Source organism: Camelus ferus, chromosome 9 (genome assembly GCF_009834535.1).
Source record: "Camelus ferus isolate YT-003-E chromosome 9, BCGSAC_Cfer_1.0, whole genome shotgun sequence".
NCBI classification, from domain to species: Eukaryota; Metazoa; Chordata; class Mammalia; order Artiodactyla; family Camelidae; genus Camelus; species Camelus ferus.
In genome coordinates, this window is record NC_045704.1 from 68074542 (window position 1) to 68146630 (window position 72089).

Sequence of the window (72089 nt, forward strand, 5' to 3'; positions counted from 1 at the left end):
TTCATGAGAAGAGATAGTTCATGAGAAGAGTTCATGAGAAGAGATACTAGCAGCTTTGACAGCATAAATCATCAAAACAATCTGTAGAATATTGATGTATGCTTTTGTTTGTAAAGACTTATTTATCTTATAGAATTGAAAGTACACCCTCTAAACATCATTTTTGAGGTTAAAAAATTAAATCTGTGAAGCAAAGATATTGGCTGTTCCCCATCTGTCTGCTTTCTGTCTCATTGTACTCACGTCTGCTATGTACTCATGGAAAAGAAATCCTTTGCGCCACATTTTACTTTATATGCCAGGTATAGGAAAAAAAAATTATTGGCATCTGACTTGACAAGGAAGAGCCATATTGTTTTACTGTGGTAAAGCTCACTTGTATCCTAATGGTTTGGGTACCAATGGTGGTTCCATTAGAAAGTTCTGTATTTTTTTGGTAAGTGTTGAACTCAGCAGAGATATTTTGCTTCATCCTTATTCAGAATTTAAAATCTAGCCATCACAAAAGTGACATCCTCAAATCTCGAAAAAAAATTTCTTTTAAGTCATTTTGCAGTGATATGAGAACTAAAATATAAATCTATCCATTTATGGTACTATATTAAGGAGTAAAAGCACAGTATAATTCTGTATTGTTGGCAATATCTTCAGCCACTTGTACGTTTATTTATTGAATGTGTACAGTGAACCACTCTCCAGGGTGCCAGAGATACAGCAGTGAGCAAAACAGGAAAAAAGAAAAATTCCTGAAATAATGGCACTTACATTTTAGGGGGTGGAAGTAAATAATAAATGAAATAAGTAAGTTGAAAAATATATTAGAAGGTGATAAGTGCTTGGAAAGAACTAAAATGAGAATGAAAGAGTAGTACTTAGAATGAGAGGGCCTGGGGCCTGGCTCCAGTTTCAGACAGAGACCTCAGGAAAGGCCTGACTGAGATGTGATTAAAGAAGGAGATAAGGGAGATGGGGGAGCAAAGCATGCAGGTGTCTGGAAGAGGAACCCGTCTCCTGAAATGAGTGTTTCTAACGTGTTTGAAGCACAGCTAGTTGGTCAATGTGGCTGGAATGGAATTTTGGAAAAGTAGGAGGAGACCAGGTCAGAGCAGTAAGACAGATCATGGGTGTTTTCACCCTGAATGCCTTCATAATAGACAGACTGGAAGGGCAGTGGGGAAAGCGGGGAAGATACTTAGGGGGGCTGTTGTAACAACATGGGTGACAGATGATGATGCTACCAAGAGGGGAGGTTGAGAAGTCGGATAAAGAACGCATTTGAGAATAAAGATGTGAGAGATACATGCATACACACACACGTAAATACTTACAGAGGAATACTACTCAACCAAAAAAAAAAAAAGAAATTCTGCCATTTGCGACAATATGGATGCACCTTGACGGCCTTATAAGTGAAACAAGTCAGCTGGAGAAAGATAAATACCTTATGACTTCTTATATGTGGATTCCACCCATATGTGGGATCTAAAAAAATGAACAAACAAAATAAAAACAAACTCATAGACCCAGAGAACAGATTAGGGGTTACCAGAAGTGGAGGGGCTTGTGGATGAGCAAAATGAGTGGAAGGGGCCAAGTGTACAGTGAAGGGTGGATCGCTCTGCAATGTACAGATGTTGAACTATAATGCTGAACATGTGAAACTTACATAATAAAACATTTTTAAATAAAAAAAAAGAATATATTTGACAGTAAGAGCCAACAGGCTATTCTGACAGGTCAGATATGGGATAAAGCAAGATACTTGCTATAGACAAGTGAAAGAATGAAATTTCCACTAAGTGAAGGAAACTGTGAGTGGAATAGTTTGGAAAGGTAAGAGACACCAGGGATTTTATTTTGTGGCATGTTAAGTTTGAAATCTCTGCTGAACATACGAGTGGAGATACGGAGTGTTCATTTGGAATATAGCTCTGAAATTCAACGTTTGAATGGTATTTCAAGCAATAATACTGATGAGACAACCAAAGATGTGTATTTAGATACAGAGAAGACATCCAAGAACCAAGGCAGTCCGCAGTTCAGCTACTGGGATGACAAAACCAGGAGAGTTCAAGAGAAGTAACCAGTGCGGTAGAGGTAAATATGGAAACCAAGTGAAGATAGCTTTTCCAGGAAGAGGGCTGAGCTGTTGTCAAGTGCCACAGAGAACTCATGTAAAGTGAGAATGGGGAACCGACTACTGAATTTGGCAACTTGCAGTAGAAATTTCCACTTGACAATGATTGCTCTAGATCTTGAAAACCAGATGTTATGCTTCAGTTACCCTACTCAACTTCCCTAGGTTGCCATGACGTTAGAACGGTGGTGGTGAAATATTTTAGGAACAGAGGATTTCCAGCTGCACATGAAAGAACATACATTTCCTCAAAGTTAACTATTTCATTGTCTCTTTTTACTTTGTTATAGCTTTATGAGGTACAATTGATGTACAATAAACTGCATGTGTATAGAGAAAGTGTACAATGTGCTGAGTTTTATATATATATATAACCATAATTTCAATCAAATAATAAATATATCTACTGCCCCAAACGTTTTCTCATACTCATTTGTAGTCCATTCTCCGTCCATGCCCAGCAACAAAGAGATCTGATTTCTGACACTTTTATGTTTACCCAAATATTTTGTCCAGCTTTATTGAGGTGTAATTGACAAGGGAAAATTGTATACATTTAGGTTGTGCAATGCGATTTTTAAAATATTTACAACATGATGATTGTAAACACATAAAATTTGTAAAATCATTATTAAAATCAAGTTAATGAACACATCCATCGCCTCACATAGTTACCTTTTTTTTTTTCCCTTTTGTGGTCAGGACAATTGATACCCACTTTCTTAGAAAATTTTAAGTAAACACGATATTATTAACTATAATCACCATGCTCTACATTAGATCCCCAAGCAGTTCTCATATATTCTCTCCTATTTGATTCTTTTTCAAAGATTAGTTCACTTTATTTCTGTAGGTCTATTTTCAAGTTATCTGTCATTGATCTATTTTTCTATTCTTTTGCTCATACCACACTGTCTTTACTACTTTAACTTTACTTTAGCTAGAGAGAGAGAGAAAAAGAGAGAGAGAGAGAGACTGGATAGTTCCAGGCCTCTAAATTTGCTCTTCTTATTTAATATTGTGCTGGCTATTCTAGGCTATTTTGCCTTTTCATATAAACCTTGGAATCAGCTAACTCACAAAATAACTTGCTGAGATTTTGACTGACCCTCTAGATCAAAATGGGAAGAACTGGTACCTTAACAGGGATGAATTTTCCTATCCAGGAACATGAAATATCTATTTATTTAGATCTTCTTTGATTTATTTATCAGAGTTTTGTAGTTTTCCTTTTATAGATCTTGTACATATTTTTAAAATTTACAGCTAAGTATTTAACTCTTTTGTACAAAAGATGTTGTATTTTTAGTTTTAAGTTCCAGTCGTCCTTTGCAGGCATGCAGGATAGCAATTCCCTTCTGTACCTTTTATCTTGCAATTTTGCTCTAATCGTTTATTAGTTCAGGAGTTTTATTGTTGATTCTTTGGGATTTTCTACATAGTCAAGTATAGCATCTGTGATTAGATAGCTCGATTTCTTCCTTTCCATTCTATATACCTTTTTCTTTTTCTTTTCTTATTGCATTAACTAGATGTCAAATAGGTGAGATGAGAGAGACATCCTTGCCTATCTCCTGCCAGCAGGAGAAAAATATAAACTTTCTTACCATTAACTATGAAGCTAGATGTAGATTTTTTGTAGGTGTTCCTACCAGTTTGAGGGAACTTCTGTACATTTCTAGTTTGCTAACAATTTTCATCATGAATGAGTATTGATTTTGTCAAATACTTTTTCTGCACCTGTTGATTGATTATATGATTTTCTTTAGGCTGTGGACGTGATAGATGACACTAATTGATTTAATTTATCCCAGTTTATACACACTAAGCCTTGATTTCTTCACCTATTTTGGAAATTAATCCTTACTTTGAAGATCTAAATAAATAGATATTTAATGTTCATGTATCTTGAACACTTAAATTTTAAATTGCTTTGCATGCCAATGAGCATATTTTAGATCATCTTTGTGGTTTCATTGATGGCATGTGTCATATTTTAAACAGCCCCTTATTATTGGACTTTGAGTTTTTTCCTAATTTTTATTTGTTATTAACAATGCTGAACTGAACATTTGCCAGAGTCTGCTAATTTTCCTGGAATACATTTATAATTTTTACATGAAGGATAGAAACAATTTAAAATTTTGAGTATTGTTGTTGGAAATTTTCTTCCAGAAATGAGGCATGAATTTGGATCTTATGAGCTAATGGCTTTTGTATGGAATTAATTGAACATTCCAGTTATTATTCCTAACCAGCCTTTACTGTCTGTCTCCTAACCACATGTCCAGTAACAGATACTTTGAGTACCTACTGTGTGGAGAATATTGTGGCAAATTCAACTTTGAATATGATTTAATCCTTGTCTTCCAATGGCTTCCATTTTTGGGGGGATATATATATATATCAATTATGCCATCAAAGATACCCAGAACTCTCCTTGAAATAGAACTACTGTAATAATCAAAATATGACCATTCACTGAAGATGAAGGGGCCTCTGACCAGTGGAATTCAGGAGGGCTGGTCATGGTGCCCCGTGTGAGATTGGTCCAGGGCGCTGAGGCGCACTGTCAATAAATACGCAGTGGGGCTTTTACATGTCAATAATGCAAGAAGAGACAAAGACATGACTGTTTTACAAAATCAAACTTGTTGACACGAGTTCTGAGTGTGAGGAAAGGGTCATATCTATAATCAGAGTCATTTCAGGTAATGTAAGAAACTTCAGTCAAAAAATATGTTTATCAAATTATGAATTAATCTGAAGATCACCAAAAGAGAAGCATTTCTTTCCGAAATGATTCTGCTTGTGTAGTTTGTTAGCTGCTTCTAATGATAGCTAGCTTTACCTGTAAACCGAAAATTGCATTGCAGAAACCTACAACCCAGGGAGTTAAATGTATTTCATTTATAACTGCTCAGTGAGCAAGGAAAGACCCAGGGGCATTTAGGAGTCAGAAAATCTGCCTTTCTCCTGAATGTCGTAATTGTAACTACAATACAAAGAATAAATGATAAATGAGACAATGATAGATGAGTATGGTATGAATTATATTTAGAAACTCAAATATAAACACATCATATTATTTTGTGCCGGGATTTTTTCCCCCAAACCAGAGAAAGGAGCCTATTCTTATAAAGCAAATTGAAGAAGAAAAATTGAAGACACTCACAAATGAATAAAAATGCATGTGGAATTCAAATATGCAAATGATAACTATTCCTTTTGTATACACTGTAGATGGAAGAACAGAGTACATGATCACAGCTGGAATTCACGCTGGGATTTTATACTATGTAATATTAGCAGCCACCTTCAGATCAGGCTCACCCCAGCTGTTCACTTTACAGAGCCTGCCTCCTTTCCCTTTCCCTTCCCCTCCAGTAACCCTTCATACTAGCTTTCTTCATTTTTATAAAAAGGCAGAAATGAAGCCAAAACCTTTTGTGTAGGGGGAAAAAAACCTATACAGCAGAAGGCAAATCCTAAGCATTTATTTAAAAAAAAAAAGATCTTGCTTTAATAATTAGAAATTCTTTCCATCCAAACCAGTACCACTTCAAAACACTTAATTCTGCATTTCAAAGGCTGTCATTGTCTTCTGTGTGTGCGGGAGCACTTGCTATGACCCTAATGTTTAAGCAGATGAATAACAGAGTAAAAACTTTTGCATTGTTTCATCTCTACTCTCTTGTGCTTGATTTTTGCATTTTGTTTGAATAAATGTATATCTAATTATGCTGTCACATGAGTACCATGTTCTGCATAATTTACAAGAAGTATCTGGTATAGAAAATTACTTCCACTTCCTAAAATATAATTGACTTGTGACTATGAGCAAAATTCTTTTCATGGTAGTAGTGGGTGAAATATGCTCTCAGAAAAGAAACGTCTGGGTCCTAATGGTTAGATTTGTGAATGGTACCTTATACGGCAAAGTATGTGATTAAACGAAGAATCTTGAGAGGAGGAGCTAATCCTGGATTATGCAGGTGGGCTCTAAATGTGACCACATGTATCTTTACAAGAGAGAGGCAGAGATTTTTGAAGAGAAGGGGGCAACGTGACCATGGAGGCAGACATCAGAGTGATGTGGCTACATGCCAAGGAACTCCTGGAAGCCACCAGAAGCTGGAGGAGGTAAGGACGAGATTCCCTCCTGGAGTATTCTGGGGAGTGCAGACATGCTGATGCATGATTTTGGATTTCTGGCCTCTAGAGCTGTGAGAGAATGCATTTCTGTTGTCTTAAGACATCTAGTTGGTGATCACTTGTTAAGGCAGCCACAGGAAACTAATACATTTGGATTCCTAAAAAGCAACATGTTATTAGTTAGCTAGTAGTTCTGTGTCTTGAGTCTCTAGGAAACAGGTAAGGCTGAACAGATGGATGCCCATGCAGGACCTACAAGCAGGGCAAGGAAAAGCAAGCGTGCAGCCTGGGAGAATGTGGAGCAAAGTCTCGTCTCCTACCGACCTGGCTGCTGGCTATGAGTCACTGCTGAGAGATACCATCTGCTGCTCAGCAAGTGTATCAGCTCAGCATGTGGACTTCTCTGCAAAGCTGCTGGGAGGAACCTAACTAGCTGTTCATGAAAAGGTGAAAGGAAGGGATCCATCCCATCTTCTATTTCCTGTGGTCAAAGTTCCCTGACAGCATCTCAGTTCTGAGTTGCGTGGTCCAGCCCAGCAGCGATGGCTCAGGAAAGCAGATCCCACACTATGTGGTGTGGGGTTTCACACATGTCCACAAGTATAGGGACAAACTGGGCTGTATAGGCTTGGCATGGGGACGCAAAAGCCACTGAGGCTAGAGGTTTCAGTTTGGAGAGGTGATGGCCATGGGTGGTTGGTGGTTGTGGTGGCCTGGGTCTCAGAGACAAAGGAAGAAGTCTGAGGAGCACATAGGTTGTGCCTGACACTCTCTCTGATACCTGAGACAAACTGCTGGGGTTCATGGAAGTGACAAACAGCTGGGATATATTTGAGGTTTAGGTGGAGGTCGGACAGAAGTATATACTTTAAGATGCTTTCCAGCATGATTGTGCAGGCGATAAAAATGAGTCATTAATTGACAGAGGAGGTCGCTCTATGCGTTGTTTTCCTGTTTATTTTTTTCTACCTGCGTGTTCTATGTTATCATTATATGATGCTAGTGTGCCAATAAACATTTAACACCGAGCTTTTTTCCAAAATATTTAAGTATCTATACATACATGACTTTATATAATACATTTTACTGTTATATAGGATGCACTTCACATAATTTACAAGTAATAATTACATATACCCTTTGGTATAAATGCCACATAGCCTATTGATTCTCACCGAACGACGGCTTTGATTTTTGCCCATTCTTGTTAGAGTAGCCAACTTCCGGTGCAGCTGATGAATGGGTGTGGTTCCGACCTGAAATGCTAGCTGATGTTTTCATTTCAGTCAATGAGCAGAACGGAAATGAAAAAATGAAAGCACATGCTGGAACTTTACTCATTTATTAATGACATGAGTGTCTTCTTCACTGAATGACATAGTAACTTTTAAATACCGGAAGAGTATTTCCTCAATTTTTTTGTGCAATTCATATCATAATGACTATAGGCATGGCATACATTTAAATTTAATCTTCATTAGTAACATTTTCTCTGTCATTTTCTTAAGTCTAGGCAATCAACATGATAATAAATCAAGCCATGATTGGTGTGTTTGCCAATTTTAGTGGAATAAATACTCCCATTACAGTTGATTTCAAGCAACCAATCGGATGCCACTGAGTGTAAATTTGGTAGCACACTATTGTAGTGGTATTTCTCTTACAGAGACTCAGTACGACACAAAGAAACTCAAGAGCACAAATAAGAGTCAAATGTAATAAATAATTAGAAAGTGGTGAATTTTAAGTATTTGTAATCATTTAAATATAATTTAGTTATATTTAGGTTATACATACAATTCATATAATTTAGCTTTTAATATTGTCTGTGCTTAACAACCAGCTTGCAAAATTCCAAAAAATCTTACCGCCAGCTCTGGCTAGCTGGGACGCATGGGTCTAGTAGACCACTGGGGATACCACTGAACTAAAGACGAACTGCTAATGGCTCCTCCCTGGGTGGTTCTGAGAATCAGTTAGGATATTTTAAGCGAAAATATTTTGACACATATAAAGGTGTTAAATAAATGCAGTATATTCTTACTGAGATTAATGATCAAAAGGTCTAATTCAAGGATGTTAAGAAGCAATTATTTGGTTTTGATTTTGGCTCTTCAGGGAAAGAAGTATGGATCAAATTGAAACAAAAGTTTGAATTCTACTTGTTCCATATACATAGAAAAAATGTGGTACCTTGAAGGGTCCTTATCTACTGAAAAACACAGTGTTAGACATGTTCAGCTTTCCAGAAATTAATTATAAGTTTTTGCTCACTAAGTTTACTAAGAGTGGTCATTTACTATAGAATGGACAGAAAAGAGTGAGAAGATCAAATCAGAGCTTTTGCTTTTAGTAAGCTATGTATGAATTACCTAATTGTATCATATTTTTGCTATGTCTTCATTGGAGAATTGCTTGTCGTCAATAACATTTTAATGTTTTCTTTTATACACACAACACATACACGTATATACAAATATATTATATAATTGGCATTATGGTACAAATTTTTCGTTTATATACTGCTTTTGGTATATTCAATATAAAATGTAGGTACTTTCTAATGTTACCAAGTATGCTTCAAAACCACTGTTTATGTACTTGCACACTATTTCATTCTGTAGCTGTAACACAAATTAATTTAGCTGGACATTAGGCTATTTCTAAAGTTTCATTGTTATAAGTAATATCATAATGAAAATATGGACAAATCTTGGTCAAGATATTTGATTATTTTCCCACACTATTGATGTGAAAGATATTTTAAGTCGACGGAGTATGAAATTTCTAAAGGCTCTTGGTACCTATTCCAATTTTTTTTCCTGAGAGCTGGAACCAAATTTCCCTCCCAACAGTACTGTGTAAGAGTGTGTATTTCCTTGTATTCTTGCCGACAATGAATATTTATTTTTAAATCTTGTTATTTGATAGATTGGTAACTTTGGATTTGATCTGATTTTCTTTGATTACTAATAAGCTTGATTCTATGATTTTTTTTTGGTCTTCTGTATATGTGTTTCAGTTTTTGTTCCATTGCCTTTGTTCATTTTATTTCTTTTGAGGGTCTGTTGAGATATTTCATTTTTCTTCCCTATTTTGAGACCTGTTGGAAAATCCGGAGCAGGGAGGTGACGTATAATCAGATCTGTTTTCTTTTCCTACTGAACAGTGCAAAACATTTTGAACAAAACATATGGGTATAGATTTAAGCAGATTTACATAGTACTAATCTCATATGTACTACATTTCTCCCTTTTTAAATTAAATTAAATTAAAAATTTTCAAGCTGCCAAGTGGCACAGACTGGCAATATACATACTCCTTAAGTTACACAACAGTCAAGCAGCTAAAGTCACGATTTATGTATGTGTGCCCAATTAGAAAAGAGGCTGGTGCCAAGATAATCACAAATTTGCCATAAACTAAAGTTTATTACTGTTACATGAGAAGAGAGCTTGGAAGAACTTCTTTTATTTGTTCCAGTTGTCCTTAAAAAAAAAAAAAAAGAGTAGGAGAAACACATTGTAGATAAGTGACAGGTGACATTTATTGAATGATGACCAGGGATGTAAGCATTTCTAAATCTTGTACATGCATTTTATAATTTAATCTTTACAACAACCTATGGGTTAGGTCTTATCTTCAGTGCTACTTTATAGATTAGGAAACTGAGGCACAAATCCAAGTGACTTCCCCAAGATGGTTAAGTAAGTAGCAGTGCTGAGATTTGATGCCACGCACTCTTGTCCCTGGAGTTTATGTATGTAGCCTCCCCTGTTAGAAGTGGAAAAAACATTTCAATTCCATGTAACTACATTTACTTAACACCTGCAGTATACTAAAGATTTCATACTCAATTTAGGAAGGTAAATTGTGATACTCAACTTGGAGATAAAAAATAAATAAGGTATGGTTTCTGCTTTTTAAAAGTACACAGATATATGATGGTGACATGCTCACAAAAGGTGATAAAGCTTGTAAAAAAGGCAGAGAATTCTATGGAAGTACGAGGGAAGTGTACTTAGCTCCATCTCCTGGAGATGCTATTTGAACTGGGACTTACAGAATGAGTAGAGGCTAGCCAGGTGAAGAGAGAGAAGAACCATCCGAGCTGGTGGAACAGCTCACGCAAAGACACAGAGGTCTAAAGTAGCTCTGGCTGCTCCTAGAGCATTTGGAGGAAACACGGGAGGTTTGGCAGCACTGGTATAAAGACCACAAGGTGTGCAGTGCCAGTAAACGAGCCCGTAGGGGTAGGTAAGTAACAAACATTTAGTCCTGCACCTCTCCTACGTTAGCTTTGTGCTGAAAGCTGGGAATGCATCACTGAACAAATCAGGAAAGTTTTCTATATGAAAGAGGAATATATCAGTCATATACTGGATAAGGAATGAACAAAATAGAGACTGTAAAATATACTGTGGAGGAAGCATAGAGGCAAATAAAGTGCGGGAGAAAGAACAACCAATGTGTTGTTGGAGGAAGGGGGAGTGAAGGGCTCTTTAGGAACCAGTCATGTGAAGATTAGCAGAAGAACCGTCCAGGTGGAAGAAACAGGAAGCATAGAAGCCCTTGGAAGGAACTTGACATGAGCTAGAGAGTGAGTGAACGCCGAAGAGGCTGCAGCACAGTGAGCAGGAAGGAGGGTGCTGGATGGTAAGTTTAAGACGTAGGCAGAGTCAAATCTTGCAGCCTCTTGTAGCTCATGGTATGCAGATTATATCTTATCCTATGTGCAAGAGAAAGTCAATAATAGGCTTTAAAATCAGGGTGAGGCATTTTCTCATTTCTCACTCAGGGTGTGCTGGATTTGGGGGACATGGTGGGCCGGTGTCATGGGTGGTAAAAAGAATTTACCAGAGATAAAGGAAAGTGTAATAGGTTGCTAGAGAAAACAGCAGGCTACACGTTGAAGAGGTGCCTTTCACCAAGGGTGAAAGCTTAGGGTCTTTTTTGGGAACGGGCTATGACACAGAGGGACAGGGGAATAGATTTTTGATTGATTATAAGTGAAGTAAGGGGCTTTGATAAATGGGAGGATAGTGGGATTTATGACTCTGATAAGATGGAGACATGGGCTGAGACAAGCAGGGGAGTGGGATTCATGACTCTGATAAGGAGGAGACGTGGGCTGAGACAAGTCAGCCTGCGCTAGCGTGAGGTTGGCCATTTCCCAGGGCTGTCAGCTCTGCTAAGGCAGACACACGTCGGGAGAGGATGAGCAGATGGATGCCTGAAGGCTGGAAGTCTGGGGGCTGCAGGTCTCGGCAGGCACCAGTTGACATCACACTGGAGAGAATGGGTTACGCAGGGCACAAGAGGATGGGAGACCCTCAAGGAGGCTCTGGCGAGTGGTCTAGCTGAGAGATGAGAAGGGGTTCGACACCACGGTAAGCGCCTGGGGCTTTCTAGTGCAAGGGCTAGGCTCTCGGGAGAGTGTTTTAGCTGGGGAGTTGCGTAGTGATGTTTGGGGTTTAGCTGTATTACTTTATTAAAGTTACAGAAAGTAGAGGAGCAAAATCACTTGTCAGGAATTTTTTTCAATATGTTGTGTGTAAACGTAAATCTATACGTGTGATTCTAAATATGTATATTCTTTTCCCAAGTGTAAATTTCTTCCTGGAAATACAGGGGACTCTCAAAAGACACTGTAAGTCGTTACATCCTTTGACTTCTTTCTCTTTTCATGAAGGCTCAGGGCTCCAGAGTCAATATCTGGATGTCTTCTTCAGAGAGGAGCTGATGTGACCTCAGGAGGTGGAAACAGCAAAGGAGGCTGTTTTATATCCGTGCTCTCCCCTGACTAGCAGACAGCTTTCAATGACCCTCCCTAGCATGGCTTGTGGGGCCCGTGGCAATCTGGTCACCATTATCTTTCATTTGGCAATTTGATTCATAGAACTGCCCTGTTATGAACCTGTTTAGAGGGCCCCACATGTTAAATGTTTCAGGTCAGTCCATGCAGATCACACAAGTGCAGTATATTCTTCTGTAATAAAGCACTCTGACCCAGGAGTTCTGAGCAGCTATTATTCTGCCTCTCTTTGTGTTCCAATCTGAAATTCCATAAGCAATCGCAAAAAATAGTGGTGTACTCAGTACACTGTACGTGGCAGTCAAGGAACATGGAAACTAAAATTGTGGATAGTTTCATTTTTGTGAAAATATTTAACATGATTTATTATTAAAATTAAAAGTATTTTAAAGTTAAAGTTATTAATTTTAATTAAAATCAATTTAATTTGTATTAAATATATTTAATTAAAATATTCTTTAAATCAAATAAAATTTTATTTTGATTAAAAATTTGATATTGGCTAACTCTAATTTGATTTTTGTTTTTAATTTTAATGGAGTAGCTACTATTTTTATTAAATATTTATTTTTAATGGTTTAAAAAGAAATAATTTGGAAACATTTGTTAAATAATTTTTATTTTTTACATTGATTTTGTGTTTTCGATGAAAGTATATTTAATTTTTTACACTGAATACAATTGCATTTTATTGTTTAATTCTGTAAGTTTTATTAATGGAATACAAGTATATAAAAATCTTATTTTATAACAACATGGTGATTTTGCTGAATTAAAAGCAAAAAAAGTCATGAAATAAATATAAAATAATTTAGGAACTAATCTTTTTTTTGCGCATCTAAACATTGCTAGTTTATACCAGAAATATTCAATAATATTTAAATTAGTTACCTTTGCTAGTTTGCCAATGTTGAATTACCTAAAACCATAACTTTTCATGTTATCTTTTATCTTTATTGTCATAAAGTTATATTTTCAAAGAAGGAGATAAACATTTTTTTCACAATCTTTTAAGCTTGATTTATAAGTTTTAAATATTAAGCATATGAGATCGGGCCCCCCATCAGTCCTCTTCCCCAGGCCTCAAAATGCCAGAGCAAGGCCCGTCCATCCCCACGCACACCCCTGCCACATGGAGGCGCTGCAGCTGCCCGCACGCCCCATTCTCTGCCTGGCTCACTCCTCCTTCAAGGTTTGGCTCCAACGTCAATGTTCTCTGATCCCTCTAAGCAGGCTTCGTCACTCTCCACAGGGTTCCCGCTACGTCTTCCATGTTTTCTTTAAAATAATAATTCACTTATGTGGGTCCACCTCCTCCTCTACTGTAAGCTCTTTGAGGCCAGGGATTTTTCATTCCTCTCAGTGTTGGTGATGTTCGTCACAGAGCCTGGTCTGTAGCCTGTGCCCTGTAGAACTATTCCATGAGAAAGCGAGCACTCACCCCGACTCTCCATCTGTAGACAGTGCTTGTGTTTACACACCGCATTTTCTCACGGGTGATGGGCCATATAGGCACACACCCAAATTCACACATTCTCTCCCATATATATATATATATATATATACACACACACACATTTGGAATCTGCTTTCCAAGTCAAACATAGGTTTGTGTGATAGAGATTTTTAAAATTATGATCTTAAATTCTTTGTAAGTCAAATGCAAACCTTCCTCTTCCTACTCTTTGAATGGCAAATATAAATTTGGCCTTATCAATGTGTTCTTAAAGTTGAGAGCACTTGTCTTCTTTTTTGCTACTTTTGTTACTATTATTATTATTATCATCATTATTTTAATAGCACAAACCTTTTCTGTTGTCAATTCAGTTTGTTAATCCTATAAAATAAAAATATAAAAAGAGGCAGTTTGCCATTTTGGTTAAATCTCATTCAAACAAATTTATCAAGAAAGAATCCTAAAATATGACTATTCCAGAATTTTTCTCTGTAATGATGAGTATTGAGACCAAACCTATCTTGCTTCCCTGTGTGAAACGAGTCTTTGACCAAGCTTACTTTCCTATTTTCACGCCAAACAATACTGGGGCCAGGCAAAAATAATTTAGTTACTTGCTCCAGGAAATACCTGGTCCTGGAAGATAAGACTTGAACCAACTGAAAGAGATTACTTATCAAAACTAACAGTTTGCTCATCAGGGTCTGTTTTAAAACTCTTACCTCCCTGTGCCCTCCGATCCAAGTCCATTATGTCATAAAATCTTCAAAATCCTAACTAATATGCCTCCTTGCAAAACTTCCCTTTAAGTCATCCTATAAAGCCTATAAATGTCTTTCCCTGACATCAGCCTTCTCAGCTCAGACATTACTAAGACTCTATTGAGTGATTGTTTCTTCACTGAGTTACATCTAACAGATTTAGTTCTGTTTTATCAATGGGTTTTTCCAGTGGCCTTCTGGGGATCTGACAGTAGAAAATCCTCAAAAATGTACTGAAATATGGTGTCCCAAGACTCTGGAATTGGAATAGCATACTCCGAGGAGACACCTGGAGCTTTTCTGTCTGGAGTCTCTCTGACTGAGATAGATAATGGGTTCCTCAAGTGGGTTGGAGCTGTGATTTCTTTATATTCAGCTCCCAAATGTCTCTGAGGAAGAAGACATCCTTGTTTTGGAATCCTTTGATTATCTGAACAGATTTGAAACTTTTTTCCCTTAGAGAAAAGCCATCTTGTGATTAAAAATGCTATTTTTTATCTCTGTCTGTCCTTAACACTTTCTGCTGAAAATATATAAAAAGATGATCAAAGGAGAATGGGTGTAGATCTGAAGTAGCCATCCCTTGAGGAATTCGGAGGTCTCCTCATACTGGGCTCCTCATGGGACAAGCTTTATCCTGGGTCACCTGTTAAAGTCTTATGAGCACTTTTCTTAGCCTTGTCTTGTTTTATCCATGAGAGTCTGGCTCAAGGCAAGTGCTCTAGTCCTAATCTTTCATCTGCATTTGAAATGGCTGACGATTGGGTTGGGGGCTGCCATGGACTGAATGTCTGTCACTCCAAAATTCATATGTTGAAGTTCTAACCCCCAATGTGACTATATTTGGAGAAATGGACTTTTTGGAGGTAATTAAGGTTAAATAAGGTCATAAGGATGAAGCCCTGATCCAATAGGGTTAGTGTCCTTATAAGAAGAGACAGGAAAGAGTTTTTGCTCTTGGTCTCTCTTGCTTTCTCTCTCTGCCTCTGCCTCTGTCTCTCTCTCTCTGCCATACGAGGACGAAGTGCGAAGGCAGCCGTCTGTCTGCAGGTCAGGAGGAGAGCCCTCTGCTGGGAACCAAATTGGCTGGCACCCTGATCCTGGCTCTCCGGGCCTCCAGAACTGCGAGAAAGTACCTTTGTGCTGCCGTGGTTTATTAGGGCAACCTGAGTTGATTAGCACAGGCGCCTAAGACACAAAGTGCAGAAGCAGCTTCCTCAGAAGACTGCTGCTCTCCTGATGTGGTCTCAGTCTAAGTTCACACCCCGTTGTAGTCAGAGACCTCAGAGTGACAAGACCAAGGGACCTCAGGGGAGAATACTGTTCCAAGTCAAGGTCTTTGCTTTTCTGGATATCAGCATAACTTTGGGAAGTTTGCTTTTAACATGTAATTTTGCTATAATATATGTATTTTCCCACTTAAGGGGCATAAAAGTGGTTATTTTGGGGGACTTTCAATTTGAAAAAAATTATTCATTTAAGAGGCACTTTAGAAAGGAAATGGTCTGCATTTTTCATTAGCAAAAGAAAACTTTCAAAAGAATTCCAGTTTCTAAAATTAATGCTTTCAAAAGATGCCTTAGCCAAGGCAAATGAGAAATGTAAGGAAAAAATGAAAACCATCTTTCTTAGATCTTCTTGAGCAGCAGTCCGATTATAACTGTCTCAACTCCTTTACTCCTCTCCTACATTACCCTCACTCCTCCTCTTCTTCCTGACTCGCCTCCTCTCTCTTCTAGCCAACAAGAAACTGCTGAATCTCAAATGTTTCTTAAAATTAAATCTCCTTCAGAATAGATCAAGTTCTGCTGTGGCTGATTTTAAACTCTGGTCTTTGAATTGAGAGCCATTGTCAATCACTTTCTAAAGCCTACACATACAATGCAGGCAGACATTTACGAAGAAATTCAGAGTTGTTCTAAAAACAGATAATTTGGGAATCCCAGATTTTTATCAATTGGCTAGTATGTTGATAGGAATCTCAGATGCAAAAAACTGGATGGAAAAATCAGAGTGACGCGATTCCGAGGATAACCTAATAGACCCTGAGCTGCAGAGATCAGAGGGGTTGGAAAAGCTGTCGGTGTTGAGAGGGAGCTGTAAGGTGCCATCCTCAGAGTCTGTTCTGTGAAGACAGATTGCACTGTAATCTTGTCCTGCAAGTAAAGAAAGGATGAGTCGATCAGTGACTCTGGCTTTTTAACACCTTTAGGCAGCATTCAGGAAGAGATCCTGGAGCAGATGTGACTCCAACTCTTCACTTTTCTGTGAACAGCCGTAAGCCAGAACCAGGGGATTTAATGTGGAAGCAAAAACAGGAATGAGAAATATCTCCGTCACCAGGTCTCCAACTATTCACTAACAATCCTGAAATGGCCATAAAACAAAATCAGAATAAAGTCTAGAATAAATTAGGGGTTTTCCAGATAAAGCAATTGGATTTTCCCGCCCCCATCACAAGAACTTGGGAAAGGAGTTCACCGATAAAGACTCCTATAGACAATGTAAGCAGAAAGAATAATGAAAAGTTAATCGAACGGCGCTAGTTAAGAAACTAAAGGAAAAAAATTTAAGTGTGTGGATGATGACAATGTTCCTAACGGGAAAGCCAAGTGTTCATTTTCCCATTTTCACCCTCAAGTTCACATGGAAAAAGTTCCGCAGATATTAAAGGCTAGTCTGTTAAATTGTTTACTGATACCCCGAATCCTACCACCATTGCACAATGTTTCCCTCAGAATCAGGAAACGTTTAAGCCAGAGCATCAAAGACCCTTTCCACTGGACAGTGAGTCTTCTAAGGATCATAAGCCTGTGACTTGCACACCGTCTCCATTAAACACGACTGCTGAGCATCTCAAGGGCATTGCTCTCCAGCAGCTTCAAGGAGGACCCAGGGAGAGAACGGGCTTTACTGAAAAAGATTTGGGGTGTGCTTTTAGCTAATGGTGTGGATTACAAATTGATATGGAGGAAACCTACAATGCTTTTTAAAATAATACAGTGCTGGGTGGGCCTCAGGGTGCCGACGGAGGCTTCCTCAGCCCAGCCTGACCCACCCGTCCATCTAGGGTCTCTGTCATCCACGCTGTCCCCACACCCTGTTGCTGAGGGTCAGGGGCTCTGCCTAGCACTCCTCAACAAGGTGCAGGAGCCTTGCTTTTATTATTTTTTAAAAAACCGACTAAAACACAACAAACACTTACTCAGCTCTCTCTCTACTAATATGCGGTAACTGACTCTCCTTTAGCTTGATTTACCCAATGTATTCATATCAATTAATTGGCTGATGAGTCCCCAGCAGTCTTTAGTTTTTGCAGAACCATTATCCTCATTTCCTAATTTATTTCAAGGGAAATGATGTATGTAAACCTTTTTCTCAAATATTAGGAGAATATATCCCTATTTCAGTACACATAAATTATTACTCTTTTCACTTCAACACCCATCTCAAAGTATGCAAAAATATTTTGGGACATTCTTTTAGGACCTTTGTCCATTTACAGTTCCCCATCTTCCCATATTTAACACTGTTCTGATATGCTCTTTCTGAGAAGCAAATCTGATTCCCCTGGTCCCATTTCTAGGCTTAAAAGTCTTCACAGCTTCCAGTTACCTTCAAGATGGGATCCTAAACATGCTCTTTGCTCTGTGGCCTGCCCCCCAGGTTTGTCCATCACTCAGCACCCAATCCCAAACTTCTGGGATTTTTATGACCTGCCTTTCCCCCCCTGTCTTGGCTGTAACACAGACTCCTCCCATTGTCTGGGTGGCTTTTTACCACCTGTTGCCCCGGCACAGTCTTCTCCAGCAGTTCCTGATGACCTCTTCTTTCGCCTTTCTTGGTATTCTAGGTGTCCCTCCTCTGAGGTCCTCTCTCAGAATTGCCACACTGTGTGGCCATCATTGGTCTAATTTTCCCATCTCTCCCACTTAACAGGAAGCTCTTTGAACACCAGGACTGCCCTTCATTTGTGAATGCCCAGAGCTCCGACCAGTGCCCCCGACCAGTGCCAGGCATAGAGGGGACTTTCAGCTTCTTCATTAAATGAACAGAGTGAACGGATGAATGGTTCTAAAGAAGTGTGTAGACTTTCGCAAGTGATGTTCTGTTGTAGACAGTGGGGAGCTGCCTGTCTCCCTACTTTTGGGGAAACCTCCATGTCCTTGAGGTTTAGATATTTCAAAGTCAGTGCTTTTAGGAGGAAAGATCCCATCGGAGCCCTGGAAGCTGCAGAAGGTGACAGGGCTGCGAGGGAAAGGCTGCCTTTTCAGGAGGTCACATGGCTCACCACGGGCTCCTGGTAAAGGGACACAAAGTGACTGGCTCTTCGATTCTTTGTCAGTGAATATTTATTAATTTGGCAAATATTTTTGGACACTGACTGTGTGCCTGGCACTGGGGATTCAATAATGAACAAAATATATGTGATCTATTCTCATCAAATTGACATGGATCATGGTAGACAAATGTTCAACAAAATCACAAACAAATGACTATTGAATTCCAGTCACGTGAGATAAAGGCTTTGAAGGAGATGCAGGGGGCCGTGAAAGGACGCAGATCTTAAATTCTGTAGAAACATTAGTGGTAGTTCTTCATTCTAACAGAATGTTTCATGCAACTTCACTTGATCTGTAGAGGCAGTAAAAGCTTCCCCAGGAAAAGTGTGGGCGTTAGGGATGGTGGGTGGGCAAAATAAATTCAGGAGCCACTGCACGGAAACCCTGCAAGAGGGAAGAATGGACAGAAGGCCATTATCACTGGAGTGTGGGGAGGAAGGAGCAGGGCAACCCATGACAAGGCTGGTGGGGAGGGGGTTCAGGCCAGGTGACACCCCTTGTGATCACTCGCTGAACAAATCCCGGCCTTTTGCGTTTTTGGTGCCTTTACAACAGTCTTGCCAATTTAATCCACAGAGGAAATAGAAAGCCTCTGAAGATGTTAGGAAGGTGATTTCCAAGTTCACGCTCAAGCTCATTTGAAAGTATCATTCTGGCTATTGTGCAGAGAATAGTTCGGAGCGGAGCAGCAATGGATCCGGGCAAGTCACATGGAGAAAATGTGTCCGGGTGGAAACTGTAAGGTAGCTGGGATTGTTTGTCCATGGCGCGACTTCCTGTCCTGGCTTCCTCAGGGATTTTCCACCTGGTCCTTGTGCTGGAGGCAATGCAGTAGCTGAGCGCCCAGCACCCGGACCCTGGGTGGGGGAGGGGGATACATCGTACAGTTGAGCCTCCTGTTACCCGTGGCTGCGGCCTTCACCTCCAGCCCCGGCGTTGTTCGCCAGAGAGGATCCCAGGAAGAAGGGCCATGTCACTGAGCCAGCCCACTCACACATGAACGGCCATTTGGAGATTCTAGAATTCACGGTTCCTGGCAAATGAGGGTTCGAGTCCTGGATCCACTACTTCTCAACAGTTTCTTGGACAAGTTAATTAACCTTTCCAAGTCTCAAATATTTATCAGCAAAATAATTAAATGTAAAATTCTTAGCTCATTGCCTAGCAAATATAGAATATCTAATATATATTAGCTATTTTATTAATATTTATTGAATGAATGAATGAATTCATGATAAGCTATTTATGAAACTGGTGATGAAAGAGAACAATATGTGCTAAATTTGTGGGCTCATCGTGTTTAACAGGCTTCTCAGTGTCTGCAGTCGTTCTGTTTCTGGGACACGATTTGATGTATTTTATGTATTAATTCACATAATAATAGGTTTCTTTGTGGTAATTAGGATATAGCCTGATGAAAACCCAAGCATGTGATTATGGGCTTCCAAAGTCTAGCTGAGGAGCCAGACTTCTGCTGCTTAGATCCAGCTACGGGATCCCGGTGCAGCCGTGGCTTTGGGAGAGTGGTGTGATCTGATTTAGCCCCATCATAGTGGTCCAGTCAGGCAGGAAAGGCATTCGACCAGCATAGGGTCAGGGTTGGGGAAGGAACTTACTATGACTCTAAACTAATTGTGGGTCTGCCTGTAATGGCTTTAGGAAGTATTTCAAGAGCAAATGCAGATAATTTTATATAACTCATTGTTATTTTCTACATCGGTATAGATACACTGGATGATGCAGTGAAACAATTTAACTTGGGGCCCCTAAAGAGAAAACAAGTCATTAATAATTGAGATTATTGAAGAATTCTTAAATCTCAATAATTTCTAAATATGGATCTTGGTTAGAGCATCTTTGTACATTGTGATATCAATGTTTTGTGTGTTTTTCCATAGGTGTCTAACTAACTGAAGTAGATAAAATAAAATCACCTATAACCCCATAATCTTAACCTTTTAACTAATATTGGCCAACCAACCTGGCCAATATTAGCATTTAGCATACCTATTTTTTAAGTCTTTTCTTCTATCTATTCTTTTTATTTACTTGTCGTCATGTAACATAAACATGTATATCTTCTTTTTACTTAACATTTATTATAAACATCTCAACACTATTTCATAGTTATCATAAGCATCATTTTCTTTTTCGTTATTCTTATCAAGGCTTACTCCCGCCAAAAATGCACACGGTACAAAATAGTTTTAAATTGGAGTCATATCTTGTACAAGTTTAAGTCCTAAGGCCAGCGTACAGGTCAGTAATTACTTTAGATGAATGATTCTTGGGACTTGATATTTGTCCGTAAAGTGCACATACGAACCACTAACTCTTCCTCATTTAATGTTTTTCTATAACACTCAATTAATTCTGTCATTTAAATGTCATTAATGCCTGTCATTTAAAGCTCTAACGTTCATTTCATAGATATTCAAAATATTTCATATATAGTCAAGATAGTCAAGTAATCGAATAACTTAGTCTACTTTTCATATAGTGTGTTTGCACATGCAACATGTGGCTTTTGTGCAGAATAACAATACTGACCGTAACAATAACCCACAGTTCCTGAGGACTCATCCTGTGTCAGGTTCAGGATTAATCACTTGACGTACACTGATTTTCATCATCTTCATCATGATGCAGAGGTGGATACTATTGTGAGAGGCTGGTAACTTGCTCAGCATCACAGAACGAACAGCTGGTGGAGATGAGTCTCCAATCCCAGGTCTGTATGACTTTGAAGAGCAGTATGCTAACCACTGTCATTAATGTCACCGTACACTTAGATAATGTGCTGATATCTCTGTTTCTTTTAAAATGATTATTTATTTATTTTGGTTTAATTGAGATAAAATTGACATATAACATTGTATTAGTTTTAGGTGCACAACATAATGATTTGATATATATCAATATGGAGAAATGATTACACAATAACCTTCGTTAACATCCGTCATCAAACATGCTTACAAATTTTTTTTCTTGTGATGAGAACTTTTAAGATGGATCTACTCTCGGCAGCTTTTAAACGTGCAAAGCAGTATTGTTTACTATAGTCACCATGCTGTACGTTACATCCCCAGGACTTACTTATCTTACAACTGGAAGTTCATAACCTTTGCCCACCGCCCACCTCCCACCACCACCGCTGACAACCCCCAAGCTATTCTCTGTATCTCTGAGTTCGATTTTTTTTAAATTCCACATATAAGTGAGATCATACGGTATTTGCCTTTCTCTGATGTATTTCACTTAGCATAATGCCCTCAAGGTCCATCCAAAAGATACCTGTATTTCTTGAAGTTCTTCTGGATTGGTTCAGACTGTTTATTTATTTTACTTTTGTCCCTACATTTTCATCCTTTCTTTTCATTTTGCTCAAGTCTGTCTTCAGGAAATATTTTAGAACATGTACTTGGAGGGGAGAACCTCTTATTCCTCAGCTAGCTTATTATTTTCACCGCCCCCCTTAGTTGGAAATTTGAATAAGAATGGAATCTAAATGTAACAACATTTTCCTCTAGAACTGTGAAGGCATTAATTCATCACTGCTGATAAAGATCAGAAGTATCATCATTCCTTCTTAAATAGCTTTGTTTCTGCCGCCTCCTTGCCCCTCCACCCTCATACAATTTTCATCTAATGTAATTTTCCTGTTTGATTTTCAAAGATGTTTATGTTTTCATGTATTTTTAAACCTCCTTTTGCCTAAAGAGCTTGAAGAGATATATACACAAACACACACATACACACAGGCTCACACACGCATGATATTTTCCCCCAACAGCCAGCATTAAATGTTCAGTCAAGTTTTCTTTTCGTGAGATCTGGTTCCAGAAGACTATTCCCATTCTTGGCTTCAGATACGATTCTAAATCAAATCCACGCCTTCATCTTCTGTGCTTTTACCTACGCACCCTTGTGGGTTTATCACACACTCATATTTCAGTATCTATTTCATGACCGTAACGCTACAGCCAGCAAGGTGCTCTATTTTCCTTCCTTTTATGTGCCGTACTTTTCAAAGCTTTTGCAAGAATGCTAATCATTCAGCTTCTCAGGACATTTTTGATGAGTGATATAAAGTAAGTAGAAAGAGATGTCTTTCAAATGGAGAGGTAGAGGATTGTGTGTGTGTGTGTGTGTGTGTGCAAATGTTTTAATAAGATTTCCCGCACACCCTTGCCCACATCCTCACAATTCTTCCTTGAGTAATGACATGGATATAAAGGCTCTCTCTCTCCTAGATGTGGCAATTTTAAGAGAATAGTTACATTGTGAGATTGGAATGGCCTGAAGCAATGCCTTTATTTCGTTGTCAAATCTCATAAACTGGAAAATATTAAAGAAATGGTGTTGGGGACTTCGAGAGAAGAGAGTCTTCTTTTTTGATTCTCTTTCTTCCTATTCCCTCAACACTGCCCTGGTGGGCTCGAGACTGCCACAGGGGTTGGTCTTTGAAGAGCCAGGCAAGTGATATTCCCCTGCCAAAGACGTGTTTGAGGCTGACGCTCTGAGAGAGTACACGGCTTCTCATGGTCAGAAGTCTGTGTACTTGACCTGTGGCCATCCTGCTGCACTCAAATTGGGAGCTGGCACCTGCTAGTACCAAGGCCATGAAATTTCTCTGAGACAGTGGGATAGGAAATGTGTCAATGGCTCTCACGAGATGAAGAGAAACCTGATATATTAAACAATGATAAAAATAACAATAATCATAAGTCAGAGTGATCAAACTAATAGCAATAATAATGGCTAACTCCACTGGACAATCCCTGTGTGCCAGGACTAACTACTTTATATATATTATTTTACATAATTCTTACAATTGGATTTTGGGATTAATGGCTACCATGGTCTCTACTTATAGAGAAAACATGGTTTAGAGACATCAATGTCCTTGGCCAAGGTCACAGTCAACGAAGTGATATAGCAGTGATTCACATCGGACCACAGAACCTGAGCTCGTAAAACACTACTGTGTCATTTGCAAATGCTCACGTCTATCTGCCCAATTAGTGCACATATTTTTTTCTAATAAAAAGATTCATGCCACAGCTTAGGTATCTAAGCCATCAGAATGTGATAACTTTCCTCTGAAAGCCCTGAAAAACTTTCTTCAGTGTTATTTTGATATAAAATCTATCAATAGCTGTTATGCTTCCAACCTTTGACTATCTTAACAGGCAAGAATGGTTTTAGGCGTTTTTTCCTTCTGGAGATCTATCTCTCCACCCTTAATCACATAAAATGTATTTCAACGTGTTCACATCCCAGGTTCCATTTAATTTCTACATCAAAAGTAAGAATTGAGTTGAGGAGCAGCTGAACAAGGAGCTATGTTAGTAGTTGACATGTTCCATTTCGTAGACATTGAATTAGATTAATTTTCATTTGGTTCAGGGACTTTTTTTTTTTTTGGCTAAAATTTCCAAGCAGTACATGTCTTTTCAGAATTGAATATTTTTAGACATCCTTGTATCTCTCAAAGGATCATGTCTCTAAGAAGAGATAAAAACAGGCACTTTGGCAGAGGATGGAGTTGAGTGGTGTGGGTGACAATCTGCTGGAATTGCAAAAGACTAGCACTCTTGGCTGGAGCTATTGAGAAATCAACAGAACATCTCTGGGCCTCAGTTCCTCTACTTGAAATGAAAGACCGACACTCAGACTATCAGACTGATAGTTACATATAGAATTTAGAGCTATTCTTCTCTTCAAAGGAGTACTGACTATGCACCAGGTGCGATGCAGAAGCTCTCAGTGATGAGTGGATGAGGACTGACCACAAAGAGCCTGGTCTCTTGGACGTTATCTTCTAGGGGATGAAGCGTCAAGCAGCCTCATATCCACACTCGGATAGTAACGAGGCCTATGAAGGAAAGTGAAGTCAGTGAAGGTGACAGCAAGGGGACAGGAGCCTTTGTTTCAGATAGATGGTCATCGGAGTCTTTAAAGAGGTGACATTTGAGCAAAGGCACTTAGTCAAACCTGCATGCCTAACATCTCCCGCAGGACAAGGAAGGAGATAAGATTGGCAGTAGTGGGAGCGGCACTGTGGCCACGTGACACAGACATGATACAGATGTTTCTAGAATTTCATGCCATTTCCCCGACTCTCCAGGCTGGCTCCATTCTGAGTGCTTAGCAACTAAAGTAGCACAGAATTCCATTTGGTGTCCATATTCTCCTCAAAAAATGTGTTAGAAAATTACAGAATTGCAATCCTGTGCTGAAGAGTATTTTTTTTTAAGTTTACCTGATGCAAATTCAAGTCTGTGAATTTACTGTGAATGCCAATCTCAGTCTGCAGTAAATTATTATGGAAGAGTAATATATAACAAGACGGAAAGAGAGAGGAAGTGAAGATTTAATTCACCTCTGCAGTTCAGCAGCGTAGGAGATAAAATGTCATCGACCCTATTTTACATATGATGCCCAAGGTTGCATGGATAATAAGTGGAAGATGGTGAGTCATGATCTTGGCTTCACTGCAGTGCAGAGTGTTCAACCTTGCACCCTAGCCATTTTTCATAACATATACGCTGGTTTTTTTACATAGCCTTAAAAAAACTGAGCATCATTATAAATGTGGGTCACTGACCCAAAGAGGCAACCAAGATAAAGTTCCCTAAGGGAATCCAAACAACGCTTCAGCTAATAAATGCTGTGTGAGGTCTCCAGCCAATGAAAAGAGGTGGCAGAGATACAGAGAGAAAAATACCGAGGTCCTTGGGGAGCAAAGATGAGAAAGGAAGTATGCAATGAAAAAATCACACGTAGATAAATATCCAGAGTATGTGTCTCTTCTTGTTCCTCCTAAAGAAATTTCTGGCATTGAACACTTTATGTTTTCTCACTTCCAGCTCTTGAACATTATCATGAGCTTCAATGTGGGAAGAAAGGGAGAATTCATAAGATTTATACTGGACAAAGGACGACCAGTGGTTCTTAACCCTGGTTGGACATTAGAATCACTCAGGATCTTTGAAAAATACCAATTCCTGGGCAACACCCATGACCAATTATTTCAAGATTTCTGGGGTTAGTCCCAGGTACTTCCACGTATTTCCAATTTATACCTTTGTTTGAGAACAACTAGGCAAATAGAAGGAGAACAAAAAATATAAGAAAAGGGGGAGGGGCTGGACTGATGGAAGGAACAACCTTGTAGTTTACGCTTAAAGGAATTTTGAAGATTGAAAAGATGCAATGGGAAATTGGAAGGATTTATGAGAGCATCCTTCCTCCATAGGGAAGATCTTGGGAATGGCAGAGCTGGAGAGAAAGGACTTTAAAGATATTTTGCTCTGCAGTAGTAACATATTCCCTTTCATAAACCCAAGTCCTCCAGTAGTGTGACAAGAATCTAAGTAAAAATCAGAATTCTTTTCAAGGTTTTTTTTCCCTACAAGATTGCCTTTCTTTTATTTATACCATGCAGAGGACACATGGAGCCTCACTTATTCTGGAGTTACAGAAATTTGAGAGGGTGAACAAAAAAGAACCTCCTGATTATATGAGAAGGAATAAGCAGGAATAATAATGATGATGATGATGATAATCGTAGATATAATTACTGAACAGTGAACATATGCCAGTATTCTTCTATGAGATATATTAAATTACCTAATTGTCCCAATCATGTGAGGTGAGCACTGTTATTATTTCTTTCAAATGAGAAAATGAAGCAAAGAGAGATTAGAGACATTACTCTAGGTTGTATACTTAGAGAATGGTGGAGCCTAAATTCAAGTCCAGTTTTATTCCCAGGGACTGCTTTTTAAACAGCAAGCTCTCCTGCCTCTGGGAAAGAGAAGAGTAATAACTCAAGAATAGTATAGGAGAGAGGATAAGAGCCATTTAAGAAAAGGAAGCTCAGATGACCACAAGGGAGTGGGCTTGAAGAGTGAGGGGACGAAGGGCTGCGAAGTGGCAGGCATCAGTAGAGTAAAGGATGTCAATGCAACGGAGGACTTCCGGCAATGGCTGAGACTCATGGTTTATAAATCAGGAGAAATTCGTAAACCAGAGAAGCTGAAAATTGCTTTTTCCTCTATAATCAGTCATTGATTACATCCACTTCAGATACTGAAAACAGTAGCCTTGAATCCAAGGAGTTTAGAAATTTAAAAAGAGAACAGAACATAACATCCTAAAGAAATAATGTAAGAAAGAGAAGTTTGGAGAATGATGCCTAGCCATTTTGATTACAACAAACATCACAAGTGATGTTGCAGACAAAACTAGATACATCATTGATTTCCGTGTTACTCTTCCATCTACCACTCAGGTGAGATAGGAACTAAGAAACTTATCTGTTGTACTCAGAAGTTTAACTGATAATTGAAAAAAATCTAAGGTGTTTAATTATCAGTAACACTCTAAGTTTATTTAGGAAAAAGAAGATAAATGCTTTATGGCAACCTTGAAATCATTTCTAGCATTAAGAGAAGTATGCATTACGTTGAGTTCCTTTTGAAATTGACTTAGGTGTCATCTTGTTTATATTGTCTCTAAATAAAATGGATGAAAAAATATATTCATGTATACAGTGAGCAATGAGTAATGAAGTAAATTCTAGTACTCATGACCTTAGTTATCTTGCTTGTGAAATTAAATAGCGGATACAGGCATACTTCAGAGATACTGAGGGCGGAGTTCCAGACCACTACAATAAAGCGAATATTGTAATAAAGTGAGTCACACACATTTTTTGGTTTCCTAGTGCATATGAAAAGTATGTTTAAGTTATACTTTAGTAAGTGTGCCATAGCATTACGTCTAAAAAATGTTCATACATAAATTGAAAAATACCTCATTGCTTAAAAAATGCTAACCATTACCTGAGTCTTCAGGGAGCTGTAGCAGTAATACCAAAGATCACTGACCACAAATCACCATAGCAAGCATAATCAAAATGAAGCAGTTTGAAATACTGCAAGAATTAGCACAACGAACAGGGACACAGAGACACAGTGAGCAAACGCTGTGGGGAACATGGTGCTGATAAACTTGTTCGGTGCAGCATTGCCACAAACCTCTGATTTGTAAAAAAATGATACATCCTCAAAATGCAAAAAAAGCAAAAGCACAATAAAACGAGGTTTTCCTATGGTTCTCTCTCTGATCTAAAGTGCTGTTATCTTCTGTTTGATTTATCAGCATTTTTTACCTTTATTACATAACAACTCAAAATATCATGAGCCACGGATAAACAAAACAGAGGTCAATAAGTGATCAAATGCCTTTTTATTTAAGGAGGCGAATTTTGATTTTCAAATTTTCTTCCAGGTGCTTCAGAGATTCTTCACATTTTTTATTTCATTTTCATTGTCTTAATACATATTCTTTAAAAATGCAATACACAGCAATGAGTGTCCTTAAATGGCAGCAAACTTGTTGACCAGGTTAACCGGCTAGTCTGCTGTCGTTGGCTCAATTGCCTGGTGGCCTCCTTGTGCACGTATTTCAACTATTTGTTGAGTCTTACTAAGATGGTTCTGCTTCTGCCTGTGTGTGTCTCCTCCCATAACACTGTCCACAGGAGGGCGCCAGACAGCCCTCGTTCTGCCCCGCTCTTGGAGATGCTCCCTGGGGCTCAGGTGCTTGGCCTCTCCTGAAGTGGGGGGTCCTGGGGGACAATTAAAGTGAGCGCGGGACCGTCACAACGCAGTAACTCTTTTCTGTAGAAGCTTCAGCACTTGCTCGGAGTTTTGAGAGCTTCCTGTGTGATTTTTCTGTTACTAAACATGGGAGCCCAGAAAGCAGCTTTGTGGCCAATGGGCTTTGGAATCAACTGCCCCTCGAATGGAATCCCACCTTCCTGCAAACAGGTTCTGTGACCGCGGGGAGCTTGTTTCACCAGCTCAGCGATGTTTTCGTATTTTAAAAGGCAGTTGGAGCACCTAGCACGGAGGCTTGGCGTTCAGCAGGTGTTTGAGAAATGGCTGCATTTACTACTGTAATGACGGAGGAGTTTAAACGGAGAGGTGGAACAGCAGGCACTGTGCCCCATCACCCAGCACTTGAGTTAGAGATGGCATTAGCTTCCAAGGGCTGAGAAAATGAGATCAGGGCTGTTTTCTTCTGTGAGGAGGAGAGCGGTGAGGAGCTATTTCTATGATCAGCATTCATCAGGCTTTTATGGGTGTACAGGGTCCAATTTGAGGTTCTTTGTTTGAAGCAAGATGTAGAAAACTTGGAGAAAGCTCAGAAGAGAGTGACTAAAAATGATTAGTTTAGAAAATGGGTCCGTTGAGGAAAGGCTAAAGAGATTTGGGTTATTTCACATGAAGAGAAGTATCATAGGAGGTGGAGAGGGGGGCAGGGAAATGTGAACACGGTGGATTTTATTTAAATTTTGATTTAAATCATTAGCCATAAACACTGCACTTTAAAATGTGGCTCTTAGGAAAAGCCCACCTGTATAAGCCCATGCTGTTTACAAGGCAGACAGATGCCCAGATACTGGTTTTTTCTCCCTCAGAAGACATGTGCTGTATATTTTAAAGCAGTAATTTATTATTATTATTTTTTATATTACAGTTGCAGTTACAGAAGAAAATGGAGAGCTTTTTTTTTTTTGTGAGAAATTATTAAGATCAATTGAAGTGGATACTTCTAAATTCTTTGGGAGGAAAGTGGAGAAAAAGTGGAAATGTGAAGCTGAAGGGTCTGGTTTTGTTCTCCTTTTTATTTCCATCCTGGGAAAACACGAGCCTCCTTGTTTTTTCAGTTCCTAAATGTTTTCTCAATTTAGAACAAATTAGTTTAATGGGAGTAAACATTCTTCCTACACCTGTGAAAAGAGCTACTGTTGCTAAAAATTAGATTATTTATTGCTTTAAAGATCTGGGGTGAGTTCAGGTGTTTAAACACCCTTCTCTAATCCACTGTCTAAGTTTCTTTCTAGTCCGATCAACAAACACTGGTCTTGAGTGGTTCAACCTCTGTCCTGAAGACTGTTCTTCTGGGCTTTGGAGGGGAGTGTGTCCTGTTCCTCTTCCAGCCAGCTCTGCTTGGGAGGGGGCCTCGCACAGAGACAGCAAGCAAGGAGCCGGGGGCAGTGTGAAGTTAAGACCTATTCAGGTCTTTTTCTTAAAAGGTACATGGATAAATTAGACTTTGTAATCCCAGGTCCATGATCGTAATCTAAGGTTTGACTCATCTTAAATAGAAACTAGTTTTGCATAGGTCTAATTTCCTTTTGAAGAACAAGAAAAATTTAAAATATCTAGATCATTCAGTGATTTTTTTAAAATCAGCACTTTAGTTTACTCTGAGCATCAGCAATGGGAAGGTATAAAATATATGATGAATGTAATAGTAAGTTTTGGTTTCCTGGTTTCCAATGAAAATAATGAAAATGGACACTTATACTCAAAAACTTAATCAGGTCTTCCCTGGAGTCATCATCTCACACCCCTGAATGTGTCGGAGGGAGGGAGTGTCCCCCGAAGCCCTCTCTGAGCAGGCGGCCCAGCAAGGGAGAGGAACTCCCGCAGCGAGTCATGAATGGGAACTCGGAGTAGCGGGGAGCTTAACCTGTTCTTTAAAGTTCAAATTCGGAGGCCTGAGAACTAGGGGAGGCAATGGCTCGAATCCAGTACAAAGACGGGAGAACACAGATGTCCCAGCTCAGTGGGCAAGCAGGGAGTAAAGGGACAAATTCCTTCTTCCTTCACCTGTTCATTCTTTTCAGGCCCTCAACAGCTTGGAACAGGCCGGCCCACTTAGGGGAGGCAACCTACTGTACTGAATCCATCGATTTTGATCCAAAGGCTGATCTCATCTGGGAAGACAGACATACCCAGAAATAATGTTTAATCTGGGAACCCCTTTGCCCAGTCAAGTTGACACATAAAGTTAACCATCTCATGTAGTAAGAAAACCGATGTTAAGGGTGAAATCTTCTTGTGAAGGAGAAAGAAAGGTTTCCATCTTGCTGTTTTCAAGTATGTGATAAAAACATAAAGAACCTTCAAGGCAGCCAAATGAAACTAAGTGAGTGCGGTGAGCATGAATTACGTGTTTGCCGTGTTAAATACTGTTTTATTGTAAAATTAGAATATTTATTGTTCAGACAACTTGCTAGTCTTATTTAATTTCATAGTCAGATCTTCTCTAATTTCTTTCCTCACATATACTATCCAATAATTAAATCTGTATTTACTGAATATTTATATCTCCCCATACTATGTCAACTGGAAAAAAAATGCGCAAGGTGAGAGTTGTGAGCTAAGTTTTAATTTGGGGCAAAATGAGAACTATAGCCCAGGAGACAGCAGCTCAGATAGCTCTAGGGAGCTGCTCCGAAGAGGCGGGGAGGTCGGTGTTATATGTGATTTTGGTGAAGGGGGGACGTGCAGTCAAGCATACATTTTGGCAGGGGCTTGCTGCTGGTCACAAGAAGGTGCTGTTAATCATGAGGAACAGGAATCTCCGTCAATGATTCTTGTGCTTTTCAAGATGTGATGAGATGCAAGAATTTGGGCTCATAAAATCTTCTCCTGAAAATGTCTAACTATCTGAAAATCTGTTTGCCAGTGTTTTGCAGAGCCCAGAGTGCTTCATTCCTGATCTCCGCCCTGAACTCCTTTCAGGGTGTGTTGAAGGTCAGTGACTGCAGTGACTTATGACTTAATCCTTGTAGAGGCAGATGGCAAGGGCCAGTTTGTAGCTGGCGCTAAGAAACTTCTCATTTAAGTATCTGACATTTAAGTCCATAGGAAGATTATTCAAAGTTCACCATGAGGGTGGTCTGTTTGGGAGGTGTGCGTTGGCATATACTGCATGGTGCATCTTACCTTCAGTATGTACAAGTTTCCTCTCACCTCTCATTGAGTTATCATATCCACATAAAAGGAAAAAGACTGAATTGTGCAGTTTTAGAAACTTTATGCTTTCCTCCAATTAACAAAAAAGATTGCTTTCCAGGATGGAATCAAAATATGACAAGATGCTATTCAGATTTTTATTTTAAAATCTTCATGTTTTTATTACAGTTCAGATTATTATTTTTTAAATTTCCCTTTAGTACCTTTGTTTTCTTATTCAAAATGAAAGACATTTTTTTTCACCATTGATTCTATTGTTTCAAGCCTGAAGTCATTTAAAATTAATTTTTATATACTGTATGCAGTTTAGTAAAATATTTAGTGCTTTCATAATGGTGTAAATCATTAGACAGTAATTACACTAACTTGGTACAGAGACTAATAGTTCTGTTGGAATACAACAGTGATGCATGATGGCCTTATTAATGTAATAGTCCTGAAACACTAAGAATATTAAAAAAATTAATCATTGTTACAGTCTGTATTTAGTTACAGGTTATAAAGGAAACTACTTATAATTTTACTACTGTTCTTACAGCCTCTTGGAGAGGCCCTAAACAATTTCAATAAAGGTTTAGAAAATTTTGAGCATGGTTTCAGGGCACCTGGGTGATCTGGCTGCAGTTAGGAAATCTGGAAGCATCAATAGTGTTACGAGTAACAGTCAGGCTCCTTTAACAATTATTTAGGGTTTGTTCAAATCCACCACCTCGTGGCTACTAAGAGCCACAAAACAGGCAAATGGATGTCTGCAGGAACGGAATTCTACACCCTGCCTCGTTGACTCTCCCCACTAGCTTGTGAGCGTGGTGAGTTTTGGGTGCTTTGTACGTCTTCTTCACCAGGAGCGCTTGCTACCTGGACGGGGCTTTAAGAGACACGTGCTGCATGAACGAATGGATGAATGAATGTCCAGAAGCCAACACATTAATCAGGCCATGTTTTCAATGAGTATGATCATTATATGCTCAGTGTCTTCCACTCTCTTTTTTGCTTCCCACCTCTTATATTCTGCAGACCAGCCACCTTACCTTTCCTTTCTCTTGATACCTTTCTAGCCAGCTGGAGAGTGAACATGCCAAAACTCCAAGATTTATATTCTGGATAATACGGGAAGTATGTGCGTCCATTTTACATTGTAAGGCCTCTTTGCTGGAATGCCTAGCAGCCTTGAAGTCAGTGATAAAGTGGAGCTTCGATGACTGGCTTTAGTTCTGAGTACTCTTTGCGGAGGGCCAGGCTCCACTCACCACAGGCTGCCATTTTGCTAAGCCGTCTGCCTGTTACGTATTTTTTGGACTTCCTAGCACCACCACGTCAATGTAGATGGCCCTCTTGCTTCTCGAAAAGTCTCCTTCTTCTTATTCAAGCCCCATGTCCTGCCTCCCTCAGGGGAACAAAATCTACCACCCCAAAATCTCTCTTTGGCATAAGGGCTGCTTTGAGCTTAAAAACAATCAAGGCCCGGAAGACTGAGGAAAATACTTCGATCTTTGCCCCAACTGCCTAAAAAATGTAGACAGAGGATCTGTTTCTGGAAGAGAGCCATGGCCGTAGATGACTGTAGTATGAACTCAGTAGTAGACAGGGCGGAATCTAACAAAGTCTGTTAAAATTCCTTTGTGTCCCATTGTCCCTGCAGGGCCCAGCAAACAGTGGTTTACCAAACATTTCCTTCCCATCTCCATGTCCGTTGCCTTCCTCCCCTTTGTAGTCGCAGACCACTGCCCCCAGCACCCTCTTTTGTCTTTAGCTGGAGATGGTGTTCAAGGTGAGGGTTTCTGCTCACTGGGCGAGTGACTCTGTTCTCCTGGGTCTCATAACATGTACATGTTATTAAACTTCAGTTTGATTTTCTCCTATTAATCTGTCTCACGTCAACTGAATTCTTAGCTCAGCCAAAGGAACCCAGAAGGGAAGAGGAGAAATTCTTCCTCCCAGGCTCTTCTGTCTCTGACTGATCTCACTATGCTTTGGCTCTGACAATTCTACAAGATTAGGGAGCATCTAGTTTTCCGGGAAGAGAACCAATGCTTCTCCTTTTCTGCTTAAGTGTATGTAGTAACTAGTGTTTTCTCCGATTTTAACTTTTAGCACTCAATAATTTCAACCAACTGCTTCTCAAGTTTTGATCAAGTTTCTAAATGAGACAATTGGACCTGGAGAACTTTGAGTTAAATAATCTGAGTTCCACCAGTGGTTGTGCTGAGTGTCTATCTTTCTGAGTTAACTTCTCTAGAATCATTGTGTAAAATTCACCTCCTAACTGCTGGTAGCAAATCTTAAATGTGACAATTAAGTGGCATAAGATATCACAAGCCTCGTGACTCCATCCGAGACACCTGACATGAAGATTTGCCTGGCAAGGGTGGGTAGGCTGGATGGTTTTTGGAGAACAACATGCTAGTGGGTACAGAAATGTATGTTTAATTCTTTAAATACAGACCATTGAAACCCTGCTACATATAAGGTGCTAATTTGCTAAAGAAATAATAAATAATGATGAATCTGATGGTGATCTCACCATCAAGAGGAGAAAAGAGGTATATTCATTAGCGTATAAAATGTGTTCACTGTGAGAATTTAAGCCCATTAGATGACAGCCATTGCCTTAAGGTAGAATGCAGAAATTCAGGATTAGAAGGGATTTAAAATTTAGCTCATCCACTCTCCCCTTAACCTCCCCATCACGTGGTTATCCAGCCTAGACTTAAAAATCACAGGACAGAGGAGACATGCTATACCCCCAAGGCAGCCTGTTCCAAATTTTATGTGCTAGAGCTTTAGTCTTTCTTCCTACAGTTTCCTACAATTTCATCTCTACATTGTCCAATTTTATCAAGAATCCTATTCACCAGCTTTAGCCACCCTCAATGTCTGATTGGATTTCTCATCACCCCCCACCCCGCCACCCTTAATCACGTCTGACCACCCTGGCCAGAATGTCCCTTTCACCCCGGTAGCTCCTCTTAACAATGTCCCTTCCACCAAAGCTCCCAACATCCACTCCTTAATTATAAATTCCTACTTTTTCTTGTCATATTCAGAGTTGAATGGTCACTTCAAGACCCCATCGTAGTAGTTCCTACACCTGTCACAACCGTCCCCTGCTGAGTAAATGCTTCAGTACTGTCTTTAACTTATGTCATGAATCATTTTTTTTCTTTAACAGTTAAAAGGAGGCAAATTTTTATTCCTGTGTTAATTTTTTTATATTCTTGGAATTGTCCCATTTTCATGTGTTGATAGCACAGATCATGGTTAAATGAGCCTCATTTTGCTAACGGCATAGTTTAAAGGCATAGTTTAAAACCTAAGGACTAATCTTTACATGATTTGCCTTAGAAAGTTCCAAAATGTGTTTAAAATACAAAAACTTCTCTTTGAAGCTATGATTAACTACATACTATACCTTTGGATGAAGCTAGGGTTCTGATCAATATTTAATAATGATTTCATGGTAAATGGGTGGGTATGCTCATTAGAACAGTGAGAAAAGGGTGCATTTTAATGGAGAATTAACAAATATAGCTCCAGGGCAGGGGATATTTGCTTTAGAGATTTGTTGTAATTTAAAATAAGGTGTCTTAAATATAGCATTCCATGCATTTCTTTTAAATGACAAATTGTGTCCTAGATCTAAAAGTGTTAGCATTATTATGATGGATGTGATCTGAGATGAGGTCTGAACAGCTTAAATAAATTAACATTGTGAAAACATGGCTCAAAACAATTTGGACTGGCTTCAGCTTTTAATTCACTCAGACACAAGATGTATTTCCTATGTTCTTAAATTCAGTAGCATAAGTTAAAAAGTCTAGAATTTTAAATAAAACTTTTGGTAAGTTCTCTGCTTTTTTCTTCTTTTTTTCCCGTGGGATAACAGCCCAAGATCTCTTTCCCTTTGGCTACAGATTCAAATTCAACCTTGAGAAAAATCTTCTTAGATCTAAAAAAGATTTCCATTTCTCAAAAAAAAAAAAAAAAAAAAAAAAAAAAAAGGCAGCTATTGTAATACCATGGCCCACTGTAAGAACAAGCTGGACCAGTCATTATTCCACAACAGAGCAGCAAGTTTAGATTAAACAATGGTGGACCTGAAAACAGAAAATTCACAGTTTGTGTTAAATCACAAAGGGAGTGAAAGGAGAGACTGCAGGTTTACAATGACCACTGAGACCACGAATTAGCATCTATTTATCTGCAGATGAGTACACCCTAGTTAGTATGCAGAACTTTGAAGGCAAAAGGAATCTATTCTCCACAGAGAGCAAATTGGCCTCGAGGTACTGCCAGAGAGGAAATGGATCTTCACCCCAAGGTGGAGACCATTTTAAGGGAGTCAGGCTGACTGCTGAAACTTGAGCAGGCTTTCTTCTCTCTGGAGAATGGACTTTCTTGTAAAACATTCTGAATAAACCACCACTATAGCTGAAGCTGCGTTTGTTACCAAAGATGTTGCCCTAGAATCATACCCTTGCCTTCCTCAAATGGAAACCAGTTGCCCTCATCTAAGCTTCAGGAGGAAGCTGCAAAGAGAATAATCAAAAGCTGGTTAGAGCCAACTAGGCCCAAGATGGCAGAAGATTTGGCTTCCAGGAGACCTGGAGCCTTATTATTTGCTCATCGCAATATATTAGCATGCTAAATGACACACCCACCAGCAGCATGGCAGCTGATGATTGCCATGACAACAACCAAAAAAGCCTATACAAGGGCTGAAGAGGAGTGTCGCTTCAGTTCCAGGGTCAAACCACAGCCCTGTTCTTGGATGAGTTATGACAATTCTTCACGCTCTTCCCAGTTCCCTCCCTTTTACCTCCACTCTCCTATATATTTGGTGCCTCCACCCAATTAGGTTAATAAGTTGATGTGCAAACTAGGTTCTCGCTTCTCTGTTCCTTGAACATTGACTAAAGCTTATGCTGTTCCAGACTCAGCATTGATTTCATTACTGGCTGTGTGAATCTGAGGGGAAAAAGAACCTCCCTGGCCTAGACAAGGGGTTTTGGCCCAGACTAGGACCCCAGGCTAGGACCCGGGCTTAGACCTAGGGGATCAAAATAGATAATGTTATCACCGTGTGTGTGGCAGTGTGTGCAATTGAAAGAGAGAGAGAGAGAGAGCGAGCACGTGCAAGCCAGCACCTGCGAATGCAAGCCTATGATAATAATTCCGCTGAAAGCTGAAATTCTGTGTTCTTATTTGCTTTGTTCCAAGCATCTTTCTATATTCTCATTTGTAGAAATACTCGTCAACTCTTTGACAGGTTCGCTATTAAGAATTCAGAGGGAGTTGAGAGGACTGAACTATTAACAGAGCTGACTACCTTCCAAACTGGTAACTCAGTTTTCCAAGAAAATATTAGTGATAGTCCAAGGAAAACCCAACAGCTATACTGACAATAAATTTTTCTAAGACTTACATCCACATTTATATTAAACTGTCTTTATGATTACGCATTCATCATGTACCTTTAAGAAATGGTGTTTCCTGTATCCAAAAGAGCCAGGTAACTGCATGAGACCTGATGGAACAATGCAGGCCCTCTGTTGCATCTGCAACCTAGTGTGAGTTCTGCACTGGTGTTTTATGCTTATTTGATTACTGTTGACCCATGTCACACATTTTCTCATACTTTCAAGGTGTATTAGTGATATTATTAAACATTTACTTATAAAGAAGATAATTTTAAAACAGAATATTGTTTTCTAACTGTCTGAATCAAATGAATAGTATGTTTGGATGTTATTACAACTGTTGGATTCTAAAGAAAAGAGAAAATGAGTTTTCCAAGATGAAATAATTAATGGTGTTAGGAGAATTATAATTTAAGTGAAATGTCACCCTCAGGTCACCACTAACCAATCAGAAGAAAGTCATGAAACCTGCAGCCCTCTCCCCAAATATTACCTTTAAAAATCCTCCCCTGAAAGCCATCAGGGAGTTTGGGTCTTTTGAGCACGAGCTGCCAGTACTCGCTTGGTGCCCTGCAAATAAATATTGTAGCTTCTTTCAGCACAACCCAGAGTTGATAAATTGGCTTTGCTGTGAGGCAGGCAAGTGGACCCAAGTTTGGTTCGGTAACATTATTGCTGTAGGATAACTGACGTAAATCTGTTTTCCTACAAATGCATTTCAAACATTTTGCAGAGAAAACAAAATTTGAGAATGTACTTGGTGTTGCACTTGATATGAGAATCTGGTTCAATAACATTATTTTTCAACTCTAAGAAAGTATTTGTAAGAAAGAAGTAGGAGGTGGAGGGGAAGGAGGGACCTGAAAACATTCTTCATCTTTTTAGATGCTGAGATTTTATAATAAATATGAAATAAAAGATGATTTACTGTATTTTAAATTTTGGTTTGTTTATTTTTGCTCTTACTAATATATAAGTGATTAAACTATTTTATTTGCTGTATTTATTGTGTCAAAACAAAAAAGCATATGGATTAAATTTCAAAGAGCAATTCATTCTAGAGATCATTTTAAAATCTAAGTATGTACATCTACCAAGATTTTATGATCTGTTATTGTTAGTTACTTTATTTGCAATCAAAGCTACTTTATTTAAAGTCCTAGTTTGTTCTTTTGTTTATAACCCAATACATTTAGGAAGAACTTCACAGCTGTTGATGTAATTCTTAATTCAATAAGAACGTTTAAGGACTTCCTGGGTATCGAGGAGGTAGTATGACATCCCAGACAGTTCAGACTTTGGGATTAGGTGGACCAAGGTTCGAATCTCAGGTCTGCTACTTGTGAATGTGTGATCTTGGAAAATCACCATCTTCCGAAGTCTCGGTTTTTCTCTCTGTAAAGTGGGGTTAATCAATTTAGCACAGCAGAGCTATTGGAATAAACAGTGAATGAACTGTCAGCTAGTGTTATCAATTTTACATGTGTCCAGGGAGGAAGAAAATTTCCTCTACCCTCCTAGGTTCTTCTGGCTGCTCTAAGAATTACAGTGACATGAGACAGAGTGTCTGTCTTTCTTCCCTGAACACCATGTGCAATATGCTCTGGGAACAGTAGCCTGACTATGGAGTAAGGGAAGGCCTTCTGGAGGAAATCATGCCTGACCTGAATTGTGCCAGATGAACAAGCTTAGCCCCACGGGTGCATTGGGAAAGGGCATTATAAACAGACAGAGCTACTTGACGGAACTCATGGAGGTGAGAAGTAACATGGTATTTGAATAACAGAACTATCTGTAATTGGATATATATAGAGAGTAAGGAGTGAGACGGGAGTGACCGGAGGGCCTGGAGAAGGAAGTAGAGGCAGCAGCAACAGCGCTATCCTGTAAGCTGGAGGAGACTGTATCTTGGTCTTCTGCAAGAGACAGAGCTGGTCCAGTGCACATTTTAGAGAGAATGAAAGCTGTGGTTGCCATGGGGATCAGTTCAACGTGGGCATGGTGAGGGGAGGCTGGATTAGACACCGACTGCAGCCAGACAGCCATCAGGAGGCCTGAATTCAGGCAGCGACGCCACCTGTGGAATGGAGGTCCTAGATTCCATCATGCTTCCAGACAAGACAGGAGAAGCTGGTGGTGGACTGGATGCAGTTACAGGGGCTGTGTGGTTGGATCCTGCCGTTGACGGAGAAAAAATGTTAAGAGGAGCAGTCGCCATTCATTTTGAAGCGAAGATGCTGACTTCTTCAGTTATTCCTTTCTTTTCGTTTTGTTAAATTAGAAACTTTTTTCCTGTCATCTAATATGTCCAATTACCTTAAACTTTGCCATCTGCAAACTTGATAAGCGTGCTTTCTAGGTCTCATTCAAAGCGCTGATAAATCATTGAATGAGAGAAGGCTACATACATGCTGATCTGTTTTATGCCACATTAACTCCTTTCAGTTGATACCGATTTAACAGTGTGAACTTTTTGGGTAAAACCAAATAATTGTAGTACTTTCTAGGCCCATATTTTCCTTCCCTATTAACACCTGGCTGCAATTCAGATAGCTGCGCTTTTGGTAACCCTCCCCCCACCCCTCCAGCCCCAATTCTCTTGAAAAATCTGAGTAATCTGATGACCCTGTTTGTAAAACAAACTGTTCATGTGCAATACTGCTCTCACAGATGGCTATGGAGAACATACTATGCCTATATATTTACATCTGGAAAGATCATTTGTTAGGACTTATGCCCGTTTACATAACTGGTAACCAACGGGCAAATATATGTTTATGGTCAGTTCCACTTGAAAAAATATCACCACCATCCGTTTGATTAACTCTGTAATTCTGGGGAGAGTAGCTTTACCATTGATAAGTGAGAATTTCTCAAAAGACAATCTAGTCTTGTCAGCCAATAAAGCACAAAGAAGATTATGCCTTCATTTAGAAGTGATTTTCTGAAAAGTGAATGGTTTATAAATTTATAAGGTAGTAGGAAATTTAAAAATATATCTTTCATGCTTTTACCTCAGATATATATATATATGCTAGATTGATCATCAGAAATCAGTTGATTGATCTCCTTGAGCAAGGAGGTCACTTCAGAGCAGGGAGTTTGCTCCAGGGGGACGTTTGGTAGGTCTGGAGCCATCTTTGGTTGTCACGACTGCGTATGTGGGAGGTGCTACCGCCGTCTATGGGAAAAGGCCAGGGATGCTGCCGAACACACTGTGATGCACCCAACACCTCCCATCAACACAGAATCTTCTGGTCCAAAATGTCAGTGGTGTAGACGGTGAGAAAGTTTCCTTTGGAGGTGCCTGTCTATTTTGGACCGCTTTGTGGGCTGCCACACTAATAGCCATATCTATGCTGCCATTTAAAATATAAACTTTTCTAGAAAGAAGTTACTAATCTATGGCCCAAAGCATTCAATTACTTTCCAGTGGAAATGACTGTCGTACTTCAATGCTGTACGATCGGTTTCTGCTAGATCTTTCCTATTCAGTGTTACAATCAGTTTTTCTAAAAGTGCTTTAATATCAGTTCTATTGATTAGCTCTTCTTGGATTAGTCATTCATATTTTACATGATTATCGCTTTGTTAGAACTAACTTAACCTAGCTGCCCTAATCCCATCCCCAAACTTTACTTGTTTTGCTGTTGTCCATGGTTAAGTCCACTGGTAAGCCCTTTGGTTCTACATCAGGTTTCCCAGAAGAAATCCCTGAAATGTAGTGTCCTCTGCAAACAGGTTATTGAGGAAGGCCTCCTAGGAGGGACCAGCAAAGTGGAGGTTGGAAAGTAGCAAGGCAAAGGGGGCTGTAGCCAAGTAGGAGGTCGTTCCAGACCACGTACGGGAGGGCTGCTTCCTCCTCACCCGGCAGCGGCTTTGCGGACGTGTAAGCTATGTGAGAGAGGACCCCACTGCACTGCCAAGAGGCCGGACTCTCGTCTGCCCTCTCAGGTCAGTTGCTGGTCGAGAGGCACTTTCACAGTCATGAACTCCTAGCACTTCTGTTCTCTGTGCCTCTGAACAAAGCTACTCCAGTTGCCTGAGAAGTCCTCTCAAAGAAGGAAGGAAAAAACAGAGGGAAGGCAGGAGGGAGGCTCCCGAAAATAGTAGAAAGGTTTTGAGAAGATCTGGGGGAATCACTGGCAGAGCCTCCTTCATCCTGAAGCGCACATTGGTAAAGTTAATCAGAACTGGGGGTGTGGGCAGCTCTCCAGGTGGGACAAACATACCAATAAACGATCAGATTCACAAGGTAATAGTTTCCTAGGAAAGTTAGCTTAAAGTTAACTTCATGACTCACTGTCAATTTGTAATAATTGCATTTTACATCATATTTTTAATATGAATTTCTCATTTCCTATTTCTTTTCTTGTATGTTAATCATAATAACCGTAATTTCTGAATTTCAGTGGGATTAGCATTCCCATATGAACTAGAGCTATTAAATTGTTAATAGTCTCTCTGATCTTTCTGCTTGACTTGTTATGACACTTTAATAATTTCATCAGAGTTTAGGTATTATAAACCATTATAATTTATACTGCTGGCCTCCAAACGCAATGCATTAACAAAGCAAACTCTTCAGTGAAAATAAACTATTAAATAAGTTAATACTACATGGAAAACAATCACATGAATTACTCTCAAGATTCCTTACTTATTTTTTAATTTTTAACTTTAACTTTTCCTTTTATTTGGTTGTACAGAAATTGTGAAGCTATCCTAGATGCTTTTTGTAAGGTTATTCCTGATTCTTATTTTTTATGAAAACACCTTTTTGCCGCTGTGACCAGTACTTGCCTCAAATATTAGGATAAGTTGAAAATCAACTTACAACCATGTACATTTCAGCTTTGATCCTATCACTTGTAACAGCTCACGCCTGGGAGCAGAAAGTGACTGGCTTTCACAGCCACGCAGGACTCTGAATAGCCAGATTCTAAATCTACTTTCATAGGTGGCATAGCACCACAGGCAAAAAGCACTTCTCTTTTTCTCCAGAGTTCTGTTCTTCTCCAGCTCCACTTGCAGACTGAAGAAGTCTGGATGTCTCTTCTATACAGCTTTGCTGAAAATAAGAAGAAATAGTAATAGTTGCATACCACCATTTTGAATTTTCTCCACACTTCTCCCTTTAACTGTATCTTTAAAGAAATTGTCTGCCTTGTAAGGCGTCACAGGATGAAGTTTAAACAATTTTTTAAGAGCAAAAATTTCATCACCTTTCCGTATTCTGATATTTGTAATCATCTGATCACCCTGTATTTTAGGGTTCATTATGGGAGCTACCACAGTACAGGTATCAAATTCTGTGACAGTTAGGATGTTGGCTTGGCAGCAAATAGGGGTCCTGAATCACAGTGGTGCAGACAACGTGGAAGTATATTTGCTTCTCTTTCTCTTATAGCAATCTGAGGGTAGGAATCTTGCACCAATATGAGAGCTTGGTTTTATAAATATGTGCCATGATCCAAGCTCCTCCCACCTTGCTGCTTGTGCAAAACTGTCGCACCTGCTAGCCTTTCAAACAACAGAGTGTTAGAAAGAAGAAAATAAGAACATCATGTGTCTTTAAATATAAAAGAGGGAGTTATACACCTTATTTGCACTCACACCCATTTGTCACAACTTTATCAAATAGCCACACTCAACACTGAAAAGAGACTGGGAAATGTATTCTTTATTCTGGGCATCCATACACCAAGCTGAATATTCTGATACTGTGGAAGAAAGGGAGTATGAGTCCTCAAGGACCCTTGCCAGTCCCTGCACAGTACAGCCAAACTGAATAATGATACGTGGTTCAATTAAACAGGAATGCATAATAATTATTAACTATGTAACTAACCACATAGCTTGCAAATATATAATGGAAAATTTAAGAGAACCAGAAGGATAGATGGATGAATACATCTTTAAAATGGGGACAGATACACCCTCATAATGGGAGTGGTTTTATTAGCAGTTTTATTAAGGATTAATTTACCTACGACAAACTTCACATGTCTAAAGTTTACCGTTTGGTACATTTTGATACATACACATTCCATGAAGTTGTCATCACAATCAAGATATAAACATATCCATCGCCCCCAATTTTCCTCATGTCCCTACCTGCCTCTCCTCTTATCTGTTACCCACCCACCCTAGCCCAGGCAACCACTGATCTGCTTTCTGTCGCTAAAAACCAGCTTTCATTTCATGGAATTGTATATAATAGAAACATGAAATATGTATGACTATGTTTAACTCCATAAGAAACTGAGAAACTGTATTCCAAAGTGGTTACACCATTTTATAACAAGTGCTTAATGATCATCATGTATCTTCCTTATTGAAGTGTCTGTTCAAATGTTTTACCCAATTTTTGTAGGTTGTTTTTTTTCTTCTTGAGTTTTGAGTGTTATTTATATATTCTGGATACAAGTTCTTTATCAGATATATGATTTGCAAATATCTTCTCCAAGACTATGTCTTGGCTTTCCATTCTTTTAACAAAGTCTTTTAGAGAGTGTATTTTAAATTTGATGAAGTTGAAAAAAATAAATTTGATGAAGTTCAACTTACCAACTTTTTTCTTTTGTGGGTCTTGCTTTTGGTATGTATTTAAGCAAACTTTGCCTAATTGGAGATCACAAAGATTGTCTAGATATTTTTTCTGGAAGAGTTATAGCTTTAGGTTTTGCATTTTGGTCTAAAATCCATTTTGAGGTTTTTTGTTTTATCCCCAGTATGACGTGAGGTATGGATTGAGCTGCTGTTTCTGCTGCTGCAGACATCATTATTATAATCTCCTCTTTCCTCCTCCTTTTTGTCCTGCTTTGTCTTCTTCCATATGTATATTCAGTATCTGCAGGACCAATTTTTGAAAAAACTATTATTTTTTTCCACTGAATTGCCTTTCACTGTGGTCAAAAATCAATTGACTTCATTGTGATTCTGTTTCTAGACTCTTGTTTCATTGGTCTGTTGACCCCAATACCTCTCTGTCTTTATTACTGTAGCATTATAAATAAATAAACTACAATAAATCAGATTTATAAGTGAGTAAGTTTCAAAGCTTTAAATATATCTTGAAGTGAGTTAGTCTAAGTCCTTCAACTTTGTTCCTCTTCAATGTAGTTTTTGGCTTTTCTACTTCCTTTGCTTGTCAATTTCTACCAAAAATCTGCTGGGATATTGATTGATTGGGATTGCATTTATTCTATAGATCAATTTGGGGAGAACGAACATCTTAACAGTATTAAATCTTTCAAACCATGAAAATAAGATACCTATTATTTTAGGTCTTTAATTTCTTGCAGCAATGTTTTATAGTTTTTACTGTATATGTCTTTCATATTTTTATCATGTTGATCCCTAAGTACGTTCATTTTTTAATAATAAAAAAGATGTGATTTTATTAAATACATTCTCTGCATCTATTGAGATTGTCTTATCAATTTTCCTTTTTAGTCTGCTAATATGTCAAATTACATTGATTTTCAAATGTTAGGTTAAAGCAAACTCTTGTTCTTGGGAGAAATCCAACTTGATCATGATGTAATATACCTTTTATGTATCATTAAGTTCAATTTGCTAAAATTTTGTAAGAATGCCTGCTTCTGTGTTCATAAGGGATATTAGCCTGAGGTTTCTTTCTGTTTTCTTTGTCTGGTATTGATATGAGAGTAATACTGGTCTTGTAGAATGAGTTGAGAAGTGTTCCCTCCTATTCAATTGGCTGTTAGTTTGTATAGAATTTGTATTATTTCCTTTTTATATGTGGTAAAATCTACCAGTAAAATCATGTTCAGTTTTCTTTTCAGAAAGATTTTTTACTAAAAAATCACTTAAAAAATATGTGTAAGCCATTAGGTGACTTACTTATTTTTTAATAAGGTAGTTTGTATCTTTCAAGGAATTTGTCCATTTTATCTAAGTTACTGAATTTATTGGCACAAAGTTGTACATGATATTCTCTCATTAATCTTTTAAAATCTGTACTGATGTCACTTCTTATTTTTGATACTGGTAATTTTTGCCTTCTCCTTTTTCTTTTTTTAAAATCAGCCTGGGCAGAGATTTATCAATTTTATTGATTTTCTAGGAAACAAAATAAAAACCAAAAAGCCCCCCAAATTTTGGTTTCATTGATTTTCTCTACTTTTTATTTTTCTTTCTTGTTATTTTCTGCTCTGGTCTGAATTATCTCTTTCTTTGGCTTCCTTTGGGATTCATTTGCCTTTTTTCTTAAAGTCTTTTTGGGTAAAACCGAGGTCACCAATTTTAGACTTTCAGTTTTGCTAACACAGACATACAGTGCTATAAATTTCCCTCTTGGTATTACCTTAGCTGTATCTTGCAAATTTTGATATGCCATTTTCTCATTTTCACTGTTAAAATATAATCCATTTAAAATTAATTTTTGTGTATGTGTGCTGTAAGGGTTAATGTTCATGTGTCTCTTTTGATAAAGGTAAAAAACAAATAAATTCTAGAAATACAGGTACAACAAAATGACAGTAAAAAGAAAACAAGGAAACAATGAACACAGGATTCAGACTGACGGCTGCTTTGAGGTAAGAAGAGGCAATGGAGCTGATGAGGGGACCCCACTGTTTACACACAGCGACTGTAGAGAGCAAGCTTAGAGTAGCCAGATAAAAGCAGCCACATGTGGACTGAGAACAATGATCAGAGCGTATCATTAACCACGGATGCGGTTTATCACATTCTGTACAACATAGGTGGGAGAAAAGCCAGCAGTTTCACTGCTAGATATATATTCTAAAGAAATTATTGAACATAAAAAGGAAAAAAACAAGAATGCTCAGAGCAGCGTTATTCGTAACAGTCAGAAAACAGAAACAACTTAAATGCCCATACACCAGAGAAGAGGTACGATGTGCTATGTTCACATAACAGAGCCAGTGAAAACAAGCCAGCGACAGTGACGGAATCCACGATGATGGTCTCCTGAAAAGAACACAGGGAGTGTGACACTCTTGATATAAAGCACTGCAGTTTGCCCCCAAATTAGTACATATACTTAAGCAATTAACTTATATAGTAAAAGGAAAATAAGTTCATGTGAATGGTAGACACCCAATTCAGGAGGGTGGTTACAGCTGGTAAAGAGAGGGAAAGGAGAGGAAGGAAACTCAGAAAGCACGGTCCTTTAGTAATCACTTGTTTCTTAAACTTGGTGGCGTTCGCTTTACAGGAACGAAGAGGGCCTGGAAGATCACTCCTAGAGCCGCTTTCTCTTTCTGCCTCTGCTTGTTCAGACCTGCATTGGAGAAAACTCATCTTCGCCCGGTCTTAGGGCAAAGTCTAAGGTGAGCGCCATGACTTTCCTGGTCACCGATTACGCATTTTTCTTGCTTCTTCTAGTCACAACACTTGTCCCTTATTGATTGGTGTATCTAGTTTAATGCAGTAATGAAATACTGACTTTATGGAGAGTGAAATGTCTTCCTTCCCCTAGCGAGGGCTGCCTTCGGGTTAGCCTTCTGCAGGGAGTGAAGGAGACGGGTTAATTTCTCATCTATTTATCCAACTAGAGTTTCCCTCTTTTCCCCTCCTCTCTGGGTTGCTTCTGGATTCCCTAGGGTTGGAATTTTCTTGTGGGCGGGAAGGAGGGGAGGAGAGCTAATAGCTACTGGGATTGACTTTTCTTCTATTTTCTGCATTTCTGCCCTATGTGGCATGCCTTCATCACGGTGCTCTTTATCTCAGAGGTACAGTGTATATTCACGCATCTACACTATCTGTCTAATGTAGTAACGTGCACGATGGGTCAGCCAGTTCAGTAGCTTGATGGTTAGTCTAGGCTATCAGCCAGTGAGCAGTAAGGAGCCTTGCACAGGATGCTTCCATTTTACTGGTGCCGCACTGTTTTGCTTTTAACTCTACCTTTATTCTTCCTTGGCCTCTCATTCTTCCATTATTTCATCTTTTGGTAAACAGCTTTGAGAAGTGATGTCATTGGAGGTCCTACAAAATTGCCAAGGAACTGCGCCGTGAAGTTGCATATATTCCACAGCACGTTCAAGGTGATAGTGAATGAATTAGAAAGCGCAGATCAGCAATCAGAGACTGGAAGAGGCACTGTGACCTTATAAAGGGCATCATACAGACAGACCCCTACAGCCTGGGAGGATTGATCTGCTATTGTATGAACAGCATGTGAAAGAAATTATGGTTTGAAACTTCTCATGCTTGAGGGAACTGAGAAAGAACTCCCCAGCGGGTTTCGTGTACGATGCTTGGTGTGCAGCTCTGCGGGGACCATGCCACAGAGACAGCTCACACTACTTCATCACTCATTAGTTCATTAAGTCCCAGAAACATACATCCTGCCCTAAACAGAGGAATACTCAGATTATCTTATCAGTTCTCCAAGGTCCCGTTAGAAGTGCCCTTCCTTCTCTGCAAACTTATTCCTGACTAGCTTAGGCAAAACCAATGATTCCACCCTTTGTGTTACCATGGGATCCACGCATACCTTTCCTATAGCACTTACCGTATTGAAGTGTGTATCTGTATCTCCTTAAACGTATGTCGAACCCCTGGGGGACAGAGATCATGGCTTATTCATCTTTGCGTCTGTAACATCTAGCACAGAGCTTGACACAGAGCAGATGCTTGATAAATATTTGTTGAAACAAAATAAAATATTTACTAGAGTTCTTCATTGAAACTCATAAAATTTGCACTTCCTTCCTCCCCAGATACTTAACCATCTATGTGAGGGGAAAACTCGATTCAGAATAATAAATAGACAACATTACACTATATAGAGCTGGCCCTGAAATAAAAGACAACTTTCTAGCTTCCAATTTCCTTACTCCTCGCGATGGCTCTTGTCCAAATCACCTATGACCTACATTTGAAATATAAGGATAAAGATTTTTCAGCCCCGGTCTTCCCTTTTTGCTCTGCCGTGTTGACACAGTCAAGTGTTTGTTCTTGCGCTCTCTGCCTTTGGAAATTCTTCCCTTTTACGGTTTCCATGATGTGGCTCCGTTCTGGTTTTTTTCTTCCCCCCTAACTCTCTGACTGCCCCTTCTCAGTTTCTTAGCAACTGTCTTCTTTCTTTTGCGTTCTTATCTTCTCATTTTACATGTGCTTTTTTGGGGGAAATCATTCTGCTCAGGTATTAATTATTATCTCTATGTTGATCACGCTAAAATCTCTCCACTGAGCTCAGAATTATATAATTGCCATCCATCTGGTTGTTCAAAGAGAACTTCAATATAACAGCCTCTCCAGGAACCAGAATCACTTCCTACAGTATGTTGCATCACAATTTTAGTTCTACCAACCATCCCAACAGAACTCTGGGAGGCCGGGGTGAATCCTAGCATCTCCCACATAGGATTGTTCTTCCTGGTGGACAAACCCTCTCCCCTCTGCCCTCACACCCATCACCTGTGAGCACCACGGCAGCTTCTAGTTCACCCTCCTCCCACCCACGCTCCACATTCTTGTCGGACAAAACCCTCTGAAATGTGAGTTGATGATGTCATTCTCGTCCTTGAAATCTGTTAACAGCTCCCTGTTATAACCATAAGGAAATCCAGCTTTCTTAGCACAGCATAAATGGTCTTCAGAAGCCAGACCATCTCCTGTTCGGCCTTACGCCCCCGTCTCTCCGTGTTTCAGCTCCAAGTTCCTTCCAAGCCGAAACACTGGTAGCTCCTTAAAGCACTCCCCCCCGCCCCCCATCTCCTGCCTTTTCCAGGATGCTGTTTGACCACTTGGTTTCACTTGGCTACAGGGCCCTTCTAAAGTCAGTCAATCATTCCCATTTATTCAGCACAAATTTATCATGTGTTTGAGACACTATCTGGACTCCGGAGATAATTGCTGAACAGATTTAGTCCCTTCTTTCATGAAGCTTACACTTTACCAAGGGAGAGAGTAATTAAACAGATAATTTTACTAGTAAGTGTGTAATTATAAGCTTAGGCAAAGGTCGTAAGGAAAAGTAAAGAGTGTGTTGAAAAATGACTTCAGGAGAATTTCCTTCCCACAATAATTATCACACTGCATTGAAACTGTTTGTCAAGCTCCCTAACTAGTCTGTGAGCTACCTTGAGGGCACAGACTTCTTCATTATTTCTCTTTATAATTTTAGTGCTCAAAAAGGATTTGGGGCCCAGAAAGTGATGAGTGGGTATTTCTTGAACAAATGAAACAAAACTTGTACTTGTCAGGACTTAGAGGTGGCAGGGGGCTGACAGTCCCTGGCAGTAGGAGGCTTTATGGTTTAGGTGGCTAGCCTGTTGCCTGTGCTTCAGTGGAATCAATTCCCATATTTTAGAAGTGGATCAGTTGCTCTCTAAATCTCTTCCAACTCTAAATGTTATGATTGGTTAATGACCCATGGGATTAAATGACTTCTAAGAAGGAATCTGCCTTGTGTACTTTGCTGATATGATGTCTAGGACAATGCTGCCTCTGAGTGAGCATTTACTGTGTCAGATAAGAGAATACAGGTGCCTGATTTTTTTTTTTTTAAAGACCCTCATTGTTAACTTTGGAATAATCCAGAATACAAGGAGGCAGTCTACAAATGGACTCATAGATGACGTGGTTTGGCAAGCTAAATAATAGCTCGAGGGTGCCAACTGGAAATTGGCACTTGCCATCTGCCTCTACGAGGCTTAAATCACGAGCCGCTGCAGTCACTGACCTTCAACACACCCTGAAAGGAGTTCAGGCTGGAGATCAGGAACGAGGCGCTCTGGGCTCTGGGGAACACGGGCAGAACAGACCTTCATACACTTAGACATTTGCAGAAGACGATTTTATGAGCTCAAATTCTTGCTTCTTATATCTTGAAAACACTAAAATCACTATCGGTGACATCTGGCCCTCCTGACTAGCAGCAAGCCTCTGGCCTGCACCTGCCCCCTTCACTACAATCGCATGTAACACTGAGCTCCCCCGGACTCTTCAGAGCAGCTCCTCAGAGCTACCCAAAAATGCTGTCTCCCTGGCTATCGTCCTCATTTTGCCTCCCATAAAACCTAACCCACAACACTCACGTTGTGCGATGTTTTCCATCGACAAAGACTCAGCAGCGATCGTTATTTTTAATGTTTTAATATTTGCTTTGTTCTTTATAATATTTACTTAGTTCATGGGTCTAAGCTGCCTAATAGGCTGGTACTTTACATGATATAAAACATTAGAGCCAAAAAAAAAAAGCCAGTTGCACATTTCTGCGCAGACACCGAAGTGCAACCCTAGGTGACATTTAACAGGCCGACGCGTCTCCTTCCTCCGCCGCCTCCCTCCCCGTGGAAGCAGAGGCCGGCTTTCTGAAACCGGCAAGAACTGAGAATCCTTTGTCACCGCGAGAGATGCCTGATCCTGTTCCAAGACTTCCTGTCTTGTTGCCCATCACACCCACCCCTCTTCTCTTTGAACGGAGCTCGACACAGCGCACACAGGACCCGCCGTGCTCCGGCTTGGAAATGCCGAGTGCCTGGTGGAGGCAAAAAAAACAAAAAAACAAAAAAACACAACTTTCCGGTGGTTTTTGTTTTTACTTGTTATGGCTCTGAATTTTTCCTGCTTTGACATGATGGCTAAAATGTGCCCAGCATTTCTGTGCCGCCCGCAAACATATTTTCAGCATGCCTGTTTTCATGCAGACAGTGAAGGAAGCATAAGCTTGGCACGACACGAAGGATGGGGTGTGTACACGGAGACCATCTGTTCCACATAAACTCTGCTCTGCTCTGACACGCAGGAGGAAAGGAATCTGTGAAATCAGAAGGTGGAGCTTTTAAAGGTGTGAACGGAGAGTGACCTGGGTAACGGGTTTGCGGGCACCGCCTCTGCTATGTATTGAGACCTCTTCCCCAGTCCCCACTTCGGCCTCATTTCGGTTGGTCATGGTCAGACCCGTATTTACTTATTAGGTCAATCCTTCATTAAAAAAAGAAAAAATCCGCGTCATTATTTTCATGTTGGGATTGGAAGGAGGAGTGCCACAGAATGTTAGTTCGCAGCACATTTCAGTTAAAAAACGCATCTGTTGGCCGTGCCTTTAGGGAGAGGTGTTGCTGCCTTTCCCCGGCTTCTGCTGGGCCCTGCTGAGCGGGGAAGGGACGTGGCTAAGGCTCCGGTGCAGAGCCACCCTCCCTGGCTTCTGTCGTGGGGCTGGCCTGCCGGGGGCTGCGGCCAGATGTCGCCAGAAGCGACCACTTCATTTCACTGGTTTCTTCCTGTGGAAAACCCACACTCATCCCATGGAACTGCGGCGCTCGTATCCACGATGCCAGTGAAGGCTTGCGCGCTCCTCGTTCATGCTAAACGTGCTGAGGAGCCAGACACCAGATCTTCCTGAGCATCGGCTTAATACTAGCTGTCTCGATTTAATGTGCTTGATTCAAATGAAAATCCGGATTCTCCTGGGCTAATTCTTGATCCGGATGCAAAAATAGAAAGGGTGCTCAATGAAAGAGAGAAAAAGAAAGGGAGAGAAAATTGCACCCCCAGGAGGATCTAGTGTGATGTAAATGGAGGCATGATTAAAATCTTTTGCCATTTGTTTTCCACAGAAAGGAAACAGTGGAATGAAAATCAAACTGACCCGCACCAGGCTTCCTGGTCACAGAAGTAATAAGATGATGCTAGGAAGCTGCATTGGTTTCCTTGGGGGATCAGTATTTAGGAGACTGAGAACTAGCTGATTTGAATGAAGCTGGGCTGAAGCAGGCACACGTTTGGGCCATCCTCTCTGGGTGCTCAGATGCGCTTCTCTGCACCCAACATCACAGGACGGCCAGTGACATGATTAACATCCCTATGAAAAAACAGGGCCACCAGCGGTGGTGCCTGGACACTGTTCTGTGGCTTTACCGGATAGCTTTCTTCTCCTGAAGAAGGAGCTGGATTTTTGTTACATTTCTGAGCTCAGCCCACAGCTCTTTTACGGAGGAAAAATATGATTTAAATACAAAGAGACACATTGATAAGTCAGAGTCTGTCCCCAACAACCCATCATCTGGAAAATTATACTGAACCATTATCAAAATCTATTTCTATAATCTTAACACAGGTGGAGAACTTAGCAAGTTAGTGTTGGGGTGAAGAATGGGCTCCATCAGTTGGATTTAATCAATGAGCATTTGTTTTTCCCTCGGCCAAGAAGGGAGCTGGTACCGAGCATAACATGAAAAGAGGGAAAAGCAACTCTTAGTTCACTAAAAAGTGGATACTTTGGAGCCCCTGTTATGTGCTTGCTGTTCAGGAAAAAAAGATAAATAAGGTAAAGGTTTTGTCTCCAAGTTGTTTAGGATTTTTTTGAAAAACTGACTAGTAAGACAACCTGTGAAATTGCTCAAATTAATGAGTTCTTGAGGTACTAAAGAAGCAGAGAGGAGGGAGAAGGAAGTCTGCCTGGGTGGGGAAAAATCTTCTGGAGTCTTGTCAGAGGACCAGAGGGATGCTGTGGCAGGACAGAGGACAATAGGGGGGGTTCTTAGAGACCAATAAGTGCCCCAAACAGAAGAGATCAAGCGCACTTCAGAGAAAAGCAAAGAGCTTGGTTTGCTAGAATTCTAGGGGCCAAGGATGAAAGATGAAACTCATTAAAGATATTCAGTGGCCACATCGTACCAGGACTCTATTCAAGCTCAAATTTTCCTTTAAAAAGGAAATAGGAAAGCTGTATCTCCACGTGGAGAACCTGGTCTGCGGACTCTATACTCTCGAGCCCGTGGCTTTTCTCTTCTTCGTTCAAAGAGCTTAGGTTGTTGCAAGAAGGCACAAAGAAAAGAGCTATACTCTGATTGCCCTTCCCTCCTCTTCCGAATGCTCTACCCTCCCACCCCTCCCGTGAGAACTAATCCTGTAATGGAATTTTAATGCTCTGCTTTTACGTAGAGCTTCAATATCCAGCAACTGTGACTAGGGAGAAGGAAGGATGGTGTCTTTCGAGCAAATAGCCTTAAGGATGTGAACCCACAGGAAGGGACAGTGCACTCTCGCCAGGTGTCCTTGCTTGAGTGACACTGTCTTTAAACCCTGTGTGGAAATCCCTGGTGCACCGCCGTGATGCCCAGGGAAGACAGGGCGACCTGGAAATCCAACTACTTCCTTAAGGTCATCCAACTTCTGGATGATTATCCGAAATGCTTCCTTGCGGGAGCAGACAGCGTGGGATCCCAGCAGATGCAGCAGACCTGTCTGTCCCGCTGCAGCAAGGCGGTGGTGCTGATGTGCACGGCCATCCGAGGGCATCTGGAAAGCAGCCCAGCTCTGGAGAAACTGTTGCCACACATCTGGAAGAACATGGGCTTTGTGTTCACCAAGGAGGACCTTACTGACATCAGAGACGTGCTGCTGGCCAGTAAGGTGCCAGCTGCTGCCCGTGCTGGTGCCATAGCCCCGTGCCAAGTCACTGTGCCCCCAGAACACTGGTATGGGGTCCGAGAAGACCTCCTTCTTCCAGGCTTTAGGCGTCACCACTGAAGTCTGCAGTGGGCATCACTGAGACCCTGAGTGATGTGAAGCTGATTAAGGCTGGAAACAGAGGGGGAGCCAGTGAAGCCACATCACAGACTTGCTGAGAATCTCCCCTTTCTCCTTTGGGCTAATCATCCAGCAGGTGTTTGACAGCACCTACAACCCTGAAGTGCTTGATGTCACAGAGGAGATTCTGCGTTCTCGCTTCCCCGAGGGAGTCTGCTGTATTGCCAGCGTATGTCTGCAGACTGGTTATCGAACAGTGGCATCTGAAGCCCATTTTAGCATCAGTGGGTACAAGCAGGTCCTGGCTTTGTCTGTGGAGACTGATCACACCTTCCCACTGACTGAAAAGGTCAAGGCCTTCTTGGGTTTTCCATCTGCACTTGTGGCTGCTGCCACCCCTGTTGCTTCTGCTGCCTCAGCTGCAGCCCCGGCCAAGGCTGAAGCAAAGGAGGAATCGGAGGAGTGGGAGGAGGATGTGGGAGGAGTGGGGGAGGAGTGGGAGGAGGATGTGGGAAGAGGATGTGGGAGGAGTGGGAGGAGGATGTGGGAGGAGTGGGAGGAGGAGTGGGGGGAGGAGTGGGAGGAGTGGGGGGAGGATGTGGGAGGAGGATGTGGGAAGAGGATGTGGGAGGAGTGGGAGGAGGATGTGGGAGGAGTGGGAGGAGGAGTGGGGGGAGGAGTGGGAGGAGGATGTGGGAAGAGGAGTGGGAGGAGTGGGAGGAGGATGTGGGAGGAGTGGGAGGAGGAGTGGGGGGAGGAGTGGGAGGAGTGGGGGGAGGATGTGGGATTTGGTCTCTTTGACTAATCACCAGCTTTATTTGTGAAACAAGGAATTAAAGGCTTAATTCTCTTAAAAAAAGGGGAAAAAAAAGAAAGGGACATTGCAGGGGGACCATCTTTTAGACTTCGCTGCCAGGGAGAATACAGTATGAACAGTGCTCCCCATTAAATGCAAAACGTCCAGGGATATTCTCTGTGATTAATACCACGATCTCCTTCCCCTGCCTCAGTGTTTCATCATTTCAGGATTTAGTAAAGGGCACAGACTCCAACAAAATAAATTTTTGCGTTTTGTTTTCCTGGTTGTTACCTGACCGGCACAGGAGCAGCAGATCAAGCAAGAGGCACCCCTCCCGTTCCACCATCAAACAACGCTATTCTCTTTAAAGGGGGAAAAAAAAGACCTCTTTGACGAGGTTCTCATCTCATGTCTCTCTGACACGGGTCTAGTAAACCTTTTTTGTAGCAGATTCATGAAGAGACAGCATTCCGCTCAGCAGGCGGCCGTGATGGGAGGCTGGTTGCCGAACGTGCGGCTCGCGTTTGCGCTGTGCTGGCCGGGCTGCCTGCTGTCCTCGTCCCGTTTCCACCGCGAGGTCCCCCTGCCGTCAGCTCCTTCATTCGGCTGCGTCTGTCTGTTTCAGCTGCTGCCTAATTCCTCCGTACGTCTAGCGTCGATCGCAAATGATACTTGTGACGCAGGGAGTTTTCCTTTGGATGGCTTTGATGTTAGTTCACAACGGAACTAAAGCCAAAAGAGCTTTATTCATCCCACCCCCACCCTTTTTGGATTATTGATTCAAACTAATTTCAGAAGTAACCTATTTGGTATGATCCAGCCACTTCACACGTGCCAGCTTATCAGGATTCAAGTCTCATGACTAAATGCATTAAAAATGTTCAGATATATCCAAACAGAGTTTGGTTTCGAATTTAGATGAAAACCTTATGGTGTCAATCAAATATACATGACACATGTAACTTAAATTCTTGGCTATTTCAGTGACTTAGGGAAAAGAAATCAAAGATCGAGTTGGTTCCTACTGATCTATTCTTGGAGTGAGGTTTATAAACCCTATAATTGCGTCACTCATGTTTCTATCATGAAATGGAAGGGCATAATTTTAATATTTGAACAAAGGCATTGGATCCATGATCTAGAATTATTTAGTAGGTTTCAACAGGCACAGAATATTTCCAAGGTTTCACATGGTTTCACATCATTTCTTTTGATATGTGATGTGGGGTTAATCATGTGTTAATATTCAATGAAAATTCACTGGTGGAAAGAAATCTTTACCAATTAATGACTAAGCTAACGATTTCCTAATCTCTGCTGTGAATACAAGAAAGCCATGGAAAGAGTGCACAATTAGGCTTCCAGGAGAAGCTGCAATACTCGGAAGACAAGTTAATTGTATCTTACAGTACGCCTAAATTTTACTAACTATTTGATATTGATGTTTTGAGCTTTTGATATATGGATAACCTTTTCAAAAGCATTTCGTCTTTAATCACCCTGGAAAATTTTCTTTTGTTCATTCACCAAGGGTATAGATCCTAATTTTAAAGCATCCTTTGTTTCTTTGAACACTGTAAAAACTTAGAAATTAATCAATTTAATTCAAGGCTTAATGCCTTTATTTTCAGGTAATAAAGGTGTTGAGGGATTTGATGGTGATAGACATTACATAATGATACTTTTGGTTCCTGAGGATAACCAGACTAACAAGCTTAACTCGGGGACTCCGGGTCATGGTATATTGGATTTTTTTGGTTTTTTTGCACGCTATAAAGTACAGCAGAGAGGCTTATCGATACTGCAAGGAACAGAGAACTGACTTAAGGAAGAGGTAGTTTTCCAAATATAACTAGGAGCCTGGAGAACAGGGTGCTGCGGCCTCTGGTTCAAAAGCTCAGTGATGGTACAACCACTCTTTCTATACGTAGCTCTCGGCCTTTTCGACCCCATGACCAAGTGCAGAATCAAGGAGGCCGGGCGGTAAATCGACCCACAGGGTGAACATTTGCGAAGACTCACCTAATCTGCCCCCATCTTTCCACCAGCTTTGGGCATGATGACTGAAAAACAGTGACTGCTCTGGCACATCCAGAAGGACAGAGCACTATTTTCATTGTGTTTTCATCGTGCTTGAAAACAGTGATGGAAGGCTGGCCTCGTTCTCCAACCTCGTACTATTAGGAAGTTTATATTTTAAACACTGGTGGGAGAAAAAGGAAACGTGCTGTCCCGCTGGGGATAAAACGTCAGTGGAAACTTGCCTCCTGACATACATTGACTCTGGGGGAAGCTGGCAGAGTCCTGGGCCCCTGAAGGGAGGAGCCCCTAGAAGTATTTTCCTAAATCTCTGTGCAGGAACGGTCTGGCTGGGAAAAGCAAGCTCACTAGTATGCAAATATGCAAATGTCACGAAGAGTCCCTTCTTTTCCAAGGGTGGGGCGCAAGTCCAAGGAGGGAATGACCCCAAAGCCTTGTGCCTACTCTGCTAAGGAGCTTTGTCCCTGCACTTAAAAATTCTTACTCTCTCATGATTGTCAGCCCCTTACATGCCCCACTACTGCACATAGAGTGACCTTGAAACATCTGGTCTGGATTCTCGGTATGGTTGCCCCCCGCAGAGCAGGTCCACTGTGCTTGGTCACACAGCTCAGGCCGTACAGCTCCCGAGTAATGATAGTAGGAAGAAGAAGAAGAATAGATAACATTTGTCCAACACGTCAGGCAGTTTACTATGTAGGATAAATGGTATTGTTTCCCACTTATAACAGATGAAGAAATAGAGGCTTTGAACATTTAAGCAACTTGCTCAGGAGCATCTAGTGGACTTTATTTACTTAAAAACTAAAGAGAGACTATAGTTTTTAAGTTCAAGATATAAACAAAAGATCATTAGTGTGCTCGACTGTGCACTGAATAAAACTGAAGGTTAGCGCTGAGGATGATGGGCATGTTCTTTATTACAAATAGATTAACTGCGTTTTGTACATAACACCGCCTACAACACATAAATAAAGGGGAAAGATTATCATTGACCTTTGCGGTGCTTCAAGAGAAATAGAGATGCCAGGGAAGAGGCCTCCACTGCGATCCTGAAAGCAGACGAACAATTTTAGAAAGGAAATGGGGCCCAGAAGCAGTTTCAGAACACAGCAACGCAGGTTCGCGGCTCGGGCCCACGCGGTCGTTTGAGGAAGAGGTGATCTCTGAAGACGATAGGACTGACCTGTGGAATTATGATAGAAAGAGTTCACAGTATTAAACTACTTCTGTGAGTGGAGGAGAGCCAGAGCTCCGTTTTCTGGAGGATTGACGTGCACAGTGAGCGGAGTGCATATCACTCATAGAGTCAAGAGGAGGCGAGCTGGTTGAGCGGAGAGGGCACATATTAAATTGATAGTGATTAATTAGTTTTATGTCACTTTGGTGCTTTTAGGCTTGTTCATGGTGTGGTTTTCAATTATTTTCGTATTATTGGAAGAGCCGAGATTAGACCGTAGTTATTAGAATTAGATGAGCTACCTTATTTGCAGAGCAGGATAACCTTTGCTATTTTCCTTCCGTGTGATAAGTGCCATTTGCGGAGAAAAGAAGATGAGGTGGTGCGAACATCTACATAGGCTTAGCAGCGGGCTAGGCTTTTGAAAACAGGATCGGACGCACCATACGCTCAAGATTCAAAAAGATCTTTAGATAGGTTGTTTTAATTCTTATTGCCACTTGCTGTCATTTTTAAGTCAATCAGGGTAAGATGCAAAAAGACAAGAGGGAACTAGACTTCTAAACTTCTGAGAAGCACTGAGAAAATGCAAACATCCTGAAATCCTCACGTTTAATTCAGAAACTTTTTTTCCTGTGGGCTCATGCAAGAGAATATGCTTGCAGATCTCTCTAGCATCTATTTACCTGTTAACTATCTATCAACTATCTATCTACCATCATTTCTACCCATCATCTAGGTATCTATCATTTCCATCATGCATCTGTCTATCTATTGAGAGGCTCTTCATGAGACTCTTTGAACTACATATCACTTTCTGTGAACCACAGGAATCAAAGGGCACACAAAGCCAGAGGCTGTGGTTGTTACCACGTTTTATTCTATTGCACTGTTAGACGAGGAATGGGAGCAAAAAGATTAATAATCCTTCAGATGTGATTAGCAGATGTGGCAACATAATATCATACTCTGTGTAGACAGAAAGTCCAAGTGATTCTATGTGCACATGAGTGTGTGTGTGTGTGTGAGGGAGAGAGAGAGGGGTGTGGGGAGAGGAGCCTGGAAAGTGACTACTAGCATAGGACTCCTTCTGTCATATTAAGCCCCTGGGGAGGGACAAGTCGACCTTCTAATATGAATTCTACCCCCGCTTACTTCTTCTGGACTGTCACTCCACTAACGAACCTGTTCTGTTCTGTATTTTCAATCTCTTTCCCCTTAGCATATAAACAGAGAACAACACCTGTCATTTTTAAAGAAAAATAAAGACCAGTCATTGACCTCATTACTTGTATCTCCCTTCTCCTCAGAGGCACTTTTCCGGGAAGAGTATTCTCTGCTGCCATGTTTTCATCCAGTGAAAACTGATTATATGTTTCAGTCAAGATCATTGTGGGTTTTTAAATCCATCTTTAACATCTTATTTAATGTACCTGTTATGTGTACCATCTGCCTTTCTCCCATTACAGTATAAGCTCCAAGAGGGCGTCTGTCTTCATTTGTGTTGTTCATACGTGCACCCCCAGGTTTTAGAAGGGTGCCTGGCACATACGGTGCTTGCACTAAATCTACTGAATAAGTGAGTAAGTGAGTGAGGAGGGGTATGTCCTGTTTAAGCTCCTATGCTGGTACTATCTCCCTTTCCCCCCGATGCCTTCTGAGTGGCAGATAGCCAACAAATTGGTTCTTTCTCTCGTGGGGTGTTTCTGTAGGTTCTTTACAGACCCCACCATTAGAAACCCCAACACATCACCTTCTACGGATGTGGACTGCATTGTCTACAAAGTCCTTTCGTGGCATCTTTAGCCTGGTTTATTTCTAGACATGGGAATTCATAAATCCTTCTACCCTCTTCACTCAAGTCAGTAAGGAAAAAAATATCTAATTTTGCTGAAATAAAGACTACATGGAAAGACGATCAATGACTAGCAAGAACTCAGCAATTATGAGAATAAGTTTATCTTCTAAATGCTCAACTTTAAAACCTACAAACAGCTCAGAGCAGAGTCACCTAATTCACGGGTCAGTGAATAAAGGTGTTAACATATATGAAAAAATAATATGCTGAAGAGTCATAAAAGTGGAAATATAGGAAGAGTTACATGCAAAATTTGGCAGTAATCATTCAAGGGTAGGCAATCTTTTTTTTTTTTTTTTTTTGTTTAATGGAAATTTTCTTCTGAAAGCCTGGTACTTTTGAAAGTAGAGCAATCTTGTGCAATTTTTTTTCAAGAAGCCAAAGAGCTTAAAATAAGAGACATTTCTATGAACATCAGAAACAAAACTAAAATAGATTGTGTGGCAGGTCAAAGAAAGTAAGTGGAAATCGTATATGCCATTTCAGGTTCAAGATCTTCTCATATCCTGCTCTACTTTCCCTCTCCCTTTGCTCAGCTGTCTTCCTAGCAGAAGACTGAAACACTGGGAAACGTAAGAAACTTCAGCCTTGAGTCAGACCTCGGAAGACTCAAAGGTAACCATCCACAAACAGACCCATTATACCCTCTGCTATCGTGGTAGGGCACTGAGATCTTAGATTTTTTCTTACATCCCTTAGACCAACCTGGACCCTGAAGTTGTTACCTCAGGGTGGGGGATTAATGTAACAAAAGTGCTAAGATTTACATTAGCTCAGCATTAGACAGCAAAAACATAGTTGGAAAAAATTGGAAAGATGGCAGCTCATGCTATGCAATGGCAGAACATCTCATAGGACACTCACTGATCCTAAGTCAGAAGATGGACCATGTATGTGCTGAGCCTGTATCTCTAGAGTAGGATTTCTCAGCAGAAGTACAATCGACATTTTAGGCCAGATGCTTCTTTCCTCTGGGAGGCTGTCCTGTGAACTGCAGGATGTTTAGCAGCACCCCTGGTTTCTATCCGTTAGATACCGTTGCATCTTCCTAGTCAGCCAATCAAAAATCTTTTGAAACATTGTACAAATGCTCCCAGCCCGAGGGGGTAAATTGCCGCCAGTTGAGAACCACTGCTTTAGAAGAAGTGACTGGAAATAATAAGACTTTTTCCGTTGGCCACTATTGACTGCCGTTAGGGAACTATTAAAATAGATCAACTCAAGGAAGAACTGGCCGGTTTGCACGCAGAAATGGGAGAGAAGAGAGAGACTATACATTTGGAGGTTCCAAGGCGAGGAAAAGGTGAATCGTTCCCGACTTCAGACAGTAAGAGATAAGTTTGAAAAACACTTTGAGCATGAAAGTCTCAGTAAAACTTCTCAGAGAACAAAGAGATTTAGTCCCACAAAAGAGATCAGATAGAATGTGATCTTTCCACCTCTAGTTTCAGATAGCCTAAGGTACTCATGATTATACTAAAAGAGAGGGGCAGGGAGGCTGGAAGAAAGTAAATCAATTTGGTTTTCAGAATTATGTCTAAGCACAAACTTTGGGTATGCTTTTGGCACTTGAAATTGACTAAAAGCAAATAGGTCAGAATCCTTCTAAGTTTAAAAATTTTTTTTTCAGATCTATGAAGATAATGTTCCAGTGGAAGAAGATGGACAGTAAGTTACCATATAATAAGTAAATAAGAAAACGTCACCAAAATTAAACACCATGTTATACTCATTTGTTTGGCAAATATTAAGAAGTCTTATGAAGCTGCTGGGGATGATGAAGCCTGAAAGGGTATCTTAAATATGGCCGGTAGGGGGTGTAAATTGGAAGAACAATTTTTTTTCTGCCTTGTAAAGCTGAACATAACTTAAGACCCAGCAATTCTCTTCCTAGGTACATACTCAGGAGAAACTCTTGCACATTTATACCAGGAGATACATACAGAAATGTGCACAGCAGTATTATTAATAATAGCAGAAAATTGGAACAGACAATAGACTGGAAAAGAGAGAAAATGTGTATATTTACACTATGAAGTATCACACAGTGTAGGAAACAAATAACTACAGATGACTGCAACAACGCGGCTAGATTGGGCTTGAGCACAAGAAGTGAGCCATGCAAGGTTACATTTAGCATAAAGAAATTTTGTAAAATTTAAAACAATTTTAGTAAAAAAAGTTCATCATTAAAACACATATACCCATGCCTATATGTATGTGTTTAGGCAAGAAAGTGAAAAACGCAGAATTTAGGATGGTAGTTAGCTGCCTCTGAGTGAGGAAGGAGGATGCACGGAGAAAGAACACGGTGGTGGAACTTGATTTTAATGTTTTAAATCTAGGGCTTGGATGTTAGGCATAGGGTTGCTCATATGTCTTCAATGAGTGAACAGAAACCAACTAAGTTTTGATTGAATTCTATCGCCAAAAGCCCCACAAGCCCAGACTAGAAGCACCCGTGGGCTCCCGAGCTCGCTGCAGCAGAAAGCAGGCTGTGCAAGCAAGTCTGTCCCCAGAGAGGGCACCCTCCCCACCATTCACTTTGGATGTAACCAAGGAGAATGACAGACAAGGAAGGACAATGAGGATCATGGACACAGAAGCCAGGAGCCATGGAAACCCATGGCCGAGAACATCCAGAGAGTGGAATTACAGTTTAATGGGGGAGGGATTTCTTGTCCTATTTTTTTAATATAAAAAATACTATTTTATATAAAAAAGATACATATGTTAGACACATGCCTACACGTGCACGTCCACATGTGTACAAGCACACACATACCCTTCACTCACTCATGTGTCTCTGTGCCTATGAATTCTAAATGTAGCAACTTTCAAAGATGGTAACCATGATGCTCAGGAGTACCAGCACATCAGCCCCACGCAGATGGCTTCAGTGGTCATGTGTGCTCACTGTAAGTTTAGTCAGGACACCATTCGTTAGTCCATAGCATGTTTGTTCTGCTGGAAGCAGTTCTATTGCCAATTTAATGCTGATGAAAAGACAAAAGCTAAGATAAAAAGCTTTTTGAAAAAAAATTTGGAGAACAAATAGAAATAAGTCACTACCATCCATATTTACATTTCTAGTGAAACTTAATTTTATATGCATGTTTATATGTTGGTAAGTTGTATAATTCCACTTTATTTCAGTGTATATTCATAAAAAGCAACTGATACATGCACATTGAAACAAATAAGATGATATAAATTTGAAAAATGAAAGTTATACTTCCCTCCCTAACCGCTCTTAAATTCTAATGTTTCTTGTTTAAGTCAGTATTAATAATCTTGTGTTTTTCTAGTCATTTCTTCAAGTTCATAAAAACATATTAAATTCAATAGAGATGAGAGAAAGCGTATGTGTGAGGGAGATTTCCGGTGCTTTGCTTTGTCTGCTTTGCTGTGTTACTTCGTGTGTCCCTGTTTCGACAGAACGGTGTCTGGGCTGATGATTTTACACGTGTCCCTGTGCCCCTCACACATTCTCCGGTTTTATGCTCAGGGGCTGGGAGGCTGACCTGTGCTGATTACACTGATTGCTTTTCTAGGAGCTGACTTGTGAGAGGCGTTGGGAGCATACCAGAAGAAGGGAGGGGGGCGGAATTTCTGTCCTTTTGTTCCCCTTCTCTCAGCCAAAGTCCCTCCCTTCTTGCATTGCTGCCAGGCTGGCTGAGGCCGTGTCCCTGGGTTCTTCCCTTTCACAGAGAGGGATGGCAGCCACTTCCGTTGTTGCTGGCGCAGATGTCCTAACATCCTCTGTCGGCTCCCTGACCCACGCGCCCTCCTAGGTAAACAGTCCCTCGCTCCAGGCTCATCAGTTAAGACTTACCAGTGCGCTCTTTCTTGCTGAGTCCAGACTGGCACACACATGCACATATGCCACATACTGGGCCACTTTTCCCCACCTAACCTGTCAAGGACATCTTTCTGTGCCAGTATTTAAATCTTTAATTCATTATTCACAACAGCTTTATTTGTTAATGCTTTTGTCTGTTATCTCTTATTCCAATTATTCCTTTAAATGTTTCTGAATCTTCTGGTTTTGGAAATGCCATTTTTAAAAAGCATCTAATGAATTTTTAAAATTTAATCTGACAATGTTTGATTCTTCATTGGTGCATTTAGTCAATTTACATTTATTTAATTTTTAAAATCGACTTCATTGAGGTATAATTTTTAGCAAATAAAATGGACTTATTTTAAGTATACAGTTCCACAAATGCGCATACCTACTTCACCACCACCACAGTCGGGATAAAACATGTGCATTTCCCCAAAGATTCCTTTGTGCCCCCGCCTAGCCAATCTCCATCCCACTCCTAACCCAAACCCACGAAACCACTGGTCTGCTTTCTATCACGGTGCATTGGATTTGCCATGCCCAGCATTTTGCATAAATGAAATCATATACTATGTACTTTTTTGTGTCTGGCTTGTTTTTGCTCTGCGTAATGCTTTTGAAATTCTTTCTTATTTGGGGATGTCAGTTCAATCCCTTTTTGGTGAGTAAGATTTCAGTTTATAGATACACTACAATTTATTTTTCTTTTTGCCAACTGATGGAAAGTTGGGTTTTCTCCTGTTTGGGCTAATATGAATAAACCTCCTGTCCAACAGAAAGCTCCAGCCACCAACAGCAAGTGAGGATCCTCATCGCGTAACACTGAGACGTAACCCTGCCAGTCACCGGAGGTCGGAGCCCACGGATCTGGCCCAATACATCCTCTACGGGTTAGGAGTCACTTAAGGGGGATTCACACACCAGACACTAGCGGGAACAAGGTTGACCCACAGAAAGGAGGAGAGAGGCAATATGATCAGTGACTGTAATGTGTGGTGGTCTCTCATGGCCAGCCGGTCCTTCCTGATAGCTGGATGCAGTCAAAGACCAGATCCGGTTTCCTTCTGCAGGGGACAGATATACTGTGCGGCTGGCCAGGTACCATATGGCGCACATGCTTAAACAGCACAGGGGAGTTCACTGCTTACCCAGGATAAGGGAAAGTTTTCTCCTAATAAGGAAGAAGAATGTGGGGCCGAGCAACACCTGTAAGATGGCTTCCATATAGAGGAATATTCCAGGCCCAGGGCAGTGACTTGGGCAATCCCTAAGAAGGACGACCGGTGGGGAATGGCTGCTCCTCCAGTACCACTGTGAACATCCTTGTACAAGTCTTTGTGTGGACGTATACTTTAATTTATCATGGGTTTATACCTAGGAGAGTTGCTGCTTCATACATTAAAGGCATACTTCATGCTACGTGAGCCTACCGAACCATTTTCCAAAGTACAGGCACGTGTATTATTTACATTTCTACCAAAAATGTACGAGAACTCCAGTTCCATGTCCTTGCTAACAACGGTATTGTCAGTGTTTCAAATTTTAGTCATTCTTTTGTGTGTGTAATTGTACCTAATTGCATTTTTAATCTGTGTTGACCTCATGATTAATGATGTTGATCATCTTCTGATATTTTTATTGGCTTTTCCTATATCTTATTTTGTACAGTGTCTGTTCAAATCTCCTGTTCATTTTTAGGTTGATATATTCAAATGAATAAGTTGTAAGAAATATATACTTAGAGCCAAGATCTTTGTCATACACATGTGATGTAAATATTTTCTCCTTGCCTGATCATTTCCTTATGGAGTCTTTCAAAGAGCAGAATTTTAAAAATTTGATGATTCCATTTTTAATTTTTTTCTATATAGTGCACACTTTAAAAATATCCCATTTAAGAAAATGATTTCTTCACTATGATTGAAAATAGTTTCTCCTATGTTTTCATTTAGAACTATTATAGGTCCATTTCGAGTTAGTTTTTGTGAATGGTAAGAGGGAAAATTTATTTTGTAAGTGTGTGGATATCCACTTGATCCAACATCATATATTAAAAAAGACTTTCTTTTCCTCATGGAATTACCTTAATATCCTTGTCAAAAAATCCTTTCCTGGTTGAGCCCCGAAATGCCCACAGAGCTAGTCAACATCTTGCTTGCTATCTTATAAGAGACTCTTGTAAGCCAGAAACACTCAGATAAGCTTCTCTTGAACTCCTGACCCAGAGAAACTGTGAAATAATCAATAATTTCTCCATACATTAAATTTTGGGGAAATTTGTTATGTAGCAATAGATACCTGATACACTGACCCAATAAAATGAATAAGTAAGGGTTCCTTCTTTTTCTATTTTCTGAAAGCATTTGTATAGGATTATAGAATTCACTGGTGAAGTCATTGGGCCTAGAGTTTTCTTAATATGAAGGTTTTTTTTTTAATTGCAAATTCAATTTATTTAATAAATACAGCATTACTCAGGTTTTCTAATTTTTCATCAATCAGATTTTGTAATTAGTGTCATTCAAGAAATTTGCTCACTTCATCTAAATTTCCTGACATATTAACACCAGTTTATTCATAATATTTCTTTATTATTTGAATTTCCAGGTCCAGCTCTGCATAAACGACCTGAAAGCTTCTATGTGTGTCTTGATGGACATCTTGTCTCCTTTGGCTGAAGGTATGGGCTGAGACTGCTGAAAATCAAATGTGAAATCTAACTCTGCAATTGACTGAATTACAATACAAGTTGAACTCCCAGCCTTTCAAGGTGTCTGCTCTTAAAGCCAGGAAATTTTTTAGGAAAAAAAAGAGGAAAATTAGTGACAAGGAAGTTTGAGGAAGAAGTATGTGGACAGGCATCTCTGAAGGGGGAAAAATAAAAATATTTGTATTCCATACGAATTATCTCCAAAGGGTGGCTTCAACAGAAGAGGATCTTAATTATCATGTGGCTGGGATGATTGGTTCTATGGATAGTAGTCCGACTCTCTCCTCAGTCACCCTTGTGTTGCCCAGTGGGCTTATGAACACAGTGGCAAAGGTGGCAGGGATGGAGGTTCTGCATGGGCTCAGCAACATGGACTTCCCCTCCCCAAGGTTAGCCTGGCTACAGCTGTTGCTGAGTACCCAATCTGCCCGGAGCAGAAACCAACCCTGAGACCCTAACATGGCACTATTCCCAGGGATGACTGACCAGTGGTAGGCTGATTACATTGGACTATTTTCATCATGGAAAGGGCAGTGTTTTCTTCTTACTGGAATAGATACTTACTCTGGCTACAGATTCATCTTCCCTGAACACAACGCTTCTGCCAAAACTATCATCCATCAACTTACAGAATGCCTTATCTATCATCATAGTATTCCATATAGCATTGCTTATGAACAAGGAACTCACTTTATAGAAATGAAGTATAGCAGTGTGAGTGTGCCCATGCTCTTGATCTTCAGTGGTCTCACTGTGTTCCCCACCATCTGAAAATAGCTGGCTTGACTGAATGATGGAATGACCTTTTGAAGACTCAGTTACAGTGCCAGATAGGTGGCAGTACCCTGCAGAGCTGAATGAGGTTGCCCAGAAGTCTGTATATGCACTGAATTAGCATCCAGTATACGGTGCTGAATCTCCTGTAGTCAAAATTTATGGATCTAAACATCAATGGGTGGAAATGGGAGTGGCGCCACAAACTACTACCCTTAGTGGCCCACTAGCAAAGTTCTTGCTTCCTGTTTGCATGACCTTATGCTCTTCTGACCTAGAAGCCTTGGTTGGTACAGTAAGAATGTTTCCACTAGGACACACAACAACGATTCCATTGAATTAATGCTCTGACTCTTGTCCAGTTACTTTGCGCTCCTGATGCCTATGAATCAACAGGCAGAGAAAGGAGGTACCATCTTGGCTAGGGTGATTGAATCTGACTAGCACCGCAGTTCCACGATTGAGGTAAGGAAGAGGATGTCTGGAATATAGGAGTTCCCTTAGGGTGTGTCTAAATATTACCATGGTCTGTAATTAAGTTCAGTGAAAAACTACAACACAAGGGAGGAATACTAATGGCCCAGACAGTTCAGGAAAGAAGGTTTGGATCGCTCCCCTAGGTAAAGAGCCGTAACCAGTCAAGGTACTTGCTGAAGGCAAAGGGAATACAGAACAAATAAAGGAAGAAAGTAGTAAAAATATTAGCCACACAATGTGAACATTTACACAAAAGAGGACTGTAATTTTCATGACCATTTTTTTCTTCATTTTATTATGAATATGTTTATACTTAACATGTATTATACACTCAAACATATGTATGAACAAAAAATTTGTTTTCTTCCCCCATTTTCTTATGTATCAAAAAATGTATTGGTTTTGTATAATAGTATTTAAGTATTGTTGATTTGATATCATAGTGTTTGTTATGGGACATCAAGGAAAATAGTAAACATCACTCAAGTACTTGACCTCCTCTTCTGGGGAAGTGGTTAGTGTGTTTTCGGTTGTCTGCAGGATATTGTATCATGTTAGGCAGAATTATGATCTTATTATTGTTTTTATCTGGAGATCAAGTGTGGTTAAGGATGTGCGTATGGCTGCCAATATGGCAGGGGGTGGACTTACGCTCTTTAATGTTACGTGTCAATTTGATTGGATCATGTGATACCTAGATAGTTGGTTAAATGTGATTTCTGGGTTGTTTCTGAATGAAATTAACATTCAAATTAGTAGACTGAGTAAAACTGAAGGGTCTTCCCAATGTATGTGGATCTTATCCAACCAGTTGAAGGCCTGAATAGAATAAAAGGCTAAGAAAAAATTCTCTTCTTCTGTCTGACTGTCTTTGAGCTGGGGTATCTGTCTTCTCCTGTCTCAGGACTCGGATTTGGATTGGAATTTATACCATTGGCTCCCCAGTTCTCAGGGCTTTGAACTCAGACCACAACTTACATGTTGGCTTTTCTGCTTCTTAGATATTTGGACTTATACTGGACATATACCATCATCTCTCCTGGGTCTGTTCTTCTCAGTCTCCATAATTGTGTAAGCCAATTCATCATAATAAATCACTTTATATATCCCTTTCTCTCTCTCTCTTTCTTACATTATTGATCCTTTTTTTCTGGAGAACACTGACTTATACAGATTTTGATCCTGAGAAGTAAGGCACTTCTGTAACAAGTACCTAAACATGTGAAGCATGTGAAAATGGCTTTGGAACCGAGCAATAGGCAGAGGCTAGAGGAGTTTTGAGGTGCACGTGATGGATGTTTAAAGTGATTCTTATGAGGAATCTGAAAGAAACAAGAAGAGCTGAAGAAAAGGCTTCCACCTTATCATAGGGTATATAAATCATCATGAAAGTAATTCTGGTGGGAATAAGGATGTTAAAGATCACTTTAGTGAGGTCTTAGACTTTGCCTTTAGATTTTAGAGTTGATGCTAGAATAAGTTAAGACTTTTGGGGCTGTTGGGAAATGAGGAACATGCTATTGGAAACTGGAAGAAAGGAAATTCTTGTTATAACTGGTAGAGAATTGGAAAATCTCCAGCCTGTCCACATTGCAAGAAGTGATAAAGCATGTTTGGGAGAAGACAAGAAGTTTGTTGATGGACCATCAGTTGATAAAGAGATTATGTATGAAGCTTTATGAATATAGACACTGCCAATTTGAACCGAAGGGGATGGAGACAGGGTGGAGTGAAGAAAGGCTTGTTGGACTTCTTAAATCCTATGGAACCAGGCCAGAGAGCTATGCAGCTGTGACCACACGTTATTCTTCAAGAAGAGGCAAAGATGACCTCCAGCTGACTCGGAGATCATCAGGCCACTGCCTTGCTTTCTCAGTCTCTTCAAACTTTTTTTTTTTTACCTTTTATTATGTTTTGTAACTTTCTTTGCTGAAAGGAACTGTGGTGTGAGGCCTTTAGTAATGTAGTGGAAAGATGTTGGCGGGGTGGGGAGGAACACTCTCATCTTGTGATTAGGTTTCAAGCTTAGTCAGCCTGTGACCCTGGGATGTGAATTTCATGGATGGTTCTCTGGTTTCTTCTCCCAGTCCCTTAGGTGGTACAGGATGGCTAGAGCGGGCTGGAGTTGGGCTACACGACCTCCTTGCTTGGCACCCTGCACATAAATGCTGTACTTCCCTTCACCACAACCTGGTTTCAGTAGATTGACTTTACTGAGTATTGGCCAAGCCGACCTAAGTTCAGGTTGGTAACAGCATTCTCAGAATATGGGGACTTAAGCATTGCTTTGCTCCTGTGATGTTTCTGAAAATTTTACTTAAATGTGTAGTTCTAAACAACTCAGCAATGAATTAAAATTTAAAGAATCAGGAATGGGTAAGTGATGGTATAAAAGGACTGGTGAATCATTTAAATGCGAATTTACATCAAATCACAACAAGAATTGATACAAAATCTGAAGATGTGGAAACAGAAGTCAAGGAACAGACCAAAGTGTGGAGACGAAGCAACATGCTCATTTCCTCATGTTTATTACAGGGAGGTCAGCAACTATTGTCCTGTTAAAAAGTAAAGAGGTAGATGTATAATCTAAAATTATAAATGATGTTCTGTTAAAATTAAAAATAAACTCAAAACATTGTTGATTTATTTGACAAAGAGAATATACCCAAGCCCAAAGGATTAAGAACAAACCAAAGAGCGAAAAAGCCTAGAAAACAAACCAAACGATAATGAAAGAGAATATATAACAGAGCAAAAGACTTAATAGATCATCTATGATGCTAATAAATAAGAATCATACAAAATGACTTGTTAAGATGAATGATTTTTGAGTCAAAATAAATAAGTGGGAAAATAACACATATGCATATATCATAAATTACAAATAATATTCATCATAAAGGGAGAGAATAAAAAAGTTATAGACTTTCCTGCTTCCTCGTTCTAGGATCCGCCCTACTAAGGATGTTTTAAGTTTCAGGAATTTATTGGTCAGGTTGGCCCCTTACATTGAAGTCAGCAGTGTGTGTGTATTATAACTGTAGTGTTCCAGGTGAATACTGTTGTGTATTAAGCCTGTGGCCATATCTTTTTGTAAAATGATGGGCTTTGATACTTCATGGTCCTGGTTTGTTTGCTTGTCTCTACAATGCAGAGAATGCAGGGTTACAATGTCTTCTCTCTCAAATGGACAGGAACTCTGGCCGGTGTGACAGTGAGATGCACTGTCGAAGGAAGGGGCTCAGCTCGCCTCTGATGGAAGCACAGCTCTTTTGGGGAAGGTAATAGTTCTCTTAATACCTAGAAAAAGAGAGCACAAAGAAGGAAAGTTTCATTTCCAGAGCAGAGTGTAGTGAATTTCAGTTTCAAAGGGGAAATCTTAAACCCAGATGAGAGGAGGAAAGGCAGCAGGGGAGGTGAGCAGGGCCCGAGTGCTTAGATATGACAGACGTCAGGGATAAATGGTTCCATGCTCTGAGAATTCTTCTCTTATGATTCTTCTCTATATAAATGTTCAAACCACACCCAGCGGTGTCTGACAGAAAACCCACTGGACTTTAAGTTAGAAGACTGAATGCTGGAGTGGATCTGTGACAAATTGCTTGATCTGAAGGAAGTCAATTAGCTTGAATGTGCCTTTAACATGGAGAGACTGACTATTGCCCATCTCTGCCCCACGGGGGAAATGAGAGCCCGAGAAGCATGATGGGGGTGCCTTTGAAGAAGGCAGTGTAGACGGCATTACATTTAAATATTGGACTTTTCAACCAAACAAACTTAGAGTTTCTTCTGTGTGAAATGTGACCATGATTTAAGTTTTTGAGAGATTTGAGAAGTAAGGCGATGCCTGCCAAGCAATCAACATCCAGAAAACAACGTATTACACAAGACTGTCAGGCAAACCTTAAGAACAAATATGACCACCCCATTCTGGCCTTTGATAAGACCAGAGAATCATCTGTAGCTATACATGCAAACCAATCCGGTTTAAGAACTATGATGGTTGATTCAATCAAATGCCCATAATTATTAGTTTTGGACTGACTTGAGTTGTTTTGTGACAAATTCTGTAGGATGATTGAATAAACTTCAAAAAACATTTTAAAGTATTTATTCTGTTTTATGAGGAGTTAGAGGTTGGCTGCAACTATGACACAGTAGAGGAATCAGAGTCCAATTTAGAGGTAACTCATGGGCCAACATATGTCTACGCCCACACATGTATACACATATATGTGTGTGTATGTGTGTGTAGCAATGTGTAGTCCTCTCTTAATCAGTTCTTAGAAATATCTGTCTTCAAGTTTAGAAACATTAGCCACCACTGCCAGGGATTTAGTGTCTATGTGAAGTATCTGTTCCAGACAAGTCCCTGTGTGTTAATACGACTAGAAATTTTCATAGGTCACTAAAATCAAAAAAGAAAATGGAAGAATTGATACTATCTTAATGAAGCTTATTTATAGTGAATTCTCTTGTTTTCAGCCCTTAATTAATTTCCCCTTTTTCTGTGTGGATAATATGCATAGGTTCACAAGTTACAAATCTCAGGGCATTTGCTTTGCTTTCTTTCTCATGTTCATGCTGAGACACAGCACTGACTCAGTCCTTATCAAGCACTCAACCAATTTGGTAGTAAACAGTCAGTTTAGAATTTGTTGGCTTAATTATTTGGTTACTTTTTTTTCCTTTTGGAAGGTATAAACTGACGTTAGCTTCACCGTCATAGGACATACGTCTATTACGTAAAAGATAACTTCTAATTGTAGAGAAATGAAATATATCACTTTAGGACAAAACACCTTTTGTTCATTCCTTTCTGCAATTCCCTTCAGTTTTTCTTCCTTTGACTTTTGTTTTTCTATGTATTTACTTATTTTTCTCTCTCCACTCCCAGCGTTCTGCTTCCGTTTCCTTCCCTTTCTTACTCTAATTCTCTCTATTCTCCAACCAGTCTCCCCTCCCTCTGGCATTTTTTTGCAATTGTTTT

At 40.1% G+C, this 72089-nt stretch overlaps 1 pseudogene; it reads left to right on the plus strand.

Annotated features, from left to right (window-relative positions):
- The first annotated feature begins 36303 nt into the window (after positions 1–36303).
- Positions 36304–54216, plus strand: LOC102512803 (annotated as a pseudogene).
- Positions 54217–72089: the final 17873 nt, after the last annotated feature.